Genomic DNA, 72,089 nt, shown 5'->3' on the forward strand with positions numbered 1-72,089 from the left:
ACACCCAGAGTTTTGTGCTTAAAATCATAAAATGTATAAACCCTACCAGCATAATTTGCAGCCGTGTGTTGTGTACACGCGGATAGTGAGGTATCTAGCAGTGTGCCACTGAGAACAAACACTGGTAGTTTCTCTTACCAGCAACGTGTACAGTTGGTGAAACACTACTAACTATAGTATTTTATATATCTCGCTTTGTACTTCTTATTTCACCGTGGATAAGTATCCTTTGCAACTAATTAGCCACTCCCCCAAGATAGAGAATTTTGAGGTCGCTCGGTCGCTTCCAGGGGTGGCTCAGGCAAACCTAGCAGCACCCGCCCCCAAACCACCCCCCCCCCTTCCCGCTGCCGCCGGAGGAGCCAAGCGAGCAAATCTCACCTGACGTACTTGATGTCGCTTGAACTACGTCGGTATTTCCTTAAAGAGGAAGGGATGATGTAGCACAGCTACGGTAGGTGTTTTCCTCAGTTATGAAACCAATGTATCAATCCAGTTGGAGAACCAAGCAACACTATGTAAATGGCACCTCCACACAAAAAACAAATACTTGCGACCCGACGCTTATAAGGGGTTGTCAATCCCTTTTTCGGGTAACGGCGCCAGAGATTGTCAAGTTGACGCGATAAAAATTGTGTAGATTGGATAAATAGATCTCGATAAAACGTGAAATAAAAGAAGTAACAAAAAATGAAGCAAGGCATTTTTGGGTTTTCAAAATAATAGATCTGAAAATAAAAGTGGCAAATAATAGATCGGAAAGCAAATATGATATAGAATAGACACGGGGCCCGTAGATTTCAATAATGGTTTCTCTCGAGAAAATAGCACACGGTGGGTAAACAAATTACTATTGGGCAATTGATAGAAGATCGAATAATTATAACGATATCCAAGGCAATGATCAATATGTAGGCATCACGTCCAAGATTAGTAGACCGACTCCTACCTGCATCTACTACTATTACTCTGCACATCGACCGCTATCCAGCATGCATCTAGTGTATTAAGGTCATGGATAAACAGAGTAATGCAATAAGAACGATGACATGATGTAGACGATATCTATTCATGTAGAAATAGCCCCCATCTTGTTATCCTTAAAATCAACGATACATGCGTGTCTTGTTGCCCCTTCTGTCACTGGGAAGAACACCGCACAATCGAACCCATCAGAAAGTACCTCTTCCCATGGCAAGAAAAATCGATCTAGTTGACCTAACTAAACCAAAGATTCTAAGAAGAAATACGAGGCTATAAATAATCATGCATATAAGAGATCAAAAGAAGACTCAGATAATATTCATGGATATAATTCTGATCATAAACTCAATGTTCATCGGAACCCAACCAAAAACACCGCAAAAAGAGTTACATCAAATAGATCTCCAAGAGACCATTTTATTGAGAATCAAAATAAAGAGAGGAAGTCATCTAGCTACTGACTACGGACCCATAGGTCTACGATGAACTACTCACGCATCATCGGAGAGGCACCAATGAGGATGATGAACCCCTCCATGAAGGAGTCTATATTGGATCTTGTGGTTCTGGAACTTGCGGCGATTGGAATTGTGTTTCTCGACTCCCCTAGGGTTTCTGGAATATTTGACAATTTTTAGGGCGAAGAGGCGGTGTGGGAGGTCACCAAGGAGGGCGCAACCCCCCTGGGCATTCCTGGGCCTCCTGGCACGCCCTGGTGGGTTGTGCCCACCTCAGGCCTCCACTTTGGTACATCTTTGGCCCACTGGGTGTCTTCTGGTCCAAAAAAATTCTCCAAAAAGTTTCGCTGTGTTTGAATTCGGTTTGGTACAGATATTCTGCAAAGTAAAAAACAAGCAAAAAACAGCAACTAGCACTGGGCACTGTGCCAATAGGTTAGTCCCCAAAAAAGATATAAAGTTGCTATAGAATGATTGTAAAACATCCAAGAATGATAATATAACAGCATGGAACAAGCAAAAATTATAGATACGTTGGAGACATATCAGCATCCCCAAGCTTAATTCCTACTCGTCCTCGAGTTGGTAAATGATAAAAACAGAATTTTTGATGTGGAATTCTGCCTAACATGTTCATCACTTATTCTTTTTTTGTAGCATGGACATTTGGACTTTTATATGGTTCAAAGCAATAGTCTAGTATTGACATGAAGATTTCAATACTCAAGCATATCAACAAGCAACCATGTCTTTCAAAATATCAACACTAAAAAAGTTATCCCTAGCCCATCATGCTCAATCATTGATCCATTCATGAAACACACTCACGTATTAGCTACATACAATGCTCAAGTACAATCATAGTGCCCCTTAGTAGGTACTTTTATAAGATAAGATGGAGACTCGAATTAAAAATAAATATTGCATAAAGTAAATAGATAGGCCCTTCACAGAGGGAAGTAGGGATTTGCAGAGGTGCCAGAGCTCGAAGGTAAATTGAGAGATAAAAAAAATTTGAGAGGCATATTTTTCCCGTCAACGAAAATGACCGAGTAATTCCCAACACTTTCCATTTTAGATATATATCATAGGCAGTACCCAAACAAAAAATAAAGTTTATTACTTATTCCACCATTCTTTCACATTCCACAGCTAGCCGTATCCACGGGTACCATCCATACCAACACTTTCCAAAGAATATATTATTTGACAACATAAAGTAAATTTCTTTTTCATTACGGGACTGGGCATCCCTATTACTGTTGGGGAACGTAGTATTTCAAAATTTTGCCTATGATCATGCAAGATCTATATAGGAGAAGCATAGCAACGAGCGGGGAGAGTGTGTCCACGTACCCTCGTAGACCGAAAGCGGAAGCGTTTAAGTAACACGGTTGATGTAGTCGAACGTCTTCGTGATCCAACCGATCAAGTACCGACCGCACGGCACCTCCGCGATCTGCACACGTTCAGCTCGGTGACATCCCTCGAACTCTAGATGCAGCTGAGGTCGAGGGAGAGTTTTGCCAGCACAACGGCATGGTGATGGTGATGATGAAGTTACCGACGCAGTACTTCGCCTAAGCACTACGACAATATGACCGAGGTGTGTTTCTATGGAGGGGGGCACTGCACACAGCTAAAACAATTGTCAACTTGTGTGTTCTAAGGTGCCCCCCTGCCCCCGTATATAAAGGAGCAAGGGGGGCCGCTAGCCCTATAGGGTGCGCCCAAGGGGGGCAATCCTACTCCCAGTAGGAGTTGGACCCCCCCCCCCCTTTCCTATTTCTACTAGGAGAAGAAGGAAAGAGAGGGGAAGGAGAAGGAAGGACGGGGCGCCGCCCCTCCCCGTAGTCCAATTCGGACTAGGCCCGTGGGGGGGTGCGGCCAGCTCTTGGCTTCTCCCTCTCTCTCTCTCTTAAGGCCCAATAAGGCACATAACTTCCCCGATGGTTCCGATAACCGTTCCGGCACTCCGATAAATACCCGATACATCTCGGAACCATTCCGGTGTCCGAATATAGTCATCCAATATATCAATCTTTATGTCTCGACCATTCTGAGACTCCTCTTCATCTTTGTGATCTCATCCGGAACTCTGAACCACCTTCGGTACATCAGAACACATAAACTCATAATATCGATCGTCATCAAATGTTAAGCGTGCGGACCCTACGGGTTCGAGGACTATGTAGACATGACCGAGACTCATCTCCAATCAATAACCAATAGCGGAACCTGGATGCTCATATTGGTTCCTACATTCTACAAATATCTTTATCGATCAAACCGCATAACAACATATGTTGTTCCCTTTGTCATCGGTATGTTACTTCCCCGAGATTCGATCATCGGTATCATCATACCTAGTTCAATCTCGTTACCGGAAAGTCTCTTTAATAACTCGTTCCGTAATGCAACATCCTGTAACTAACTCATTAGTCACATTGCTTGCAAGGCTTATAGTGATGTGCATTACCGAGAGGGCCCATAGATACATCTCCGACAATCGGAGTGACAAATCCTAATCTCGATCTATGCCAACTCAACAAACACCATTGGAGACACCTGTAGAGCATCTTTATAATCACCCAGTTACGTTGTGACGTTTGATACCACACAAAGTGTTCCTATGGTATTCGGGAGTTACATAATCTCATAGTCATAGGAACATGTATAAGTTATGAAGAAAGCAATAGCAATAAACTAAACGATCATAGTGCTAAGCTAAAGGATGGGTCATGTCAATCACATCATTCTCTAATGATGTGATCCCATTTATCAAATGACAACTCATGTCTATGGTTAGGAAACTTAACCATATTTGATTAACGAGCTAGTCAAGTAGAGGCATACTAGTGACACTCTGTTTGTCTATGTATTCACAATGTACTAAGTTTCTGGTTAATACAATTCTAGCGTGAATAATAAAATTTCATCATGATATAAGGAAATATAAATATGAACTTTATTATTGCCTCTAGGGCATATTTCCTTCAGTCTCCCACTTGCACTAGAGTCAATAATCTGGATTACATTGTAATGATTCTAACACCCATGGAGTCTTGGTGCTTATCCTGTTTTGCTCATGAGAGAGGCTTAGTCAATGGGTCTGCAACATTCAGATCTTTATGTATTTTGCAAATATCTATGTCTCCCTCCTTGACTTGATCGCGGATGGAATTGAAGCGTCTCTTGATGTGCTTGGTTCTCTTGTGAAATCTGGATTCATTTGCCACGACAATTGCACCAGTATTGTCAGAAAAGATTTTCATTGGACCCGATGCACTAGGTATGACACCTAGATCGGATATGAACTCCTTCATCCCGACTCCTTCATTTGCTGCTTCCGAAGAAGCTATGTACTTCGCTTCGCACGTAGATCCCACCACGACGCTTTGCTTAGAACTGTATCAACTGACAGCTCCACCATTCAATAAAAATAGGTATCCGGTTTGTGACTTAGAGTCATCCGTATCAATGTCAAAGCTTGCATCGACGTAACCGTTTACGATGAGCTCTTTGTCACCTCCATAAACGAGAAACACATCCTTAGTCCTTTCAGGTATTTTAGGATGTTCTTGACCGCTGTCAAGTGATCCACTCCTGGATTACTTTAGTACCTCCCTACTAAACTAATAGCAAGGCACACATCAGGTCTGGTACACAGCATTGCATACATGATAGAACCTATGGTTGAAGCATAGGGAATGACTTTTATTTTCTCTCTATCTTCTGCAGTGGCCGGGCATTGAGTCTGGCTCAATCTTACACCTTGTAACACAAGCAAGAACCCTTTCTTTGCTTGATCCATTTTGAACTTCTTCAAAACTTTATCAAGGTATGTGCTTTGTGAAAGTCCAATTAAGCGTCTTGATCTATCTCTATAGATCTTGATGCCCAATATATAAGCAACTTTACTGAGGTTTTCATTGAAAAATACTTATTCAAGTATCCTTTTATGCTATTCAGAAATTCAGTATCATTTCCAATCAACAATATGTCATCCACATATAATATCAGAAATGCTATAGAGCTCCCACTTACTTTCTTGTAAATGCAGGTTTCTCCAAAAGTATGTATAAAACCATATGTTTTGATCACACTATCAAAGCGTATATTCCAACTCTGAGATGCTTGCACCAGTCCATAAATGGATCGCTGGAGCTTACACACTTTGTTAGCTCCTTTTGGGTCAACAAAACCTTCTGGTTGCATCATATACAACTCTTCTTTAAGAGATCCATTAAGGAATGCAGTATTGACATCCATTTGCAAAATTTCATAATCATAAAATGCGGCAATTGCTAACATGATTCGGACGGACTTAAGCATCGCTACGGGTGAGAAGGTCTCATCGTAGTCAACTCCTTGAACTTGTCGAAAACCTTTCGCAACAAGTCAAGCTTTGTAGACAGTAACATTACGGTCGGCGTTAGTCTTCTTCTTGAAGATCCATTTATTCTCTACGGCTTGCCGATCATCGGGCAATTCAACCAAAGTTCACCTTTTGTTCTCATACATGGATCCCATCTCAGATTTCATGGCCTTAAGCCATTTTATGGAATCTGGGCTCATCATCGCTTCCTCATAGTTTGTAGGTTCATCATGGTCAAGTAACATGACCTCCAGAACAGGATTACCGTACCACTCTGGTGTGGATCTTACTCTGGTTGACCTACGAGGTTCGGTAGTAACTTGATCAGAAGTTTCATGATCATCATCATTAGCTTCCTCACTAATTGCTGTAGGAATCACTGGAACTGATTTCTGTGATGAACTACTTTCCAATAAGGGAGCAGGTACAGTTACCTCATCAAGTTCTACTTTCCTCCCACTCACTTCTTTCGAGAGAAACTCCTTCTCTAGAAAGGATCCATTCTTAACAACGAATATCTTGGCTTTGGATCTGTGATAGAAGGTGTACCCAACAGTCTCCTTTGGGTATCCTATGAAGACACATTTCTCCGATTTGGGTTCGAGCTTATCAGGTTGAAGCTTTTTCACATAAGCATCGCAGCCCCAAACTTTATGAAATGACAACTTGGGTTTCTTGCCAAACCACAGTTCATATGGTGTCGTCTCAACGGATTTCGATGGTGCCCTATTTAACGTGAATGCAGCCGTCTCTAAAGCATAACCCCAAAACGATAGCGGTAAATCAGTAAGAGACATCATAGATCACACCATATCTAATAAAGTGCGGTTACGACGTTCGGACACACCATTACGCTGTGGTGTTCCAGGTGACGTGAGTTGTGAAACTATTCCGCATTGTTTCAAATGAAGACCAAACTCGTAACTCAAATATTCTCCTCCACGATCAGATCGTAGAAACTTTATTTTCTTGTTATGATGATTTTCCACTTCACTCTGAAATTCTTAGAACTTTTCAAATGTTTCAGACTTATGTTTCATTAAATAGACATACCCATATCTGCTCAAATCATCTGTGAAGGTCAAAAAATAACGATACCCGCCACGAGCATCAACACTCATCGGACCGCATACATCAGTATGTATTATTTCCAATAAGTCTGTTGCTCATTCCATTATTCCGGAGAACGGAGTTTTAGTCATCTTACCCATGAGGCATGGTTCGCAAGCATCAAGTGATTCATAATCAAGTGATTCCAAAATCCCATCAGCATGGAGTTTTTTCATGCGCTTTACACCAATATGACCTAAACGGCAGTGCCACAAATAAGTTGCACTATCATTATTAAACTTATATCTTTTTGTCTTCAATACTATGAATATGTGTATCACTACTATCAAGATTTAGTAAAAATAGACCACTCATCAAGGGTGCATGACCATAAAATATATTACTCATATAAATAGAACAACCATTATTCTTTGATTTAAATGAATAACCATCTCGCATCAAACAAGATCCAGATATAATGTTCATGCTTAACGCTGGCACCAAATAACAATTATTCAGGTCTAAAACTAATCCCGAAGGTAGATGTAGAGATAGTGTGCCGACGGTGATCACATCGACTTTGGAACCATTTCCCACGCGCATCGTCACCTCGTCATTAGCCAATCTTCACTTAATCTGTAGCCCCTATTTCGAGTTGCAAATATTGGCAACAGAACCAGTATCAAATACCCAGGCGCTACTGTGAGCATTAGTAAGGTACACATCAATAACATGTATATCAAATATAGCTTTCACTTTGCCATCCTTCTTATTTGCCAAATACTTGGGGCAGTTCCGCTTCCAATGACCGGTCCCTTTGCAGTAGAAGCACTCAGTCTTAGGCTTAGGTCCAGACTTGGACTTCTTCACTTGAGCAGCAACTTGCTTGTCGTTCTTCTTGAAGTTCCCCTTCTTCCCTTTGCCCTTCTTCTTGAAACTGGTGGTCTTGTTGACCATCAACAGTTGATGCTCCTTCTTGATTTCTACCTCCATAGCCTTTAGCATCGCGAAGAGCTCGGGATTTGTCTTATCCATCCCTTGCATATTATAGTTCATGACAAAGCTTTTGTAGCTTGGTGGCAGTGATTCAAGAACTCTGGCAATGACACTATCAACCAGAACATTAACTCCTAGCTGAGTCAAGTGATTGTGGTACCCAGACATTCTGAGTATGTGCTCACTGACAGAACTATCTTCCTCCATTTTGCAGTTGTAGAACATATTGGAGACTTCATATCTCTCAATCCGGGCATTTGCTTGAAATATTAACTTCAACTCCTGAAACATTTCATATGCTCCATGACGTTCAAAACGTCGTTGAAGTCCCGGTTCTAAGCCGTAAAGCATGGCACACTGAACTATCGAGCAGTCATCAGATTTTATCTGCCAGGTGTTCATAACAACTAGAGTTGCTCCTGCAGCGGGCTTGGCACCTAGCAGTGCTTCCAAGATGTAATTCTTCTGTGCAGTGATGAGGATAATCCTCAAGTTACGGACCCAGTCCGTGTAATTTCTACCATCATATTTCAACTTAGCTTTCTCTAGGAACACATTAAAATTCAACGGAACAACAGCACGGGCCATTTATCTACAATAACATAGACATGCAAAATAGTATCAGGTACTAAGTTCATGATAAATTAAAGTTCAATTAATCATATTACTTAAGAACTCCCACTTAGATAGACATCCATCTAATCATCTAAGTGATCACGTGATCCATATCAACTAAACCATGTCCGATCATCACATGAGATGGAGTAGTTTTGAATGGTGAACATCACTATGTTGATCATATCTACTATATGATTCACGCTCGACCTTTTGGTCTCAGTGTTCCGAGGCCATATCTGCATATGCTAGGCTCGTCAAGTTTAACCCGAGTATTCTACTTGTGCAAAACTGGCTTGCACCCGTTGTATGTGAACGTATATCTTATCACACCGATCATCACGTGGTGTCTCGGCACGACGACCTGTAGCAATGGTGCATACTCAGGGAGAACAGTTATACCTTGAAATTTAGTGAGAGATCATCTTATAATGCTACCGCCGTACTAAGCAAATAAGATGCATAACGGATAAACATCACATGCAATCAATATAAGTGATATGATATGGCCATCATCATCTTGTGCCTTTGATCTCCATCTCCAAAGCACCATCATCATTACCATTATCATTGGCTTGACACCTTGATCTCCATCATAGCATCGCTGTCGTCTCGCCAACTGTTGCTTCTACGACTATCACTACCTCGTAGTGATAAAGTAAAGCAATTACATGGCGATTGTATTTCATACAATAAAGCAACAACCATATGGCTCCTGCCAGTTGCCGATAACTGTGTTACAAAACATGATCATCTTATACAATAATTTATATAATCACGTCTTGACCATATCACATCACAACATGCCCTGCAAAAACAAGTTAGATGTCCTCTACTTTGTTGTTGCAAGTTTTACGTGGTTGCTACGGGCTTAGCAAGAACCGTTCTTACCTACGCATCAAAAAACCACAAGGCGGTATAGTGATTGCTTTTTGATCTTCAGACAGAACCCTGCTCATTGAATCTGATTCAACTAAAGTTGGAGAAATTGACACCCGCCAGTCACCTGTGTGCAAAGCATGTCGGTAGAACCAGTCTCATGAACGCGGTCATGTAATGTCGGTCCGGGCCGCTTCATCCAACAATGCTGCCGAATCAAGAAACAACTACTGACGGCAAGCAATTTGTATATACCCACACCCACAACTCCTTTGTGTTATACTCGTGCATATAACATCTACGCATAGACCTGGCTCGGATGCCACTGTTGGGGAACATAGTATTTCAAAAATTTGCCTACGATCACGCAATATCTATCTAGGAGAAGCATAGCAATGAGCGGGGAGAGTGTGTCCATGTACCCTCGTAGACCGAAAGCGGAAGCGTTTAAGTAACGTGGTTGATCTAGTCGAACGTCTTCGCGATCTAACCGATCAAGTACCGAACGCACGGCACCTCCGTCATCTGCACACGTTCATCTCGGTGACATCCCCCGAACTCTAGATCTAGCTGAGGTCGAGGGAGAGTTTCGCCAGCATAACATCATGGTGACGGTGATGATGAAGTTACCGACGCAGGGCTTCGCCTAAGCACTACGAAAATATGACCGAGATGTGTTTCTGTGGAGGGGGGGGACCGCACACGGCTAAAACATTTTTCAACTTGTGTGTTCTAGGATGCCCCCCTGCCCCCATATATAAAGGAGCAAGGAGGAGGCCGCTGGCCCTCTAGGGCGCGCCCAGGGGGGGCAATCCTACTCCTCATAGGAGTTGGACCCCCTTTCCTAGTTCTACTAGGAGAAGAAGAAAGGAGAGGGGAAGGAGAAGGAAGGAGGGGGCGCCGCCCCTCCCCCTAGTCCAATTCGTACTAGGCCCATGGGGCGTCCAGCCCTTGGCTGCTCCCTCTCTCTCCCTTAAGGCCCAATAAGGCCCATAACTTCCCCGGTGGTTCCGATAACCCTTCCGGCACTCCGATAAATACCCGATACACCTTGGAACCATTCCGGTGTCCGATTATAGTCATCCAATATACCAATCTTTATGTCTCGGACATTTAGAGACTCCACATCATGTCTGTGATCTCATCCGGGACTCCGAACTACCTTCGGTACATCAAAACACATAAACTCATAATACCGATCGTCATCGAATGTTAAGCATGCGGACCCTATGGGTTCGAGAACTATGTAGACATGACTGATACTCATCTTCAGTCAATAAACAATAGCGGAACCTGGATGCTCATATTGGTTCCTACATATTCTACGAAGATCTTTATCAGTCAAACCGGATAACAACATACGTTGTTCCCTTTGTCATCGGTATGTTACTTGCCCGAGATTCGATCGTCGGTATCATCATACCTAGTTCAATCTCGTTACCAGAAAGTCTCTTTACTCATTCTGTAATGCAACATCCCGCAATTTACTCATTAGTCACATTGCTTGCAAGGCTTACAGTGATGTGCATTACCGAGAGGTCCCAGAGATACCTCTCCGACAATCAGAGTGACAAATCCTAATCTCGATATATGCCAACTCAACAAACACCATCGGAGACACCTGTAGAGCATCTTTATAATCACCCAGTTATGTTGTGATGTTTGATAGCACACAAAAAGTTCCTCCGGTATTCGGGAGTTACATAATCTCATAGTCATAGGAACATGTATAAGTTATGAAGAAATCAATAGCAATAAACTAAACGACCATAGTGCTAAGCTAACAGATGAGGTCATGTCAATCACATCATTCTCTAATGATTTGATCCTGTTTATCAAATGACAACTCATGTCTATGGATAGGAAACTTAACCATGTTTGATTAACGAGCTAGTCAAGTAGAGGCATACTAGTGACACTCTGTTTGTGTATGTATTCACACATGTACGAAGTTTCCGGTTAATACAATTCTAGCATGAATAATAAACATTCATCATGATATAAGTAAATATAAATAACAACTTTATTATTTCCTCTAGGGCATATTTCCTTCAGTTACCGTCGTACTCTCGTGCAATGACAAGTGAATAAACACTAATCTTGAGAATAATACACCTAACATGGAAAATATTGGTTACCCCCTGCCGCTTCATGAGCGGTACGAGAACACAAAAAGGGAATAATGCACCACAAGGCTAGCAAATAGATTGAAAAGCAACCAACCAAGAAACGAAAAATCACATAAGTGAGCATTAAGCATAACTAACACCGAATAATGCACCATAAGTAGGATGTAATTTGATTGCATAACTATTGACTTTTGTGCGTGCATAGGGAATCACAAACCTTACTAAAGCATAATTACTCACCAACATGACTCACATATCACAATCATCATATCTCAAAACTATTACAAAGAATCAAGTTTATTTTGTCCAATGATCTTCATAAATGTTTTTATTATATCCCTCTTGAATATCTATCACTTTGGGACTAATTTCATATGTTTCTTTTGCTAAGCTCAAACAAATCTAAGTGAAGAACATGAGCATAAAAAATTTTGTCTCTCAAGATAATATAAGTGAAGCATGAGAGAATTTCTTCAAAAATTTACTAACTCTCAAATAAATATAAGTGAAACATGAGAGCAATTTCTTCAAAAATATTAAAGCACACCATTCTCAAAAAGATATAAGTGAAGCACTAGAGCAATTCCATAGCTCGAAAACAAATTAAGTGAAGCATAAAGAGCAATTCTAACAAATCAAAGCATAATTTCGGCTCTCCCAAATAGGTGTGTTCAGCAAGGATACTTGACACAAACTAAAAAGAAAAACAAGCAAAGACTCATATAATACAAGACGCTCCAAGAAAAACTCGTGATATATGACGAATAAAAATATAGCTCCAAGTAAAATACCGATGCTCGTTAGAAGAAATAGTGCATGCCTTCTGGGGCATCCCCAAGCTTAGTTGATTGTTTCTGTTTGAATATTAACTTGGGGTGCCTTGGGCATCCCCAAGCTTAGGCTCTTTTCACTCCTTATTCCTTCATCCATCCTGATCTCACCCAAAACTTGAAAACTTCAATCACACAAAACTTAACAAAACCTTCGTGAGACCCGTAAGTATAACAAAGCAAATCACTACTCTAAGTACTATTGCAAACCCATTCATATTTTACTTTTGCATTGTATCTATTGTATTCTAACTTTTCCATGGCTTATACCCTCCAATACAATCCATAGATTCATCAAAATAAGCACTAAACGCAAAGATAATAAAATCTGTCAAAAACAGAACAGTTTGTAGTAATCTAAAAACTTTGAATACTTCTGTAACTCCATAAATTCTGATAAATTAGGACAATGTAGGAAATTTGTATATAAATCTTGTGTACAAAAATCAGGATATATTATCGCGCTTCTATGTTTTTAGAAATTTTGTTACTGGCCCACAAATTTTCTGTTTTTCAACAAGATCAAATCAATTATCACCCAACATGATCCCAAAGACTTTACTTGGAACAAAAACTAACTAAAACATACAAAACACAATCATAACAGTAGCATAATTGTGTAGCAAAACGAGAGGCAAATGGCAAATAATGTAAATTGCAACAACATGAGATTTGTGATTAGGAACCTGATAGATGTTGATGATGTCTCCCTGGCAATGGCGCCAGAAATTCCTTTCGATGTCGCTTGAACTACATCGATATTTCCCCAAAGAGGAAGGGATGATGCAGCACAGCTACGGTAGGTATTTCCCTTAGTTATGAAACCAAAGTATCAATGCTGTAGGAGAACCAAGCAACACTATGTAAATGGTACCTGCACACAAGGAACAAATACTTGCAACCCGACGCTTATAAGGGGTTGTCAATCCCTTTTTTGGGTAACGGCGTCAGAGATTGTCAAGTTGACGCGATAAAAATTGTGTAGAATGGATAAATAGATCTCGATAAAACGCGAAATAAAAGAAGTAACAAAAAAGTGTTTTGGGTTTTTGGAATAATAGATCTGAAAATAAAAGTGGCAAATAATAGATCGGAAAGCAAATATGATAGAGAATAGACCCCGGGGTCGTAGATTTCACTAGTGGCTTCCCTCGAAAAAATAGCACACGGTGGGTAAACAAATTACTATTGGGCAATTGATATAAGATCTAATAATTATAACGATATCAAAGGCAATGATCATTATATGGGCATCACGTCCAAGATTAGTAGACCGACTCCTACCCGCGTCTACTACTATTACTCCACACATCGACTGCTTAGCATGCATCTACTGTATTAAGTTCATGGAGAAACAGAGTAATGCAATAAGAACGATGACATGATGTAGACGAGATCTATTCATGTAGGAATAGCCCCCATCTTGTTATCCTTAATAGCAACGATACAGGCATGTCTTGCTACCCTTCTATCACTGGAAAGAACACCGCACGGTCGAACCCATCACAAAGCACCTCTTCCCATGGCAACAAAAATTGATATAGTTGGCCTAACTAAACCAAAGATTCAAAGAAGAAATACGAGGCTATAAATAATCATGCATATAAGAGATCAAAAGAAGACTCAAATAATATTCATGGATATAGATCTGATCATAAACTCAAAGTTTATCATATCTCAACAAACACACCGCAAAAAGAGTTACATCAAATAGATCTCCAGGGGACCATTGTATTGAGAACCAAAAGAGAGAGAGGAAGCGATCTAGCTACTAACTACGGACACGTAGGTCTATGATGAACTACTCACACATCATTGAAGAGGCACCAATGAGGATGATGAACCCCTCCATGATGATGTCTAGATTGGGTCTCGTGGTTCTGGAACATGCGGTGGCTGGAATTATATTTCGTCGACTCTGCTAGGGTTTCTGGAATATTTGGCAATTTACAGAGCGAAGAGGCAGTGCGGGAGGTCACCAAGGGGGCACAAGCCCCTAGGCACGCCTGGGTGTAACGCCACGAACACACTCGCTGGTGGTCGTTACTCCTGGCGGGATCTAGACTGGCCCCACAGATCAATACTAGTCTTTTCTGCGCATTTTGTCCTTACTCGTGCGCACCAGGGAGCAACTTCCCGGTTGGTCACCCATCCTGAAACTACTCCAAGTTGAGCACGCTTAACTTTGAAGTTCTTTCCGAATGGGCTCCCGGAAAAGAAGGAATTTCTTATTGATATGAGTAGTCTATCATCCCTATTAAGCCAGGCTATCACATACACACCCACTCAGAGGAACCGACGTCCTCGTCGGGCCACAAGAATGTTCCCTCTTGGCACATACATCTATGCATCCAGTCTGATACATGTGCCATGTCGTGTGCCACTACGGGTCACAAATGTCATGAACAACATGACCGCGCACCTGTCCGCAAACATTCGTGTAACCGCGAGGGTCGGCTCTGATACCAACTTGTAACGTCCTGGACACACTCGCTGGTGGTCGTTACTCCTGGCGGGGTCTAGACTGGCCCCACAGATCAATACTAGTCTTTTCTGCGCATTTTGTCCTCACTTGTGTGCACCCGACAGCAACTTCCTGGTCGGTCACCCATCCTGAAACTACTCCAAGCTGAGCACACTTAACTTTGAAGTTCTTTCCAAATGATCTCCCAGAAAAGAAGGAATTCCTTATTGATATGACTAGTCTATCATCCCTATTAAGCCAGGCTATCACACTGGACCTCCTGGCAGGCCCTAGTGGGTTGTGCCCACCTCGGGCCTCCCCTATGGTACATCTTTGGCCCACTGGGTGTCTTTTGGTCCAAAAAAATTCTCCAAAAAAGTTTCGTTGTGTTTGGACTCTGTTTGGTACTGATATTCTATGAAGTAAAAAACAAGCAAAAAACAGCAACTAGCACTGGGAACTATGTCAATAAGTTAGTCCCCAAAAAATGATATAAAGTTGCTATAACATGATTGTAAAACATCAAAGAATGATAATATAACAGCATGGAACAAGCAAAAATCATAGATACGTTGACGTATCAGTACTGCAGACGGTGGGCTCTCCTCCACCTCTCACGTGGGGGCCTCTAGACAAGGCGCGGTGGCGCCCCTGGGCGCCCGACATGGCGGGAGAGATGGAACACTGGGGCGGCAGGCCCCAGGGACTTTGATGGCGGCTGTGCCACCATGGCTGCGAGGCCAACATGGGGGCGCCATGGTTGTTGGTAGCGGCGGATTTGGGGCTCCCTACTAGACCTATCCCCCTCTGATGGTGTCCTAGGGTTCTTCTAGCGTTAAGACGGTGTTTTGCTTGATTCCGGCCCTCGTTGATCTAGCTGTTGAAGAGTTCCAGAAGGCTCTGCCAAAGATCTCCATTGAACGCTTGACACCTATAGACTGCTGGATCGGATGGGATTCGGTCATGTGCACCCCTATTTTAGCCAATGTGGCTTTCAGGAGGGCCTGACGCGAAGCTTCGTTATCTCTTGACATTATGGGTCAGGTCGGTATTCCAATTTCCATGGTGAAGATAGTGGTGGAGAATGTCATGGTGGCTGAGGTTTGAGGCCTAGTAATATCAGATCAAGTCTTCGAGGCGATGATGACTTTTCTTGATGATTCGTGACTCGTAACAATGACATTGACAAGAGGGGGCGGTAGCATAGGAGGAGTATAGAGTCTTAGCTCTCATGGTGTAAACCCAATGTCTGGCCTTTATTCATTGTGCCTGATAGTGGCCTCGTTGAAGACATTATTTTAGAGCAGGTTTTCTTTAGGGTGAAAACTTAAGATCTATTACTGAGTGACGATGGCGCTTGTGCATTGTTTCCTTCTTGGAGGCATCGCTTTTGGAGAACTTGGACTTCAGTTGCTGTCTTGGTGGTGTGGTTCGTGTTGCAGTTACAAGGAATTGATCAGTCTAGCGGGATATTTCCTTTTTTCCTCTTTTCTTTTTTTGGGTTGTGTGCATCTGTGATCTCTTTACGACATTTCCTTATTGTAGAGGCTAGGTATAATTGGTATCTCTGCGATATTAATATATTTCCTTTGTCAAAAATAAACTAGCTCAATATCTTCCTCTCTCAACAACTCTCCCGTGCCTCTCTCGCTCCCGGCGCGGACGCTGCCCGCTCCCGTCGATGCACTGCCTGCTCAAGCTATGCCTATATTGCACCCCTGCCCACCAGAGCTCTGCCCGGCCACCCCCTTCCCGGTTGGCGGCCTACGCCGTGTTCCAACGACGCCACAGACCTTCCCGTTGCCTTGGTGAGATATATAGATTGATTATTTGGTCGATATTAATTTGATTTAGATCGATTAGTTGGTAGTGTACCTAGTTATATAGATTACTTCATAGTGTAGTGTAGTTTATATATATAGGTGTAGATTAGTTGTTACTTAGCACCAATATATGGTACCAAATTAGTATTTGTTTTATTGAGGGATGTTTTTTATAAGAAAGATAGAAGAGAAATGGAAGAGATATATAATTAGGCTAGTAGGGAAGGGGAAATTAATATGGGAGAAGAATAAATAAAATGTAAAGATGCGGGAAGAATAGTGAAGAGTAAATAAAATAGAGAGAAGAAAGCCTCCATTTCCTCTCTTCTATTTTAATATTTTGCCTACATATGCATACATGACTAGCATTTATCTTACGTTTGAACATTATATTGCTTGTGAGAGAAGAAAGCCTATATTTTCTCTTCCATTTAATTTGATAAACACTTGTTTGGCCTCGCGAACATGCTAGTAGTACAATTAAGGCCATTTGACGAATTTCTAGACATCTACTGTCGACTCCATGGCTCCTCGTCAGGCCTCCCGTACCGCACCATCATCCTCCACTCCTGATAGTGTCCTGGACTAGGGGATACATGCTACATCGGCTCTCGACCATACGGGCCGGCCTGATGACCCCCAAGATGATCAACCAATGGGCCATGTTCATTAGGCCCTGAAGCGCCAAGGTGGATATCTTCCGAAGACTTGGCACATACTCCAAGACTTAGAGATCGTCTTTGTCAGGCGGTGCGCGTGCAAAACACGCACGTGACACCGTGGACTGATGATGTCCTTTTTTCTAGGTTGGGATTGGGGCATGAAGGCACGAACCTACACTACTGAGGTATGCACAATGGACACGATGATTTACCCAGGTTCGGGCTGCATGGTTGCGTGTGTTTATGGGTGGATTAGAGCTACAAGTCCTTTCTGGGAACAGAAAGGGTAATGTGCTCCTACTGGTGTTCTAACAAGTGTCCAACCTTTTTCTAGTTTCGCCCGGTGCTCCTTTTGTAGGTCAAGGGGTACCACAACAGCGTAGTTGCTAAGGAACTGCCCTGAGCCGACCGGGTAGGTGACCACACTAAATGTGCGGTGACATCTCATCGCCTTATTCTCTCTAGGAATGGACTCTAGTCCCATCACCACAACTTGCGCTGAGGCTCCAGCTTGGAAGCTCCATGTACTATCCCAGATGTCGCCCGTTGATACGTCCATTTTGCATCATGTTTACCTACTATTATTTATAATGTTTTTATGCATAATAATTCTTTTTGGAGTAATTATAATGTCTTTTCTCTCATAATATGCAAGGTACACACAAAGAGGGAGAATTCCGGCAGCTGGAAATCTGGACCTGAAAAACCTACGTCAGGCTACCTATTCTGAACAACTCCAAATAAGCTGAAGCTTCACGAGGAATTTTTATGGAATAAATAAGAAATACTGGAGAAAATAATCACCTGAGGGGGGCCACCTGGCGAGCACAAGACACTAGGGTGCGCCTGGCCCCCCAGGCACGCCCTGGTGGGTTGTGCTCAGACCGGCCCACCTTCGATGCCCATCTTCTGGTATATACGTCATTTTGACCTAGAAAAAATAAGAGAGGACTTTCAGGATGGAGCGCCTCCGTCTCAAGGCGGAACTTGGGTAGGAGCACTTTTGCCCTCTGGCGGAGCGATTCCGCCGGGGGAACTTCCCTCCCGGAGGGGGAAATCATCGTCATCATCATCACCAACAACTCTCCCATCTTGGGGAGGTAAATCTCCATCAACATCTTCAACAGCACCATCTCCTCTCAAACCCTAGCTCATCTCTTGTGTTCAATCTGCGTACCAGAACTATAGATTGGTGATTGTGGGTGACTAGTAGTGTTGATTACATCTTGTAGTTGATTACTATATGGTTTATCTGGTGGAAGATTATATGTTCAGATCCAATATGCTATTTAATGCCCCTCTGATCTTGAGCATGATTATCATTTGTGAGTAGTTACTTTTATTCTTAAGGTCACGGGACAAATCTTGTTGCAAGTAATCATGTGAACTTGATAAGTGTTTGATATTTTGATAATATGTATGTTGTGATTCCCTTAGTGGTGTCATGTGAACGTCGACTACATGACACTTCACCATATTTGGGCCTAAGGGAATGCATTGTGGAGTAGTTATTAGATGATGGGTTGTGAGACTGACAGAAGCTTAAACCCTAGTTTATGTGCTATTCCGTAAGGGGCTAATTAGATCCAAAAGTTTAATGCTATGGTTAGAATTTATTCTTAATACTTTTCTTGTAGTTGCGGATGCTTGCGAGGGGGTTAATCATAAGTAGGAGGTTTGTTCAAGTAAGAACAACACCTAAGCACCGGTCCACCCACATATCAAATTATCAAAGTAGCGAACACGAATCGAATCAACATGATGGAAGTGACTAGGTGAAATTCACGTGTACCCTCAAGAATGTTGTGCTTACTATAAGAGACCGTTTTGGCTTATCCTTTGCGTCAAAAGGATTGGGATACCTTCCTGTACTTTTTTTACTATTATCGTTACTTGCTCGTTACAAATTATCTTGCTATCAAACTACTCTGTTACTTACAATGTCAGCACTTGCAGACATTACCTTGCTGAAAACCACTTGTCATTTCCTTCTGCTCCTCGTTGGGTTCGACACTCTTAATTATCGAAAAGGCTACAATTGATCCCATATACTTGTGGGTCATGAAGGCTCTTTTCTGGCGCCGTTGCCAGGGAGTGAAGCGCTCTTGGTAAGTGGAAATTGGTAAGGAAAAATTATTACTACGTGCTAAAATTTATTGTCACTTGTTACTATGGAAAGCAATCCTTTGAGGGGTTTGCTCGGGGTATCTTCACCTCGACGGAACCACAATTAGCTCCCCTCAACCTACTGCACCTACTGAAAATATTGAATATGAAATTCCTTCGGGTATGATAGAACAACTGCTACCTAATCCTTATGCAGGAGATGGAACCGAACATCCTGATATGCACTTGATATATGTGGAAGGAATTTGTGGATTGTTTAGGCTTGTTCGTTTACCCGGAGATGAAGTTAAGAAGAAGGTTTTCCCTTTATCTTTGAAGGGAAAAGCATTGGCATGGTATAGGCTATGCGATGATATTGGATCTTGGAATTGGAATCGATTGAAATTGGAGTTTTACCAAACAAATTATCCTATGCATCTAGTTCATCGTGATCAGAATTACATATATAATTTTTGGCCTCGTGAAGGAGAAAGTATCGCTCTAGACTGGGGGAGGCTTAAGTCAATGTTATATTCATGCCCCAATCATGACCTCTCAAGAGAAATTATTATCCAGAATTTTTGTGCTCGACTTTCTCATAATAATCGATCCATGCTTAATACTTCTTGTGTTGGTTATTTTATGAAGAAGACTATTGAATTCTAGTGGGATCTTTTGGAAAGAATTAAATGCAACTCTAAAGATTGGGAACTTGATGAAGGAAAAGAGTGAGGTATTAAGCTTAAGTTTGATTGTGTTAAATCTTTTATGAATACCGGTGCTTTTCAAAAGTTTAGCACTAAATATGGACTTGACTCTGAGCTAGTAGCCTCCTTTTGTGAATCATTTGCTACTCATGTTGATCTCCCTAAAGAGAAGTGGTTTAAATATCACCCACCTATTGAAGAAGAAACTAAAGAACCAGTACTAGCTAAAGATGAAACTATTATTTATAATGTCAATCCAGTTGTTCCTACTGCTTATATTGAAAAACCACCTTTCCCTGTTAGGATGAAGGAGCATGCTAAAGTTTCAACTGTGGTCAACAAAAGTTATATCAGAACACCTAAACCTGATGAACAAATCAAAGTAGAACCTAGTGTTGCTATGGTTAAGGATCTCCTGGAAGAAAATTTAGATGGGCATGTTATTTACTTCTGTGATGAAGCTGCTAGAATTGCCAAACCTGATAAAAGGGATAAACATAGACCTGTTGTTGGCATGCCCGTTGTCTCAGTTAAAATAGGATATCACTGTTATCATGGTTTATGCAACCTAGGTGCTAGTGTGAGTGCTATTCCCTATACCTTATATCAAGAAATCATGAATGACATAGCACCCGCGGAGATAGAAGACATAGATGTTACTATTAAACTTGCTAATAGAGACACCATTTCACCAATTGGGATTGTTAGAGATGTTAAAGTCTTGTGTGGGAAAATAAAATACCCTACTGATTTTCTTGTTCTTGGTTCCCCACAAGATGATTTTTGTCCCATTATCTTTGGTAGGCCTTTCTTGAACACCGTTAATGCTAAAATTGTCAGTGTTAGCTTTGGTGATTAGTCTCATGAGTTTAATTTTTCCAAGTTTAGTAGAAAACCTCGTAAGAAATAATTGCCTAGTAAGGATGAAATAGTTGGTCTTGCTTCTATTGTTGTGCCTCCTACTGATCCACTAGAACAATATTTGCTAGACCATGAAAATGATTTACATATGCATGAAAGAAATGAAATGCATAAGATTTTCTTTGAACAGCGTCCTCTACTTAAACACAATTTGCCCATTGAAACTCTAGGAGGTCCTGCTCCACCTAAAGGTGATCATATGTTTGAATTAAAATAATTGCCAGATACTTTGAAATATGTTTATCTTGATGAGAAGAAGATATATCATGTTTTTATTAGTGTTAACCTTTCAAAACATGAAGAAGAAAGATTATTAAAAGTTCTAAGGAAGCACCGAGATGCTATCGGATATACTCTTCATGATTTAAAGGGCATTAGTCCCACTCTATGTCAGCACAAGATTAATATGGAACCTGATGCTAAACCCGTTGTTGATCACCAACATCGGTTAATTCCGAAGATGAAAGAAATGGTAAGAACGGAAATATTAAAACTTCTGGAAGTAGGTACAATCTATCCTATAGCTGTAGTAGATGGGTAAGTTCTGTTCATTGTGTCCCTAACGAAGGAGGTATTACTGTTGTCCCTAATGATAAGAATGAACTTATTCCACAAAGAATTGTTACAGGCTATAGAATGGTAATTGATTTTAGAAAATTAAACAAAGCAACTAGAAAATATCATTACCCTCTGCCATTATTGATCAAATGCTAGAAAGATTATCTAAGCACACACATTTTTGCTTCCTTGATGGATATTATGGTTTTTCACAAAACCTGTTTCTCAACCTGATCAAGAAAAGTCCACTTTTACCTATCCCTTTGGAACTTATGCTTATAGACGTATACCTTTTGGTTTATACAATGCACCTGCTACCTTTCAAAGATGTATGACTGCTATATTCTCTGAATTTTGTGAAAAGATTGTTGAGGTTTTCATGCATGACTTTTCTGTTTATGGGAAGAGTCTTTTGATGATTGTTTAAGCAACCTTGATCGAGTTTTGTAGAGATGCGAGCAAACAAATCATGTATTGAATTGGGAAAAGTGTCACTTTATGGTTAATGAAGGTATTGTTTTGGGCCATAAAATTTCTGAAAGAGGTATTGAGGTGGACAAAGCTAAGGTTGATGCAATTGAGAAAACGCCATGTCCTAAAGATATTAAAGGTATTCGTAGTTTCCTAGGTCATGTTGGTTTCTATAGAAGATTTATCAAAGACTTCTCTAAAATTTCTAGGCCCCTTACAAATCTTTTTCAAAAGGATGTTCCTTTTGTTTTTGACAATGATTGTTTAAAAGCCTTCGAAACACTCACGAAAGCCTTAATTTCTGCATCTATTGTTCAACCACCTGATTGGAACTTGCCTTTTGAAATTATGTGTGATGCTAGTGATTATGTTGTTGGTGCTATTCTAGGACAAAGAGTTGATAAGAAACTAAATCTTATTCATTATGCTAGTAAAACTCTAGACAGTGCACAAAGAAATTAAGCTACTACTGAAAAAGAATTTCTAGCAGTGGTGTTTGCTTGTGATAAATTTAGATCTTACATTGTTGATTCAAAAGTAATTTTTCACACCAACCATGCTGCTATTAAATATCTTATGAAAAGGAAAGATGCTAAACCTAGGCTTATTCGATGGGTTCTCTTGCTACAAGAATTTAATTTGCATATCACTGATAAAAAAGGAGCACAGAATCCCGTAGATGATAACTTGTCTAGGCTTGAAAATGTCCTTGATGACCCACTACCTATTGATGATAGTTTTCCTGATGAGCAGTTAGCTACAATAAATGTTTCTCATAACACTCCTTGGTATGCTGACTGTGCTAATTATATTGTTGCTAAATATTTACCACCTAGCTTTACATACCAACAAAAGAAAAAATTCTTCTATGATTTAAGACATTACTTTTGGGATGACCCACATCTTTATAAAGAAGGGGTAGATGATATTATTAGACGTTGTGTACCTGAGCATGAACATGGACAAATCCTACCAAAATGTCACTTTGAAGCTTACGGGGGACATCATGCGGGAGACAGAACTGCTCACAAGGTATTGTAGTCTGGGTTTTATTGGCCTACTCTTTTCAAGGATGCTCGTATGTTCGTATTATCTTGTGATGAATGTCAAAGAATAGGTAATATTGGTAAGCTCAAGAAATTCCTATGAATTATTCACTTGCTGTTGAACCATTTGATGTTTTGGGTTTTGATTACATGGAACCTTTTCCTTCCTCTAATGGGTATACACGTATTTTGGTTGATGTTGATTATGTTACTAAGTGGGTTAGAAGCTATTCCAACTAGTAGTGATGATCATAACACCTCTATGAAAATGCTTAAGGAAGTTATTTTCCCAAGGTTTGGAGTCCCTAGATATTTAATGACTGATGGTGGTTCACACTTTATTCATAGTGCTTTCCGTAAAATGATTGCCAAGTATGATGTTAGCCATAGAATTTCATCACCCTATCATCCTTAGTTTGGTGGTCAAGTTGAACTTAGCAATAGAGAAATAAATTTAATTTTGCAAAAGACTATCAATAGGTCCCAGAAGAATTGGTCTAAGAAATTAGATGATGCACTTTGGGCTTATAGAATAGCATATAAAAATCCTATGGGCATGTCTCCTTATAAAATGGTTTATGTAAAAGCTTGTCATTTGCCTCTTGAGTTAGAACATAAAGCATATTGGGCAATCAAAGAACTCAACTATATATGACTTCAAACTTGCCGGTGAAAAGAGGTTATTTGATATTAGCTCATTAGATGAATGGAGAACCCAAGCTTATGAAAATACCAAGTTATTTAAAGAAAAGGTTAAAAGGTGGCATGATAAAAGAATCCAAAAGCGTGAGTTCAAAGTTGGAGAATATGTTCTTTTGTACAACTCTCATTTCAGATTCTTTGCAAGAAAACTCCTCTCCTAATGGGAAGGACCCTATGTTATCGAGGAGGTTTATCGATCTGGAGCTATCAAGATAAATAATGCCGAAGGTACCAACCCGAAGGTTGTTAACGGGCAACGAATAAAACATTGTATCTCAGGTATGCCCATTAATGTTGAAAGCAATATTATCCAAACTATGACACTGGAAAAACACATAAAAGAGACCTTCCGAAACACTCTAGAATCATGAAAAAGAGGAGGTATGTGATACGGTAAGTAAACGGACTCCGAAAAATCTGCAAAATTATTTTCTGTCTATTTTGGAATATAACAAAAAATAGGAAAATAAAAAACAACCAGGAAGGTCACCCTGGTGGGCACAAGACACCAGGGCACGCTTGGCTTGCCAAGCATGCCCAGGTGGGTTGTGCCCACCTCGGGTACCTTCCGAACTCCGTTTTTCTCCCGTTTGCTTGTTTCCCATGATAAAAAATCTTTATATACCCCCTGAACCTATTAACCACCGTATCATAGAGAAATCTTCTATTTTCTTTTCCTTATTATTTTCTGACAGATCCCATCTACCATGGCCGCTTCAAGCTCCTCTAAGGACAAGTTCTTCAAGAACGTCATCAACCCATATCTGCGGAAGTGGTGCAGCACCTTCGGGTCATCCAGATGCATGAGGGGGTGCTTCACATCTGCGGTGTGCAAGGTCCCAAGGGAACGGGAACCGTGGAGTCCAGGCTTGAAGCTATGGAGCAGGGGGTCTTCTGGTGCAAGGGGATGGTGGAGTGTGGACTCAATGCCAATCACCTCATGATCACGGACTTTACCCGTGATCTCAAGGTGGATGGAAAGTCCATGAAGGACATTGTCTTCATCCTCAACGAGCAAATCAACTTCCTCCAAAGTCAAATCTACGATCTCCAAAACCAAGTCTTTGAATATGAGGCAAGGTTTAAAGGTATGAGTTTGCTATCAATTGCAGGACCCATGAGACTCATTCCTCCTCTTATTATGGTGGACCTCTGCCCTGGAAACCCGAGGACAAGATCGCGTCTACTTCATCACCACCACCTCCTTCTTCATCACCAAAAGAAAATTGAGTATCGGGTATGGGCACTATCCTTGGCTTGTGCCAAGCTTGGGGGAGGTGCCCCGGTATCGTATCACCTCCACTATCTTTTTCCTTTACTTATTTTAGTTTGATCCTTAGTTATCTTTTACTTTAGATGAATAAAAGTTCAGTTTGATCCTTTCTTTTCAAGAGTTTGCTTAGTGATCTATCCTTGTAATCATGTGCGAGATATATAATAAAGTTTAGTTTGAGTTTTTTCTTTCGTTACTTTCATGTTTCAATAAAAAGAAAGGAAATAAATGAAAAAGGTCATATGCTAATCCTATGGTAGGTAATGACACCACATAAGGAAAAGTATAAGTAGAAAAATTTATTAGAGATTGACAAACATAGCATTGGTCAATGATGCAACTCATGAAAGAATTAATAAGGGAATAGAAGATTCACATATAAATACACTATCTAGGAAATCGTTTGTAATTGTGAGCCCCCGTCAAAATATTATATGCCAAAATTGTTGACGTTGGACAAGGAAGACAATGTAATGATTTATGTTTGTTCATATTCACATAGAAGTTATATTGTCATAGATCCTTCAACATGTGGTGCTTACCCCCCATCTTTGCTAGCCAAAAATTCCGCACCAAGTAGAAATACTACTTCTGCATCCAAAACCCTTAAACCCAAATCTTATTTTTCAAGAGTCCACCATACCTACCTAGGGATTGAGTAAGATCCCTCAAGTAAGTTGTCATCGGTGCAATAAGACAATAAAAATTGCTTATAAAAGTGTTAGATCATTTAGTGTAAGAGAAAATTGAGCGTCGTACGAACTTGTGATAGCAAATAATAAAAGCGACAGACTGCATAATAAAGGTTGATGTCATAAGGGGCAATATAAAGTGACGTTCTTTTGCACTACGGGGTTGAGCATACAAACAAATAAGCGCATGGCAACCTCTTCTTCCCTCTGTGAAGGGCCTATCTTTTACTTTTATGTATTTACTTTTATGCAAGAGTCAAAGTTTTTCTCTGTACTCCTTTTTATTTTTCTCCTTCGGCAAGCATCATGTGGTGACGAAAGATCTAGGCACATATGTCCAGTTGAATATGGGTAGCATGAATTATTATTGTTGGCATCACCCTTGAGGTGAATACGTTGGGAGGCGAAATTATAAGCCCCTATCTTTCTATGTGTCTGGTTGAAACGTTTTTCTCATGTGTATGCGGTGAGTGTCAGCAATCATAGAATACTATATGATGGTTGAGTATGTGGACTTTCCTAAAGGCTCCGACATGAGACCTTTCCTAAAAAGATGATGAATTGTAGTTGCAAAGTTGACTAAGAACATAGTTTGTTGGTTTCCAATAGAGTTTGTGCTTTATACTTCGATAGTGTGATGAATTGTTACTTATTCATAAGAAGTCTATGATAAAAGTTTTATGTTAAAATTTGTTGCTGTTACAATAATTCACATGATGCTTCTATGTCCATATTTTGTTTTTATCGACACCTCTCTCTCTCTCTAAGCATGTGTGCATGTTTTTCGATTTCGGTTTTCGCTTCAGGACAAGCGAGGTCTAAGCTTGGGGGAGTTGATACGTCCATTTTGCATCATGTTTACCTACTATTGTTTATAATGTTTTTATGCATAATAATGCTTTTTGGAGTATTTTTAACGCCTTTTCTCTCATAATATGCAAGGTACACAAAAAGAGGGAGAATTCTGGTAGCTGGAAATTTGGACCTGAAAAAGTTACGTCAGGCTACCTATTCTGCACAACTCCAAATAAGCTGAAGCTTCATGAGGATTTTTTTATGGAATAAATAAGAAATACTGGAGAAAATAATCACCTGAGGGGGGCCACCTGGCGAGCACAAGACACCAGGGCGCGCCTTGCCCCCCCACGCGCGCCCTGGTGGGTTGTGCTTGGCCCAGCTCACCTCCGGTGCCCATCTTCTCGTATATAAGTCATTCTGACCTAGAAAAAATAAGGAGAGGACTTTCGGGATGGCGCCGCCGTCTCGAGGCGGAACTTGGACAGGAGCACTTTTGCCCTCCGGCGGAGCGATTCCACCGGGGGAACTTCCCTCGCGGAGGGGGAAATCATCATCATCATCATCACCAAAAAATCTCCCATCTTGGGGAGGGAAATCTCCATCAACATCTTCAATAGCACCATCTCCTCTCAAACCCTAGTTCATCTCTTGTGTTCAATCTTCGTACCGAAACTATAGATTGGTGCTCGTGGGTGACTAGTAGTGTTGATTACATCTTGTAGTTGATTACCATATGGTTTATCCGGTGGAAGATTATATGTTTAGATCCAATATGCTATTTAATACCCCTCTGATCTTGAGCATGATTATCATTTGTGAGTAGTTACTTTTGTTCTTGAGCTCACGGGACAAATCTTGTTGCAAGTAATCATGCGAACTTGATAAGTGTTTGATATTTTGATAATATGTATGTTGTGATTCCCTTAGTGGTGTCATGTGAACGTCGGCTACATGACACTTCACCATATTTGGGCCTAAGGGAATGCATTGTGGAGTAGTTATTAGATGATGGGTTGTGAGACTGACAGAAGCTTAAACCCTACTCCCTCCTTCCATCTATATAGGGCCTAATGCGTTTTTCGAGGCTAACTTTGACCAAATGTTAGAGCAACAATATATGACATGCAACTTACACAAAGCATACCGTCAAATTCATATGTGAAAGGAGATTTCAATGATATATTTTTCACATTATGCATGTCATGTACTATTAATCTTGTCAATAGTCAAAGGCTGTCTTGAAAAACGCATTAGGCCCTATATAGATGGAAGGAGGGCGTAGTTTATGTGCTATTCCGTAAGGGGCTGATTAGATCCAAAAGTTTAATGCTATGGTTAGAATTTATTCTTAATAATTTTCTTGTAGTTGCGGATGCTTGCGAGGGGGTTAACCATAAGTAGGAGGTTTGTTCAAGTAAGAACAACACCTAAGCACCGGTCCACCCACATATCAAATTATCAAAGTAGCGAAAATGAATCGAGTCAACATGATGAAAGTGACTAGGTGAAATTCCCGTGTACCCTCAAGAACGCTTTGCTTAATATAAGAGACCGTTTTGGCCTATCCTTTGCCTCAAAAGGATTGGGCTACCTTGCTGCACTTTTGTTACTATTATCGTTACTTGCTCGTTACAAATTATCTTGCTATCAAACTACTCTGTTACTTACAATGTCAGCACTTGCAGACATTACCTTGCTGAAAACCACTTGTCATTTCCTTCTGCTCCTCGTTGGGTTTGGCACTCTTACTTATCGAAAAGGCTACAATTGATCCCATATACTTCTTGGTCATCATCTGTGGGGTGAGAGAGGTGGTGAATCATCCCTGACGGCTGATGTACCTCCACCGCCCAACCTGTACGGTCGTAACGTGGCGGAGCAGTCCTGACAAGGCAGGTCCAGCCCGCCATGCATGAGGCGGTGGAGTTGCGGTGCCTTCAAGAGTAGGAAAATGAGGTTGTTGATGGAGGTTTACTTCCCCGGTCTTGGGTGTTTGATGTATTTGCCAAGGAGGGATCTGCCAGTGGCTCGCGTGTGGTTGGATACATGGACCAACCATTCACGGTACCAACAGTAGTCCCCGGTCCTGGTCCTGATGAGTGTCTCTCACATTTGTCAGGGCGAGGCCCTACACAAACGTGTGGGCCACAAGTGCCAGTCATTTTTCCTATCAGGTCTAATCAGCAAATAGTATGTGTGTTTTAGCATAAGCGAGGAGCCAGCCCCATGTCCTATGTGTTAAATTCCTGGTGAAGGGCTAGGTTCAACCCACTTGAACCACCCACTGGATGATCAGTCACTTCGGTACTTGATGATCCTGACACGTGGTGTGAGAATCTTGCTATAGGAAGAACCAAATCTTTTGACTCATGCGTCCACCAGCTTGAATCTGCGACGTCCCGTGTGTTGTTAATCTGTCTTTAATTCACCTCAGGGTTCATCCTAGCGCATGAGAAATGATGCTCTTGTTGGCTTTGTATTTTATGCTTTAGAGCTCATTTGTTGCATGTTCTCTTTATTTATCATGTCCCATTAAACCAAATAGTTGTCCATTATGCATGTTTACCGATATTTGCACTTATCATTGTGAGCATTGCACATTTAGTGTTTTATTTTGTTTTTATTAGCTTTCTTTGTTTTCTTGTGTCTATAGATGTTTGGAGCACCTAGGACCAAGCATGACGAAAGGACAAAGGACAGGATTGATACGGAGTCGGCCAGGGGGCTGACTTAGCCCTTTCGGAGGTCAAAAAAGTGATTTTTCTGAGTGCTACAAATCAAGATCTAATACCAGAAATGGATCATCGTCAATCATAAAAATCCAACGAGCCCAAGAATGTCAAATTCCGAGTCCGTGTGAAGATTTGGCGGCCGTTTTACCAGAGGAGGACAGAGTGAGCGGTCGTTTGACGTGCACACAGCTTCGATAGTTGCCCTTCCAGACGGGATCCTTCACCGATTTCGTCCCCGTTAGATCCAATGTGATCCTTAGCTCATAAAGAAGAGATTGGTAGACGATTAGGCTCAAGGAGAGCCCTTTGTCAAGAGAGGAGGCTAGGAGGCTCTCTATATATGTCATCTACAACCCTAGCCGACGTCTCTCTCATGCCATTCACCAATAACACATCCATCTCATCTCCATCGTTGCTCCATACCTGAGAAGAAGGGACCAAGCCAAGGGAAGAAGGAGGAGGCTCCAGTACCATGGGCATCGGCCCTCAGGCCGATGCCATCACGCTGATGCCGCCACCATTGGTGGCACCCCCATCTCCATCACCTTCATGGCGGACACCATCATTATCATCATCACCGCATCGCCGCCATCACCACCATGCCTTCTCCCTTCACCGGTTTGATGCTGGCTGTAACTTGTCCTAACCTTCATGCATATGTTTGAGTAGTTGTAATTTTTCTTGAGGATATGGTTGAACCATGTATGTTATTTGTTGCGATCCAATATATTACATGTTCATGATTCGAGTTAGTTGCCTTCGCAAATATTGAGAGGAGCACTCACTCACATTTGTGCCTTGTGCCATGAAGTATGTTACAACCCTTGTATTGGTTGGGGATATTGGGGTAATTTGAGGTGATAGTAAAAGCCTCGGTTCCTCGCCTTTGCAAAGGATTGGGGAATTATGGAGAACCCTTAGATAGGCAACGTCCATGGGGTAACCCTTAATTGTCATGAGTTGTAACCCTATGGGGGAGACTATGACGGTGGCGTGCATGGCACGAAGTCTGCCAAGAGTATAACGTGTATTATACCCATGACGATGGCGTGTGTGGCACAAAGTATATCTAGAGTAGAACATGTACTATACCCGGCTCCGCTTGTGACGCCCCCAATTCAATCGTACACTAATCATACATGCAAACGTGTATGATCAAGATCAAGGACTCGCGGGAAGATATCATAACACAACTCTAGACACAAATCAAAGTCATACAAGCTTTGTATTACAAGCCAGGGGCCTTGAGGGCTCGAATACAAACTAGTTAGCGGAAGCAACAATATATGAGTACAAACATAAGTTAAACAAGTTGGCCTTAAGAAGGATAGCACAAACATCTACGATGATTGAAAAGGCAAGGCCTCCTGTCTGGGAGCCTCCTAACTACTCCTGGTTGCCTATGGTCTGCACGTAGAAGTAAGCACCCTCGGGGTAGTAGTAGTCGTCAGTGGCGGCATCTAGCTCCTGGGATCCGCCATCTGATCACAGCAATCGGGTATGGGGAAAATGAGGTAGCAAGGCAATCATGAGTAATCATCCAAAGTACTCACAAGACTTACATCAGAACTATGCTAAGTGTGCATCAGTATCAAAAGGAATGAGGTTGTATCTGTGGACTATATTGCAGAAATGCCAGCAAAGGAGGGAAAGCCTAGCCTATCGAAGACTAGCATCTTCAAGAATCTTGCGGTATTTAGAAGAGTATAGAATAGCATATTATTAAGCAAGCATGTTGTAGTATTAACGCCCAGAGGTCCTTTCTCGACTCCCTGCGAGAAAGCAATCTCGGAGCCATCATATCCATCTCACATCTCAGTACCCAGTTCTAGTTGTAAAGATCGGGATACAACTCCAAGTCATCCTGTTACCATGGACATGGCTATTCGAATAGATTAACTTCCCTGCAAGGGTGCACAAACTTACCCAACGCGCTCGATCAACTCCGGCCGGACACATCATCGGGTCATGACAGGCCTTGGCTGATCAAAACACCATAGTCCTACCTAGCCTCAACAAAGAGGTTAGCATGTTGGTCTACATCCTAAGCGCGTACGGGTCTTGGGCCCATCGTGCTTTGCAGTTCTGCACATTGCGTACACGGCCGGTGTCAGTCTTGGCTACCTCTTTATACAAGGCAGGTGCTTACGCGGGCCACCCGGGTGCGCGCCGCTCAGTCGCTGACGTCCGAAGAGTTTTCGGCTGGTACATACAACGCACAGTGCCCGTACTTATTTCGCATGGTGGTTAGTGCAAAAAAGGCCAGAGGCCTACTCGGATCACATATCCAAATCGTTAGTGTCTTGGGAGCGCGCGGTAACAATCAATTATCCATGATATGTGGTCCCGTCGCCCCGTCTCACGGACTTACTACAAGGGCTAAGAATGCCCGGTTGTCCCGCATAGAAAACTTGCGGGTACCCTCCAGGTCAACCCGAATACACATCAACTCGCGGATACACTCACGGTAACCCGACTTCACATTTCTCTCGCGGGTACCCCTCGGGGCTGTCCCGACATCAGTCATGGTTCTGGGTAAAGTCAAACTAACCGTTGTCGGCGTCTTGGGAATGGGGATACCCAGACATGCCTGCCTGCGGCCCATGGTGTGGCTCCATCAGCGGTCCGGTACGGCCCAGTTTCAGCAACAACGACCCAAGACCCTCGCAAGGGGCCAAGCCTCGCGAGGCGGACGACACCAAGACCTCCCTGGGGGCGGCCTCGCTAGGCTGGCTCTCGAGGAGCGGAGATATCAAGGCAAGGTTCACCTCGCGAGGTTCACATGACGTGAGCCATGACGACCAAGGCCAGGTGGGCGCCAGCGGGTGCAGTGTACCAGTTTCCTCTTTGGTGCCAAGGAAGCAAGCGTGGGCACGGAGTCCCGAGGAATCAAGCAAAGGTTTCCATATCGGTGCAACGAGACCAAGACCGCCAGGACGACAGGACAGAGGTCATCGCGGAGCCCACTACAGCGTCACCACCAGAGCCTTTCCAGGCGAAGACTACTTTTGTCAGGATAACTTGTACTAGTTGTCTCCCTTTGAATTTGGCCATTGTGGGATCCCTTCCCGCCTACATTTGGGAAGAGGACCAAGGCCACTATAAATAGGACCTAGCCACCACCGAAGATGGGGGATCGAATCCAGACCATCCTCTCACCCACCAGCTCATCAAGCTCAAGAACACCTCACCTCCTGAGGTTGTTCATCCACTGTACTAGTTCATCCTCAGCCCCTCGAGGCAATCCACCACAAAGCTGGAGTAGGGTATTACACCGCAAGGTGGCCCAAACCAGGATAAACTACTGTGTCCCTTGTCACTCAGGTTTGTCGAGCTAGTCTATGGAATCGTTGGTCCGGCAAGTTGAGAAGAGGGAGTTCTTCGTACGCACCCCAGTGTTCGAACCTCTCAAGGGTCTGCGGAACCCTGAATCCCACATTTGGTGCGCCAGGTAGGGGTGCATTGAAGCTCCGCCTTTCCATCCGCCCCGTCTCTCTGCCCGCTTCATCTCTTCGTTCGGCTTCCATGGTAGGCGTCGCCCCTCCGGCTGGATCGATCGACGTACGCGTAGGCGATGAGGGCCTCTAAGCCTTCACCCCTACTCTGTGGCGAGTGTGGTGGTCGCCCAAGTTCAGGCCGGACCTGCCGCCCCGATACGACGGCGCGGCAGACCCGGCAGGCTTCCTCTAGGCGTATGAGGAGGCCATCTAGGCGGAAAGCGGCGACGACAAGGTCATAGCGAACTGGTGCCCCATGGCCCTCACTAGTGTACCGCACGCCTGGCTTCTCAGTCTGTCGGAATCTTCTGTGGCCTCCTGGGAGGAACTATGCAGCCTCTTCATCACGCACTTTCTGGCACCGGCACCCCACGTCGTCGTAGCCCTCCTCAGCGGTTCTCAGGCGCCGCCATCGGACCACCATATCTAGCAGTTATTTCGTCAAGTGGGTGCCGCACACATGCGACAGGGAGCTCCTCCGGGATGGGCGACACCTGAGGCCGACGTCACCTTCTACTCAAGAGACCATCATGTGACCACCATGGGCGCAGGTGCGCTCCTGATGCTCTGTACCCCCACCATTTGCAATGTGGTGGTGACCAAGACTCCCATCTACGGCGGGGCCGGACACAACATGCTCTCCGGGGAAGCTTTTGGCTTGCTTCACGTATCACACGGCCGGCTCTGCCCTAGCAAGCCATTCTCCGGGGTCGTCGACAGCTCCACTAGCCCCCTGGGGCAGATCTGCCTCCCCGTCACATTCGGCACCCGCGACAACTACCGCATCGAGCTCATCGATTTCGACATCGCTCGCATCGGCCTCCCGTACAATGCCATCCTCAGGTACCCGGCCTTAGCCAAGTTCATGGCAGCAAATCACCCCGCCTACAACCTCATGAAGATACCAGGAAGCAGGGGCGTCCTCACTGTGGCCGGGGACACCAAGGAGGCGCTGGCAGCTCTCAAGCTCGCCTTCAGGGCCGCGGCTGCCGCACGGCCCGACGTGGGAGGGGTCCCTGAGGTCCTGGGGGCTGCACCGGTGAAAAAGAAGTAGTTGTTCTCTCCAGACCAGGCCGAGATGAAGTAGGTGCCGGTCAACCAAGATGGGGCATCAGGAGCCACCTTCACGATAGGTGCCAACCTCGCCAGAGACCAAGAAAAGGCGCTGGTTGATTTCCTGCACGCGAACAAGGAGGTGTTCGCATGGGAGCCCAAGGACCTGGCTTGAGTCCCAAGGGGGTGATCGAGCATCACCTGAATGTGTGCCCTCATGTATGCCCAGTGAAGCAGAAGGCGCGGCGGCAGTCCATAGAGAAGCAGTCGTTCATCGTCCAAGAAACCCGCAAGCTGCAAGAAGCTGGTGTCATCCACGAGGTGCGATACCCTGAGTGGCTGGCGAACCCGGTCGTCGTGCCCAAGGAAGGGGGGAAGGAGCACATGTGTGTCGACTTCACCAACCTCAACAAGGCGTGCCCTCAAGATCCCTTTCCACTACCGCGCATCGATCAGATCGTCGACTCCACCACCGAGTGCGACCTGCTGTGCTTCCTGGACGCATTCTCAGGGTATCACCAAATCAAGATGGTGGTGCGGGATGTCAAGAATATAGTCTTCCTGACCCCGTGCGGGGTGTACTACTACACCTGCATGCCCTTTGGGCTGCGTAACACCGGAGCGACCTTCCAACGGCTCATGCACATCGCTCTAGGCCAGCAGCTCGGGAGGAACGCTGAGGCCTACATCGATGACATAGTGGTGAAGTCTCGGGGGGCAAGGACCCTCATCGAGGACCTGGAAGAGACGTTCGCCAGCCTGCGCAAGGTGGACTTGCGGCTCAACCCAGAGAAGTGCGTGTTTGGCGTCCCCTCCGGCAAGTTGTTGGGCTTTCTGGTGTCACACAGGGGAATCGAGGCAAACCCGGAGAAGGTCAAGGCGATAGAAAGGATGAGTCCGCCACAGACCCTTAAGGAAATGCAGAAGCTAGCGGGTTGTGTGACTGTGCTATGGCGCTTCATCTCCAAGGTGGGGGAGCACACCCTCCCATTCTTTAAGTTGATGAAGAAGAAGGGCCCGTTCGAGTGAACTCCGAAGGCCGAAGCCGCATTCCAAGATCTCAAGAGATACCTCACCAGCCCGCCGGTGATGGTGGCACTGCGTCCAATCGAGCCCCTGGTGCTTTACCTGGCTGCCACGCCTCACTCAGCCAGTGCGGTGCTGGTGGCTGTCAGGGAGGAGCGCCAGTCCAAGGGCCTCCCACACGACTCCGCGCGCTCGGTCAAGACGATGCAGCCTCAAGGAAGCGCTCCTGGGGCCACGGCAGCACCAACAAGCGACCAAGATCCTGAGGTCCACCAGCCTTAGGAGGCGCCTCAGCCCCAGGAGGTCTCAGACTACACCGACAATCCTGCCCTCGTCGAGCACCCGGTGTACTTCGTCAGCACGGTACTGTGGGACGCACGAGCACACTACCCCATGCCGCAGAAGCTCTTGCTCGCGCTTCTCATCGCCTTGCGCAAGCTGCGCCACTACTTCCAAGGCCACCCCATCAAGGTCGTTTCGGCCTAGCCACAAGAGAGGGTGCTCCGGAGCCCGAATGCTGCAGGTAGGGTCGCCGAATTGAACATCGAACTACAGGCATTTCAGCTGGAGTTCAGCACCACCAGGGTCATCAAGGGAGCTGCACTCGCCGACTTCGTGGCAGAATGGACCAATGCCCCAAGACCATAGGCAGGCGAAGACCGATCGCTCTCACCAAGAAGCAAAGCACCAGACGGCTGGGTCATGTACTTCAATGGCGCCTTCGCACGGCAGGGTGCGGGGGCTGGAGTTGTGCTCATTTCGCCTACTGAGGACAAGCTCTACTACGTCATGCAACTCTGCTTCCAACACGGCGGAAAGGTCTCCAACAACATCGCGGAGTACAAAGGCTTGATCACCGGCCTCAGGGTCGCAGCCGCTTTGGGCGTGAAGCGCCTCACCATCAAGGGTGACTCCCAGCTCCTCATCAACTTCTCCAACAAAGTGTACGAGCTGAAGGATGAACACATGGAGGCATACCTAGCGAAGGTACGCAAAATGGAGAAATGATTCTTGGACCTGGAGTTCCAGCATGTGCCCCGCGGCACGAACAAGGAAGCCGATGACATTGCCAAGAGAGCGTCCAAGCGCCAGCCTCAGGAGCCCGGTGTCTTTGAGGAGCGGCTCTTCAAGCCTTCAGCAGCCCCTCCGGTTGCGGAGCCAGCACTGCCTCAGGAGGGGCTCCCGCCAACACCAACCTTGGGAGCCCCCGCCTATGGCCCGACCTCAGGAGCATGCCTGCTCCTAGCGCTCGAACCTCAGGAGGGGTGCTAGACCAAAGAAATCAAGGTGAACCTGCTTTAGGGGACCTTGCCAGAGAAGGAAGAAGACGCTGAGCACGTGGCTCGGCAGGCCACAGCCTACTGCATTCAAGACAGTGAGCTTTATCAAAAACAACCAAACGATGTTTCCTTGCGATGCATCTCTAGGGAATAGGGGTGCGAGCTGTTAGCCGACATACACGATGGAGACTGCGGGCATCACTCATCATCGCGCACCCTCATGGGCAAGGCGTTCCGCAGTGGATTCTACTGGCCCACGACGCTCAGCGATGCGACCGAGCTCGTGAGATCTTGTGGAGCCTGCCAGTTCCACGCGAAGCAAATCCACCAGCCCGCCCAGAGCCTCCAGACCATCCCACTCTCGTGGACGTTTGCGGTCTGGGGGCTGGACATCTTGGGTCTGTTCCCTCGAGCGCCCGAGGGCTACCGCTACCTCTACATCACCATCTACAAGTTTACCAAATGGGCGGAGGTGGAAGCAATCTGCACCATCCCGGCCAGCTCGGTGGTCAAGTTCATCAAGGGTCTCGTGAGCCATTTCGGAGTCCGTAATCGCATCATCACCGACAACGGCTTGCAGTTCACTAGCAATCTCTTCAAAACATATTGTGCTAACCTTGGAATGCAGATATGCTACGCCTCCGTGGCACACCCGAGGAGCAACGGCCAAGCTGAGCGCGCCAACGCAGAGGTCCTGAGAGGCTGATACGTGCATTATGCATCATGCTTTTATATCAATATTTATAGCATTATGGGCTGTTATTACACATTATGTCACAATACTTATGCCTATTCTCTCTTATTTTACAAGGTTTACATGAAGAGGGAGAATGTCGGCAGCTGGAATTCTAGGCTGGAAAAGGAGAAAATATTAGAGACCTATTCTGCACAACTCCAAAAGTCCTAAAACTTTACGGGAGCAAGTTTCAGAATATATAAAAAATATTGGGTGAAAGAAGTACTAGAGGGGGGCCACCCACCATCCACGAGGGTGGGGGCGCGCCCCCTGCCTCGTGGGCCCCCGGCAGCCCTCTGATGCCATCTTTGGCTATATGGAGTCTTTCATCGAGGAAAAAATTATAAGCAAGCTCACGGGACGAAACTCCGCCGCCACGAGGCGGAACCTTGGCGGAACCAATCTAGGGCTTCGGTGAAGCTGTTCTGTCGGGGACACTTCCCCCGGGGAGGGGGAAATCATCACCATCATCATCACCAATGATCCTATCATCGGGAGGAGGTCAATCTCCATCAACATATTCACCAGCACCATCCCATCTCAAACCCTAGTTCATCTCTTGTATCCAATCTTTGTCCCAAAGCCTCAGATTGGTACCTCTGGGTTGCTAGTACTGTTCATTACTCCTTGTAGTTGATGCTAGTTGGTTTACTTGGTGGAAGATCATATGTTCAGATCCATTATGCATATTAATACCCCTCTGATTATGAACATGAATATAATTTGTGAGTAGTTACGTTTGTTCCTGAGGACATGGGAGAAGTCTTGCTATAAGTAGTCATGTGAATTTGGTATTTGTTCAATATTTTGATAAGATGTATGTTGTCTTTCCTCTAGTGATGTCATGTGAACATCGACTACATGATACTTCACCATTGTTTGGGCCTAGAGGGAGGCATTGGGAAGTAATAAGTAGATGATGGGTTGCTAGAGTGACAGAAGCTTAAACCCTAGTTTATGCGTTGCTTCGTAAGGGGCTGATTTGGATCCATATGTTTCATGCTATGGTTAGGTTTACCTTAATGCTTCTGTTGTAGTTGCAGATGCTTGCAATAGGGTTAAATCATAAGTGGGATGCTTGTCCAAGGAAGGAAAGTACCCAAGCACCGGTCCACCCACATATCAAATTATCAAAGTACCAAACGCGAATCATATGAGCGTGATGAAAAGTAGCTTGACGATAATTCCCATGTGTCCTCGGGAGCGCTTTCCATTATATAAGAGTTTGTCCAGGCTTGTCCTTTGCTACAAAAAGGATTGGGCCATCTTGCTGGACCTTATTTACTCTTATTACTTGCTACCTGTTACAAATTACCATATCACAAACTATTTGTTACCGATAATTTCAGTGCTTGTAGAGAATACCTTGTTGAAAACCGCTTATCATTTCCTTCTGCTCCTCGTTGGGTTCGACACTATTACTTATCGAAAAGGCTATGATAGATCCCCTACACTTGTGGGTCATCAAGACTCTTTTCTGGCGCCTTTGCCGGGGAGTGAAGCGCCTTTGGTAGGTGGAATTTGGTAAGGAAAAATTTATATAGTGTGCTGAAATTTACTGTCACTTGTTACTATGGAACATAATCCTTTGAGGGGCTTGTTCGGGGTATCTTCACCCCGACCAGTAGAGCAAAGAGTTGCTCCTAAACCTACTGAGCCTACTGAAAATGTTTGCTTTCAAATTCCTTCGGCTATGATAGAGAAACTGCTAGCTAATCCTTTCACAGGTGGTGGAACATTATATCCTGATTTGCACCTAATCTATGTGGATGAAGTTTGTGGATTATTTAAGCTTGCAGGTATGCCCGAGGATGTTATCAAGAAGAAGGTCTTCCCTTTATATTTGAAGGGAAAGGCATTGACATGGTTTAGGCTATGTGATGATATGGGATCATGGAACTACAACCGATTGAAAATTGGAATTTCATCAGAAGTTTTATCCTATGCATCTTGTTCATCGTGATCGTAATTATATATATATATTTTGGCCTCGCGAAGGAGAAAGCATCACTCAAGCTTGGGGGAGGCTTAAGTCAATGTTATATTCATGCCCCAATCATGAGCTCTCAAGAGAAATTACTATTCAAAATTTGTATGCTTGGCTTTCTCTCGATAATCACTCCATGCTCGATACTTCTTGTACTGGCTCTTTTATGATGAAGACTATTGAATTCAAATGGGATCTATTGGAAAGAATTAAACGCAACTCTGAATATTGGGATCTCGATGAAGGTAAGGAGTCAGGTATAACACCTAAGTTTGATTGTGTTAAATCTTTTATGGATACTAATGCTTTCCGTGAATTTAGCACTAAATATGGACTTGACTCTGAGATAGTAGCTTCTTTCTGTGAATCCTTTGCTACTCATGTTGATCTCCCTAAGGAGAAGTGGTTTAAATATAATCCTCCCATTGAAGTAAAAGTATTTGCACCTATTAAAGTTGAAGAAAATACTATCACTTATAATGATCATGTTGTTCCTACTGCTTATATTGAGAAACCACCTTTCCCTGTTAGAATAAAGGATCATGCTAAAGCTTCAACTGTGGTTCATAAGAGTAATACTAGAACACCTACTCCCTCTGAGCAAATTAAAGTTGAACCTAGTGTTGCTATGGTTAAAGATCTCTTGGCTGATAATATTGATGGGCATGTTATTTACTTCTGTGATGAAGCTGCTAGAATTGCTAGACCTGATACTAAAAATAAACATAGACCTGTTGTAGGCATGCCTGTTATTTTTGTTAAAATAGGAGATCATTGCTATCATGGCTTATGTGATATGGGTGCTAGTGCAAGTGCAATACCTCATTCCTTATATAAAGAAATTATGCATGATATTGCACCTGCTGAAATAGAGGAAATTGATGTTACAATTAAGCTTGCCAATAGAGACATTATTTCACCAGTTGGGATTGTTAGAGATGTTGAAGTATTGTGTGGGGAAGTTAAATATCCTGTTGATTTTCTTGTTCTTGGTTCCCCACAAGATGACTTTTGTCCCATTGTATCTGGTAGACCCTTCTTGAATACTGTTAATGCTAGGATCGATTGCAAAAAAGATGTTACTATTGGTTTGGGGATATATCTCATGAGTTTAATTTTGCTAAATTTCGTAGACAACCCCATGATAAAGAATTGCCTAGTAAAGATGAAATTATTGGTCTTGCTTCTATTGTCGTGCCTCCTAGTGATCCTTTAGAACAATATTTGCGAGACCATGAAAATGATATGTTTATGAATGAAAGAAGGGAAATAGATGAAGTATTCTTTAAACAGGGACCTATTTTGAAACACAACTTGCCTATTGAAATCCTAGGGGATCCTCCTCCACCCAAGGGTGATCCCGTGTTTGAGCTTAAACCTTTACCTGATACTCTTAAATATGCTTATCTTGATGAGAAAGAGATATATCCTGTTATTATTAGTGCTAACCTTTCAGAGCATGAAGAAAAGAAATTATTGAAAACTCTGAAGAAGCACCATGTTGCTATTGGATATACTCTTGATGATCTTAAGGGCATTAGTCCCATTCTATGCCAGCACAAAATAAAATTGGAGAAAGACGCGAAACCGATTGTTGATCACCAATGACGGTTAAATCCTAAGATGAAAGAAGTGGACGGTTAAATCCTAAGATGAAAGAAGTGGTAATAAAAGAAATACTAAAGCTTCTGGAGGCAGGTATAATTTATCCCATTGCTGATAGTCAGTGGGTAAGTCATGTCCATTGTGTCCCTAAGAAGGGAGGTATTACTGTTGTTCCTAATGATAAAGATGAATTGATCCCACAAAGAATTGTTACAGTTTATAGAATGGTAATTGATTTCCGCAAACTAAATAAAGCTACTAAAAAGGATCATTACCCTTTACCATTTATTGATCAAATGCTAGAAAGATTATCCAAACATACACATTTTTGCTTTCTAGATGGTTATTCTAGTTTCTGCCAAATACCTGTGTCAAAAGAGGATCAAGAAAAGACAACTTTTACTTGCCCTTTCGGTACCTTTGCTTGTAGACGTATGCCTTTTGGTTTGTGCAATGCACCTGCTACCTTTCAAAGATGTATGACTGCTATATTCTCTAACTTGTGAAAAGATTGTTCGGGTATTCATGGATGATTTTTCTGTATATGGAACTTCTTTTGATGATTGCTTAAGCAACCTTGATCGAGTTTTGCAGAGATGTGAAGAAACTAATCTTGTCTTGAATTGGGAGATGTGACACTTTATGGTTAATGAAGGTATTGTCTTGGGGCATAAAATTTCTGAAATAGGTATTGAAGTTGATAAAGCTAAGGTTGATGCTATTGAAAAGATGCCATGTCCTAAGGACATTAAAGGTATAAGAATTTTCCTTGGTCATGCCGGTTTTTATAGGAGGTTCATTAAGGACTTCTCTAAAATTTCTAGGTCTCTGACTAATCTCTTGCAAAAAGATGTTCCTTTTGTCTTTGATGATGATTGTGTAGAAGCATTTTAAATACTTAAGAAAGCCTTGATTTCTGCACCTATAGTTCAGATGTCGGTGGGAAAAGACACCTATGGGATCACTGGGATCCCTTCTACGGTCAGCGGGCGCGGGGTTGTGCAAAGAGCGGGTCTGGCGTTCAGCACAAGGATCGTTTACCCAGGTTCGGGCCGCGGAGACGCGTAATACCCTAGTCCTGCTTTGATGTATAGTTGAGTGTTCTTGAGTTCTTGAACTAGCTACGGTGTCTCTCTAGTTCCAGAGATCCGAATCCCCCTCCAATACGCCTCGGGCCTCCTTTTATAGACAAAAGGGGTCGCCATAGTGGCACACAGGAGGTGGAAAGGTGCATCGCAGCTAAGTCTATCCTCTGGCACCGCCGGACAAACGCATTTAATGCACTGCCGACGTGCCCCTCTTGCTTTATCGGGGACGGCAAGGAAGCTCGTCCCAGTTGTCGCCGCCTCGCATGGCTCTGACGCGCGTCCGAGCTGACGATGCGTTGTAGCGCCACGTTGGCTGGCTGTTGGGCTGGCGTGACGGTGGAGCCTTCACGAAGATCTGTATGCCACCACGCAGGTGCTTGCTGAGTCAGTGTGGAGGCCGCATGCTGCCACGCAGACGCCTACCCAACTGGTTGAGCTAGCATCTGCATGGGAGTGGCGATGGAGTCTTGGCAGACGTGGGCCTGGCTGCGGCCCTGTAGACATCCTCGGTAAGGGTCTTGTCATGGCACCGCGGCCGTCCCCGGCAAGGATTTTGCCGGGGGTCTCATGGATTTTCTTGGCAAGGATCTCGCCATGGATCGTCGTCTTCTAGTTCTCATCTGATCTTGCATATTTATGATCTCTACACAGATCTGCATGCCACCATGGAGGTGCCTCCCGAGCCTTGGTTTTGATGTGGCTGATGGCGTCGGAAACCCTTGGGCTCGAGGGTGGCACGCTCTGCTTGCGTTAGGCAAGTTGCCCCAGCAAGGATCTTGTCGGGGCTGCGGAAGCTGCCCCGGCAAGAGTCTTGCCAAGGGAGTCCACCTCGCCCTCTTGCTCTCTTTGCGCCCCTCGTCTTGGCGTTGCTCTGGTTGTCTTGCGCTCCGGCATCCCTCCTCTGCCCTGCTCAGTGCGGCCGTGGGCGTGGCTTTGACTGCCCACGCACAAGTAAAGGGGTGCAAAAGGAGAGCCCCTACTTTTGTACACCAACAGGAGCCCCCGGGCCTGGGCCACACATAAGCGTGACACGTTGTTGGGCTAGGCCCAGAATGGTGCATGGCCAGGCAGGGCGGATTTTTACTGCAGTAACCTTTCCGTCCGTTGCGCTTCCCCACGACCCGCGTTGAACGTGCGACGTGGGGGGTCATGCGTGACATGGGGATCATGCGTGTGGCGGTTTCTGCACGCATGTGTCACATCGTAGTAGATGGTAAAGAGGCGGCCCGCGCCTTCCCTGTTAAAAGGAATAATCGCGGGCGCGCTGCTCATTTACCCTTTATGCCCTCTCCAATCTTGGAACCGCTGTCCCCTCCTTCTTCCTCCTCAAGCTCTTGCTCTCGCTCGGTGCCACCGCATTTTCGCTACCCTTCCTCCTTCACCTCTCGCAGCCACCATGGCACCCAAAACCAACAAAGGAAAAGGAGTGGCCAAGGACACCGGGGGGACGGAGCCGCCGGAGAGTGAGTCGGCGGCACGGCGGACGCAACTCGCCCACTTTCCATCAACGGTCGACGCGGTCCACCTCCGGGACAACTTCAAGCCCCTGTGGGGGTGCAGAGGGGGGGAGAGATGACGGGGTATCCGGCCACGCGCATCATCCCTGCTGATTTTGCCAAGGCCGTCCTGAATCGGTACCCATTCTTCGTCGACTACTTTTACTGCGGCCTCTGCCCCCCTTTCTCTGATTTCTTCAACGATTTCATGCACACCTATGGCTTCCACCTTATGGATTTCACTCCAAATGTCGCGGCGTGCATGGCCCTTTTCGCCCATCTCTGCGAGGGCTTCGCCGGAGTCCATCCCAACACGGCGCGTTTCCGCCACTACTTCTATCCTCGGATCCAGAGGGAAGGCGCCATTTCCGGTTGTGTCGCCTAGATCCCAAGGACCCTGGAGAAGGGGACGTATCCGGAGGGCGCACAGAAGGAGAGGTGGGAGGAGTGGCGGAGCCGGTAGTGCTGGATTGAGGAGGACGACCCACAAGAATTTTGCCAGGTTCGCCAGGCGCCGCCGGTTCACAGAGACGACTGGGGCGATGTAGACGCCCGGGATGGGAAGCTCACGGTCGCCATCACCAGAATCCATCGCCTCACCATTGCCGAGCTCACCCTAGAGATGATTGGGGCGGATTTCATCCGCCGCCGCATCGCTCCACTGCACAACAAGGGGAGGCCGGACTGGCTCTTCAGGAATGCGGCTGACATCATGTGGCTCCGCCCCGGCCTGAACCACAACTTCACGGTGATGGGGCACGCCCACTTCTGCCATCGGCTTTTTCAGCTCGACGTGAACCGCGACGGCAGGGCCGAGAGGACCGGCAAATTCGCGAAGGCCGGCAAGGTCACCAAGGGGCCCTTGTTCGGGTTGCCGGCGGGGGTGGTCCCGCTGAGCAACAACTCCCGCCAAACCGACATCATCGCCATGATGTCGGACTGTAAAACGCACGGCCTTGACCCAAATTGGGTCGAGCCAGAGGCGGATCAGGTGCAGAAGTTCTTCAACACCCTGTTGGAGAAGTACGTCCGCAAAGAGCCGCTGCTCATCCAGGACACCACCCAAGCGGAGCTGGACTATATCGCCGCCAGGGCGGCGGAGGCGGAGCTCGCCAAGGAGGCTGGCAGTGCTGGCAGCATGGAGGACGAGGCCGCGGCGGCCGTGGAGGAGAAGGAGCTCGCCAAGTGGGTGGAATCGGCTGGGGAGGCCAGCAGCCCCGGCACCGGAGCCCCTCTCATCGAAGATGAGGTCGATGAGTCGTCCGAGGAGGAGGTCGAGGCTGTCGACCCCCTAGCCACGGGGAGAGGGCGTGTCCTGCGACGGGCCAGCTCTGGTGAGCCGGTCCGGCCCGGCAGGGCCGCACAACCACAACAACCTCAGGAGGCATCCGTGCGCCAGACAATGGCCGCGGCGGCGAAGGCTACAGTGGCGAAGAAGAAAGCAACCGCCTCTTCTTCGCCCAAGCGTCCTCGGACTCCACCCACTTCCCCTCCCCCCGTAGACGATGACACAGAGGTCATCTTCAACCTCGGGTCCCTTAGCCCGAGGAGGAAGAGGAAGGCAGCGGAAGAGGAGGCGGAGGATGAGTAAGTATCTCGTCTTTTGTCATCTCCGTCCCCTCAGACCATGCCGCTTTTCTTGACTCATCTTCATCTTCGCAGGGATATGGAGACGCTAGCCTAGAGGGTGGCGAAGAGGGCCAGGGCCTCGGCGGGCGGCCAACCCCCGGTGGGCACCTTGAGTACGCCGCTGGTGGTGGAGAGCAGCCCGGATAGCAGCCCCCGGCATAGCCCCCAGTGTGCGTTCATCATTTGCTCCCCATCGACTTGTGCTGGGACATGATCTCCGCCCCCATCAACCATGCCGCCTCAAGGGGCATCCCCGGCAAGGGCGCCAAGCACCGAGCCCATGCACACAGAGGAGGAGGAGGAGGCGAACCCGGGCACCGGTGGCTCTGTCCCAGCACCGAATGTTGGCGGGGAGGGGGCCACTTCGTCCCAGCTTGGCACGGGTGAGTTGTTTGCCTCCTGTTCCTGCTCATTTTTCTTCCTTCGAATTTTGATCTTGACTTCACCTCATTCTCCTTCTCGGTATCCAGATCCTTCCTCGGTGGACCGGGAGGGTGTGGACACTGTCATCGAGGAGGTCGCTAGGGATGCCATGGTCAAGGCCGACGAGATCGCCGCTGAGGAGGCTGCCAAGGGTGTTGCTGAGGACGCCGCCAAGGGGCCTACCGGGGAGACCAGCAAGGCCGCTACCGAGGAGGCTGGCAAGGGGCCTGCTGGGGAGGCCAGCAAGGCCGCTGCCGAGGAGGAGGTGGTTGACGACCATCCTTCCTCCTCCGCCGCCTCTGGCTCGGGCAAGTATTTGAAGGTGAGCGACGACCTATTCGTTCACCTCCCATGGATGGCGAGCACCAGGGGCCGAGGGGGAGGTGTTCGACGACGAGGTGCTTGCCACCGCCGGGCTCGAGGTCATTGATGAACCGAGCATCGGTGGCGGCGGTTCCCAAGAAGAGAGGCTCCTCCAGAGCATGAGCGCCAACTTCCACAAGCTTCAGGTGCTTCACCGTGCCCGCCTGGACATGGCCAAGTCCAGGATGGTAGCGGTGGACAAGGCGGAGGTGGACCTCGAGGGGCGCGTTGCCAATATGTAGGCTTGGTTCCGCCAGACCTGTGAGGAACTGAAGACTGCCCAGGATCTGCTGGCCGAGTGCAAGCTGGAGCTTGTCATGAAGCAGGCCGATATCGAGAAGGCCCAGGAGGCGAAGAGTCAACAGGCCTCCAAGGACGAGGCTGCTTGGCGTCATCACCAGGCCGAGCTAAACTCCCGGGAGGAGGACCATGCCGCTCACGAGGAGAAACTCACCACGACACTCCGCGGCAAGGACGAGGAGGTCAAGGAGCTTGTCATGCAGCGGACCCAGGAACTGGAGCAGAGGCACGAAGAGGCACTCAATGCTCAGGCCCAGGTCTATGCCGGCAAGGTGAACGAGCTGGAGGTGGAGCGGGGCCGGCTGAAGAAGCAGATCCAGGACCTGACGGGGAAGAGGGACGCGGCCAAGGGAGCCTTGGCTGACATGCAGGTCGCAGTCCTTGACAAGGTTGAGCTACTCTCCACGGCCAACGAGTCCATCAAGGACCTGAAGCTGAAGCTGGAGGGTCTTGAGGGGACGCTCTCAGAGGTCAAGGTCCGGGAGGAGACCCTCACAAAGAATCTCGAGGAGGAGTGGCAACTGCGGAAGAACGACGCCATCAACCACGCGGATATCGTGGCGGGGGAGAAACTCTAGGTCAGCCGCCTCACCGATGTCGCCGGGAGGATCACCACGCAGCTGGCTACCATGGGGATGTCAAACGTGAGGTACGTCCCGGAGCCGAACGTGAGTCCTAATGCCAGGCTGACATTGTTCTTCGAGGGTGTTCTCGGGGCCCTGGAGCGGTTCTTCTCCAACAGGGTGGCCTCTCTGGCCGTGGAGGCCCAGAGGCTTTGCCGGGGTGCCATAACCAAGGTCCTCACCAAGGTGGCATACTGGAATCCTGACCTCGACTTCGACGCTGCACTGGAGAGCTTGCCGGAGGATGTGGACCTCGCGCCACTCGAGGAGCGTATCAAGCCCGTCATCAACCGCATCGACGGAGTTCGGAGGATAGAAGGCCAGCGCCGGGACTAGGCACCCCGTTTCTTATCGCCGCTGCAGGTACATGACCAAGACATTTTTTATCTTTAGTTAGAACCGCAGCAACAATTGATGTAATATAACTCTGCAGTGCTCTTGAAATGATGCATGTTATTTTCCCGTTGGATCTCCCTTTGTATGTTCACCCTACGTTAACCGGGTAGGCTTGCCGATGCGGAAACCCGGGTCGCGGTGCCTTGAGGAAGGATCCCCAATGGCCTGTCGGGTATGCTTGCTACCGGGTAAACCACTGCTCAGTGCTCTTAACACGGCCGCTTGAGCTGTCGAGCGGACTCGAGACAGAACGAGAGGGTTGTCAATCGCAGAAGGTCACCCTGCCATTCTCGACGCACCCGCTCGAACTATTGAGCGGACTCGAAACGGAACGAGGGCATTGCCAATAGTGGTAGGGCCCCATTGCGTGCAGGTTTTCCATACACAGGGCAAGATCGTCGAGGACGCTATCCTTATATATAAAAAGAAATTACTCAAATTTTTGCATGACTTAGCTTTTCTGCCGCTGCGTGAGCGTTCACTGCGTCCACCGAGGACGTCACTTGTCCGGTCATATTCTTACTTGAAGTGACAACCACGATGAAGCCGCTGCTTCAACCAGACCAGATTTCCACAACTGCGCACCCCCTACCTAGCACGCCAGAGATGTCGGTGGGAAACGACACCTATGGGATCACTGGCATCCCTTCTATGGTCGGCGGGCGCGGGGTTGTGCAAAGAGCGGGTCTGGCGGTCAGCACAAGGATCGTTTACCCAGGTTCGGGCCACGGAGACGCGTAATACCCTAGTCCTGATTTGATGTATATTTGAGTGTTCTTGAGTTCTTGAACTAGCTACGGTGTCTCTCTAGTTCCAAAGATCTGAATCCCCCTCAAGTACGCCTCGGGCCTCCTTTTATAGAAAAAAGGGGTCTCCACAGTGGCACACAGGAGGTGGAAAGGTGCATCGTGGCTGAGTCTGTGCTCTGGCACCGTCGGACAAATGCATTTAATGCGCTGCCGACGTGCCCCTCTTGCTTTATCGGGGATGGCAAGGAAGCTCGTCCCAGCTGTCGCCGCCTCGCATCGCTCCGACGCACGTCCGAGCTGACTAGGCATTGTAGCGCCACATTGGCTGGCTGCTGGGCTGGCGTGATGGTGGAGCCTTCACGAAGATCTGCATGCCACCACGCAGGTGCTTGCTGAGTAGGTGTGGAGGCCACATGCTGCCACACTGACGCCTGCCCAACTGGTTGAGCTAGCAGCTGCATGGGAGCGGTGATGGAGTCTTGGCAGACGTGGGCCTGGCTACGGCCCCGCAGACGTCCTTGGCAAGGGTCTTGCCGAGGGCCCGGCAAGGGTCTTGTCATGGCACCGTGGCCGTCCCAAGCAAGGATCTTGCCTGGGGTCTCGTGGATTTCCTTGGCAAGGATCTCGCCAAGGATCGTCGTCTTCTGGTTCTCATCTGATCTTGCGTATTTATGATCTCTACAAAGATCTGCATGCAACCATGGAGGTGCCTCCCGAGCCTTGGTTTTGATGTGGATGATGGCGTCGGAAACCCTTGGGCTCAAGGGTGGCGCGCTCTGCTGGCGTCAGGCAAGTTGCCCCGGCAAGGATCTTGCCAGGGCTGCGGAAGCCGCCCCGGCAAGGATCTTGCCAGGGCTGCGGAAGCCGCCCCGGCAAGAGTCTTGCCGGGGGGTCCACCTCGCCCTCTTGCTCTCTTTGCGCCCCTGGTCTTGATGTTGCTCTGGATGTCTTGCGCTCCGGCATCCCTCCTCTGCCCTGCTCAGTGCGGCCGTGGGCGCGGCTCTGACTGCCCATGCACAAGTAAAGGGGTGCAAAAGGAGAGCCCCTACTTTTGTACACCGACATCAGCCTCCTGATTGGAATTTACCATTTGAAATTATGTGTGATGCTAGTGATTATGTTGTAGGGGCTGCTCTAGGGCAAAGAGTTGATAAGAAATTAAATGTTATCCAATATGCTAGTAAAACTCTAGACAGTGCCCAAAGAAATTATGCTACTACTAAAAAAGAATTTTAAGCAGTTGCATTCGCTTGTGATAAGTTCAGACCTTATATTGTTGATTCTAAAGTAACTGTTCACACTGATCATGCTGCTATTAAATATCTTATGGAAAAGAAAGATACTAAACCTAGACTTATTAGATGGGTTCTCTTGCTACAAGAATTTGATTTGCATATTATTGATAGCAAGGGAGCTGAGAACTCTGTTGCAGACAACTTGTCTAGGTTAGAGAATGTTCTTGATGACCCACTACCTATTGATGATAGCTTTCCTGATGAACAATTAGCTGTCATAAATGCTTCTTGTAATGCTCCATGGTATGCTGATTATGCTAATTATATTGTTGCTAAATTTATACCACCTAGTTTCACATACCAGCAAAAGAAAAAGTTCTTCTATGATTTAAGGCATTACTTTTTGGATGACCCACACCTTTATAAAGAAGGAGTAGATGGTGTTATTAGACGTTGTGTACCTGAGCATGAACAGGAACAGATCCTATGCAAGTTTCACTCTGAGGCTTATGGAGGATACCATGCTGGAGATAGAATTGCACATAAGGTATTGCAATCTAGTTTTTATTGGCCTACTCTCTTCAAAGATGCCCGTAAGTTTGTCTTGTCTTGTGATGAATGTCAAAGAATTGGTTACATTAGTAGACGTCAAGAAATGCCTATGAATTATTCACTTGTTATTGAACCATTTCATGTTTGGGGCTTTGATTATATGTGATTGTTTCCTTCCTCTAATGGGTATACACATATTTTAGTTGTTGTTGATTATGTTACTAAGTGGGTAGAAGCTATTCCAACTAGTAGTGCTCATCATAACACCTCTATTAAGATGCTTAAAGAAGTTATTTTTCTGAGCTTTGGAGTCCCTAGATATTTAATGACTGGTGGTGGTTCACATTTTATTCATGGTGCTTTTCGTAAGATGCTTGCTAAGTATGATGTTAATCATAGAATTGCATCTCCATATCACCCACAGTCTAGTGGTCAACTAGAACTGAGCAATAGAGAGCTTAAATTAATTTTGCAAAAGACTGTTAATAGATCTAGAAAGAATTGGTCCAAGAAACTTGATGATGCATTATGGGCTTATAGAACTACATATAAAAATCCTATGGGTATGTCTCCGTATAAGATGGTTTATGGAAAATCATGTCACTTACCTCTCGAACTAGAACATGAGGCATATTGGGCCATTAAAGAGCTCAATTATGATTTCAAACTTTCCTATGAGAAGAGGCTTTTTGACATTAGCTCACTTGATGAATGGAGAACCCAGCCCTATGAGAATGCCAAACTGTTTAAAGAAAAAGTTAAAAGATGGCATGATAAAAGGATACAAAACGTGAGTTTAATGTAGGTGATTATGTATTATTATACAACTCTCGTTTATGATTTTTTGCAGGAAAACTCCTCTCTAAATGGGAAGGTCCTTACATCATCGAGGAGGTCTATCGTTCCAGTGCCATAACAATCAACAACTTCGAAGGCACAAATCCGAGTGTGGTGAACGGTCAAAGAATCAAACATTATATCTCACGTAATCCTTTGAATGTTGAAACTAATGTTACCGAAACCATAACCCCGGATGAATGCATAAAGGACACTTTCCAGAACATTTCAGACTCCGAAAAGGAATAGGTATGAGGTACAATAAGTAAACCGACTCCAAAACAGTTCTAATAGCAATTTTCCTCCATTTTGGAATATTTAGGAAAATAGGAAAATAAGAAGCAGTCCGGAAAGGACACGGGGGTTCCACGAGGGTGGAGGGCGTGTCCTAACCCCCTGTGCGCGCCCCCTGCCTCATGGGCACCTCGTGTGCCCTCCGGACTCCGTTTTCTTGCACGATACTTCTTCTGGTCGGTAAAAATTCATTATATAATATCCCGAAGGTTTTGATCACTGTACCACACAAATATCTTCCATTTTTGTTTCAAGTTGTTTTCTGCCAGGGTTGTCAAGGGCAGGCCTCATGTCGTCTCCCTCCTCCTCCAACAATGAGGGCAACGATGCTTGGCTAATGAAGATAGAGCTGAAGGGAGAAGAGCCCAAAGAGATCAACAAGGATGATGGGATCAAGAAGGCCATGGGGGATAAAGTTCCGGCAGCAGTAGACGAAGACATCCTTCAACCTCATCACAATCTCTTTACCCCGATGGAGATTGAAGCTTTCAAGATGATTGATTTAGCTTGGACTCAAAACAAGTATCTCACAAGTGAAAATATTTTGTTGAAAGAGCATATCGTCGCACTCAAGGGCATTATCCGCAAATTGGAGGACCTCCTACGCTCGATGTGCGATTATCCATCATCACCAACACCTTCTTCACCAACAAAGGAGACATAAACACATGGGAATGGGCACTCCCCTTGGCAACTGCCAAGCTTGGGGGAGTGCCCCGGTATCGTATCACCATCACACTTTTATCTTTACCGTTTTTCTTAGTTCGATCCTTTTGGTAATATCTTGATCTAGTAGAATCAAGTTTTAGCATGATCTAGTTTTTAGTTTTGCCTTATGATCCTTCTATGTAAACGAGTCCGTGTGCTATATATAATAAAGATTAGTGTTGAGTCAAGGGCTTGATTATCTTGCTATGATCTTGAGGGAATAAAATAAAAGAGAAAGAATAAAAAGTATTAAAGAGATCATATGGATCTTATGGAGAGTAATGACTTCACATATAAAGAGTATGATGAATAAAAGTTGTTGAGAGTTGACAAACATGGTTTTGGTCATCATTGCAATTAATAGGAACTAATAAAGAAAGAGAAGTTTTCACATATAAATATACTATCTTGGACATCTTTTATGATTGTGAGCACTCATTAAAATATGACATGCTAAAGAGTTGACGTTGGACAAGGAAGACAATGTAATGGGTTATGTTTTCTTACATCTGAAATAAATTATATTGTCATGGATCATCCAACATGTTGAGCTTGCCTTTCCCCCTCATGCTAGGCAAATTCTTTGCACCAAGTAGAGATACTACTAGTTCTTCCAAACATCCTTAAACCTAGTTTTGCCATGAGAGTCCACCATATCTACCTATGGATTGAGTAAGATCCTTTAAGTAAGTTGTCATTGTTGCAAGCAATAAAAATTGCTCTCTAAATATGTATGACTTATTAGTGTGGAGAAAATAAGCTTTATACGATCTTGTGATGTGGAAGAAATAAAAGCGACGGACTGCATAATAAAGGTCCATATCACAAGTGGCAATATAAAGTGATGTTCTTTCGCATTAAGATTTTGTGCATCCAACCATAAAAGCACATGACAACCTCTGCTTCCCTCTGCGAAGGGCCTATCTTTTATTCTTGTCTTATACTTCATACAAGAGTCATGGTGATCTTCACCTTTCCTTTTTACATTTTATCCTTTGGCAAGCACAATGGGTTGGAAAGATCCTGATATATATAGCTAATTGGATGTGAGTTTTCATGAACTATTATTAGTGACATTACCCTTGAGGTAAAAGGTTGGGAGGCAAAAACTATAAGCCCCTATCTTTCTCTGTGTCCGACTAAAACTTCATAACCATAAATATTGCGTGAGTGTTAGCAATTGTGAAACACTAAATGATGGATGAGTATGTGGACTTGCTGAAAAGCTCTTATATTGACTCTTTCCTATGTTATGATAAATTGAAATTGCTTCAATGACTGAGATTATAGTTTTTCGGTTCTCAATGAAGTTTCTGATTCATACTTGAAATTGTGATTGAATTGTCACTTTAGCATAAGAGATCATATGACAATATATATATATATATGTTGTTGTTCTAAGAATGATCATGATGCTCTCATGTCCATATTTTATTTTTATTGACACCTCTATCTCTAAACATGTGGACATATTTTTCGATATCGGCTTTCGCTTGAGGACAAGTGAGGTCTAAGCTTGGGGGAGTTGATACATCCATTATGCATCATGCTTTTATATCGATATTTATTACATTATGGGCTGTTATTACACATTATGTCACAATACTTATGCCTATTCTCTCTTATTTTACAAGGTTTACATGAAGAGGGAGAATGTCGGCAGCTAGAATTCTGGGCTGGAAAAGGAGCTAATATTAGAGACCTATTCTGCACAACTCCAAAAGTCCTGAAACTTCACGGGAGCAAGTTTCAGAATATATAAAAAATATTGGGTGAAAGAAGTACCAGAGGGGGCCACCCACCATCCATGAGGGTGGGGGCGCGCCCTACCCCCCTGGGCGTGCCCCCCTGCCTCGTGGGCCCCCTGGCAGCCCTCTGATGCCCATCTTTGGCTATATGGAGTCTTTCATCGAGGAAAAAATCATAAGCAAGCTCACGGGACAAAACTCCGCCGCCACAAGGCGGAACCTTGGCGGAACTCTTACTTATCGAAAAGGCTACGATAAATCCCCCACACTTGTGGGTCATAAGAGTCCTCAAGACAAGGACCTTCAAGAAGAAGCTCGAGGTCTGCGGTAGGGGCTAGCTTGATGAGCTCCATCCGTGTTGTGGTCCGTCCGCACCACGGCGACCAAGCCGACCGGCGAAACTCCAATCTTCCTTGTCTACGGAGCTGAAGCTGTTCTCCCACATGAGGTCAAGGATCGCTCCACGCGGGTCTTGGCATTTGACGAGGCACGCCAGGACACCAAGCGGGGGATGGACCTCGTGTTGGGGAAGGAACGCCGACGTCAAGCCTCTCTTCGAGCGGCAAGGTACCAGCAGGCGCTAAAGCGGTATCACTATCGCAGCATCCGCTCCAAGACGCTCGAGGTGGGAGATCTCGTCCTACGGTGGGTGCTCTCCAGGGAAGGGCTGCATAAGCTTTCACCCATGTGGGAGGGCCCGTTTAGGGTCGCTCGCATCTCCAGGCCTGGCGCCGCACGCCTGGAGAGAGACGACGATATCCCCATCCAGAACGCTTGGAACATCCAGCACCTCCGGAAGTTCTACCCTTGAAGCAAGGCCTGGTGCCTGTGAAGGTATCTGCTCGTGACACTCTCACGTAATAATGAGTGGGGTTGTACATGCCCCGGAGTCTCCAGAGAGCTGCCCTCGGGCCTTGGGGGCTCCCTCCCACGTCCTAGTGGCAGCACTTAGCTCCACGCTGGTGAGAATACTTGACTAGGTGTCGGACGGGGATGTTCATTTGCTTGCTTTCTGTAGTTGGTTTGCAATCTTTCTTAATGAAATTTGGAGTTCTTGCATTTTGGATTGCCAAGTTGGGTTTCCCCCTCGCCTTTTCTCTTAACCGTCGGTCTCGGCCCAGGAGGGGAGGCAGTTGTCTGTCGCCTTTCCTTACGCGTCTCGCGCGCAGGGGCTAGGCAGGTATGTGCGTGCGCGTCGGGCCCACCCCGTGCCACGAACATACTTCGCCACAGCCCTGTCCCCTAGGGCCTTGGCTTTTTTTATCCTCGCGAGACGCCCTCGAGTAGGCTCGTGACCTACACACCCTATTAACGTCCATGCCCCCTGGGTACGGCGACGCGGTGCACTAAGCCGCGACTAGTCCATACCTAAGGGGTCGCGCAGGGAAGAATAAGACGCCCGACCAAGTTTTCCGACAATTCCGCAGCTTCAAGATGTCTCCCGAGGCCAATGGCCCCTAAGCAGCCAGCAAGAGGGCCTCCTCAAATAACGAAGTGTGCGCTCCCACGAGGAGGGAAACTACCACGAGCGTATCAAGCTAAGTTATCCTACCATACCTATTTGGAGCATGAGCACCACAAAATACGTCAGAACAATAAACATAGCATAGCAGCATAAATGCCATGGTTCATTACATGCCCTAGCAGGGCCCTCTGCTTTCTCTTTCAAACACAGGAAGAAAGGAAAGATTAAACAAAAGCGGCTCGAGCGACCGCAGTAGCTCACGAGGCCTAGTTCCAAGGGCCTCTCGTACTTAGCTCAGCCAGAGCCTTCCTCACGCTTCATCGAAGCATGGCGACGAGACGACCCACCACAGTCCTCGAAGCAAGCCCGGCGGCATGGCGATTGGTCGTAGCCACCACTGTTGGTGCTCTGGCTGGAGAAGGAGCTGCCACCGCTGGACAAACTGCGGCCTTCGCCAAGGGCGAGCTCGCCCTCAGCGTCATCACGGCCGTCGTCAAGGTTGAGCTCATCGTCATCGCCGATGTCTTGAAGGCAGCACCCTGCGCGGCGACCATCTTCCCTAAACACCCTCACGAACAGGGTCGCGATGCCGTCATACTTGAAGTGGAGGGTGCACCTCCCACTTAGGCCGCACGCGCGGGCGAACGTCTACCAGCCGTGGGTCAGGGCCACGCTGCCAGCGGCGGAGACCTCGACCGCAACCTACGAGGCCTTGCTATAGCAGCCATCGGCCTGTAGCCAGAGACCATCAAGACCCATGGCTGGTAGCTCGCCGGTGAAGGAGCATGGAAGACTGGAGCCATGTGTCGGCCGGCTTCTCCGACCACACAACGAACTCAGGGAGCACGTCGGCCGTGTGAAAGCGCGGCCTGGGAGGTCACGCGACCATGGCGTTCCTCCCCTCCTCGCAAGGGTTGCGTCACCCCCGGCGGCACCCACCACGAGAAGAAGAGCCGCCAAGGCGCGCTCGCGCCCTCGAGAATCCACCGCAGGGGTTGCGGCATGCTTGCGCGGGCGGCCTCGCCCTCTCTTGGTAGGTGGCGAGTCAGGTCCCTCCTTGGGGGCCTTCCCCTTCTCGGCAGCGGAGAACTTCCTTGTCGGCGCCATGGGAACTGCGGCAAGATGGAGAGGCGAGAAAGAAGAAGAGGAAGCGGACTGCGAGAAGACAGAGATGAGCAAGGGGGCTCTACCCCTTCCCTCATTTATAGCCAGGAGGAGGCCAACCGCCCGCCTCCATGATCACACATAATGATGGTTTTCCTCTGCATGTGGCAGGGTCTCGTCAAGTCGAGTAGTTGCCGAGGCAGCATGCAGAAGCGGAGGTGCCCACGTCCCATCAATCTCCACGCATCGACCAAGGCCACAGGCGGTTGGGGCTCGTGGCGCTCCGCACTTGTCCTTTGGCTTCACCTCGAAGCCAAGTATGAGTGCTCCTTGGGCCTGGGGGCTGCTGTCGGCGTCCTGGGAACAGGGGTACCCATACTTGCCTGCATGCGGCCCACGGTGTGTCTCCATCGGCGGCCCGGTACGGCCCAGTTTCAGCAACAACGACCCAAGACCCTCGCGAGGGGCCAAGCCTCGTGACGCGGACGACACCAAGACCTTCCTGGGGGCGGCCTCGCTAGGCTGGCTCCCGAGGAGTGGAGATATCAAGGCAAGGTGCACCTAACGAGGTTCACATGACGTGAGCCATGACGACCAAGGCCAGGCGGGCGCCAGCGGGCGCAGTGTACTAGTTTCCTCTTTGGTGCCAAGGAAGCAAGCGCAGGCCCAGAGTCCCGAGGAATCAAGCAAAGGTTTCCATATCGGTGCAACGAGACCAAGACCGCCAGGACGACAGGACAGAGGTCATCGCGGAGCCCACTGCAGCGTCACCACCAGAGCCTTTGCATGCGAAGACTACTTTTGTCAGGATAACTTGTACTAGTTGTCTCCCTTTGAATTTGCCGTTGTGGGATCCCTTCCCGCCTATATTTGGGAAGAGGACCAAGGCCACTATAAATAGGACCTAGCTACCACCGAACATGGGGGATCGAATCCAGACCATCCTCTCACCCACCAGCTCATCGAGCTCAAGAACACCTCACCTTCTGAGGTTGTTCATCCACTGTACTAGTTCATCCTCAACCCCTCAAGGCAATCCACCACAAAGCTGGAGTAGGGTATTACACCGCAAGGTGGACCGAACCAGGATAAACTGTTGTGTCCCTTGTCCCTCGGGTTCATCGAGCTAGGATGTGGAATCGTTGGGTCGGCGGATTGGGAAGAGTGAGTTCTTCATACGCACCGCAGTGTTTGAACCTCTCAAGGGTTTGCGGAACCCCGAATCCGACAACCGTGTATCCAAAACAGCAAGGGGGGAACCCGAGGAATCACCCCTGATGGATTCCCACTCAATATAACCGTCGAGGTGAACTAAGGAGGAATCATCCTCGAAGGTTCACTCTTGATGGGTTGCTCAATAGAGTAGTAATCAGAAGTGGTGAAGGAGGAATCTCCCGCCATAGACCATGACCTATTAACTACACTACAGAGATCTCATCAGAAGTGTTATACGACATATCACCCTTGGCACTCGATAATAATCTTGCAGTGTCGTACAACTAAGGGGGTGTGATGTGATGTGTCGGGCTCTGGACGTCTATCATGTTGACTGAGTCATCGAACATAAAGCAGGGGCAACTGGGACAAGGTGAGGGGTCACTGGTGGATCACTAACCAACCTATACTAAACAGTTTACGATAAGCAGGTAAGGTACAAGAGCAGGTTACAAAAACAGGCTATGCATCAGAATAGGATCATACAAAAGCAGTAGCAGTTCTAATGCAAGCATGAGGGAGAAGGAATGGGTGATATCAGAATGTTCAAGGGGGTTTGCTTGCCCGAAAGCTTTGCAGACAAAAACAGATCCTCGACGGTGAAGTAGTCGATGACCAAATCAACAGCGGTCTCGAGGTCTACCGGAGAAGAAGAAGGGGGAAGAAACAATAAATAATAGGCCTAAAAATGCAACAGAAAGCCTGACATGATAGTAGGCTATGCTAGGCGTGGCCTAGCGCAGTGCTACTCATTACACACGAAGCGGGAAAAAATCTGGGAATGTTTTCCCTGTGTTTGGGAGTTTCTGAATAGATGAAAGTGAGGGGATGGTTCCATGGTCATCATGCTAGAGGCATGCGACAGATGAACGGATTGCATTTTCGGATTCATTGGATTTTCTGAGCAATGTTCATATATAAATTATTTTCATCTGAGTTATAGTTTATTTTATATGATTTTCCAAAGTTTTAAACATTTTCTAAAAGTTAAATTAATTCAAAAATAAAATAATAAATGCTAAGTGCACCAAAAAATGCACCCAGTAGAGTGCAACAATGGCTGCCAGTGGACCTAGTTAACTGCTGACTCAGCAGTCAACTATGGACCATTGACTGGTCAAATGGGTCCAGTGGACCCACATGTCATCGATAAGGGTAGCCTAGTCAGCTGGTTAGACTGGTCAATGCTACCTCTTGAGCTTGCGTTGGTTTTTCCCTTGAAGAGGAAAGGGTGATGCAGCAAAGTAGCATAAGTATTTCCCTCAGTTTTGAGAACCAAGGTATCAATCCAGTAGGAGACAACGCGACAAGCCACCAAATACCTGCACAAACAAACACCAATTTGCGACCAACGCGAGAAAGGGGTTGCCAATTCCTTCACGGTTATTCGCAAAGTGAGATCTGATAGAGATGGATAAACGGTAAAGTAATATTTTTGGTATTTTTGGTTTATGGAATGGAAAGTAAAAGACTGCAAAAGAAAGTAAATATGAAACTAGAATTGTAGATCGGAAACTTATATGATGGAAAATAGACCCGGGGGCCATAGGATTCACTAGAGGCTTCTCTCAAGATAGAAATTAATACGGTGGGTGAATAAATTACTGTTGGGCAATTGATAGAAAAGCACAAAGTTATGACGATATCTAAGGCAATGATCATGAATATAGGCGTCACATCTGTGTCAAGTAGACCGAAACGATTCTGCATCTACTACTATTACTCCACACATTGACCCCTATCTAGCATGCATCTAGAGTATTAAGTTCATAAGAACAGAGTAACGCATTGAGTAAGATGACATGATGTAGCGGGATTAACTCAAGCAATATGATGAAAACCCCATCTTGTTATCCTCGATGGCAACAATACAATGCGTGTCTTGCTGCCCCTACTGTCACTGGGAAAGGACACCGCAAGATTGAACCCAAACCTAAGAACTTCTCCTATTGCAAGAAAAACCAATCTAGTTGACCAAACTAAATCGATAGTTCGAAGAGACTTGCAAAGATATCAAATCATGCATAAAATAATTTAGAGGAGATTCAAATAATATTCATAGATAAGCTGATCATAAATCCACAATTCATCAGATCTTGGCAAACACACTGCAAAAGAGTATTACATCGAATAGATTTCCAAGAACATCGAGAGAACTTTGTATTGAGAATCAAAGAGAGAAAAGAAGCTAGCCATCTAGCTACTAGCAATGGACCCATAGGTGTGTGGTAAACTACTCATGCTTCATCGGAGAGGCAATGGTGTTGATGTCGAAGCCCTCCGCGGTCGAATCCCCCTCCGGCGGGATGCCGGAAAAGGCCCCAAGATGGGATCTCACGGGTACAGAAGGTTGCGGCGGTGGAAAAGTGGTTTCATGGATCTCCTGGAAGTTTTGGGGGTATAAGAGTATATATAGGAGGAAGATCTGGGTCAGGAGGCCACCGAGGGGCCCACAAGGTTGGGGGCACGCCCCACCACCCTGGGCGCACCCTCCACCCTTGTGGCCACCTCGTGGCTCTTCTGACTTGCACTCCAAGTCTCCTGGGTGTCTTCTGGTCCAAGAAAAATCATCGCAAAAGTTTTGTTCCATTTGGACTCCGTTTGGTATTCCTTTTCTGCGAAACTCTAAAATAAGGAAAAAACAAAAACTGGCACTAGGCTCTAGGTTAATAGGTTAGTCCCAAAAATCATATAAAATAGCATATTAATGCATATAAAACATCCAAAACAGATAATATAATAGCATGGAACAATCAAAAATTATAGATACTTTGGAGACATATCAGTCAACTGGGTCAACTGGGCCCAGTGGGACCCAGTTGTCATACACTGCTAGTTTAACAATGTTTAAATTAGTTAGAATAACTTAATTAGTCAGCAGGCCCAGTATGTCAGTGAGTGTATTAATTCATGGTTTTATTTAAACATAAACCTAATTATCTTCTGTCGGCCCACGTGTTAGTGGAACAGGGGTTAGTTTAGCGCGCTAATTAAGTCCCTGCCGACCCGAGCCCATGAGTTAGTGATGTGGGTTGGGCTTTAACTCGTGCATGAACCGGCGACAAGGCCAGGCGCGGACGAGGCCCACTAGAGTTGTGCTTCAACAACCATACGACGCGTAGGCGGGCTCTACCGAAAGCGGCGAGCGCGGCGGAGCAGAAGGTGGTGGTGGGTGGCGCGGGGGCAGTCTCAGACGATTGTGGCGACGACGCGCGGCGCCGGTGGAGCTCGGGCCTACACAGACGTGCCCAAGCATGGGGTGAGGACAGGGAGTAGGGCGCGCGGAATGCATCCACGCGTATGCGGGCACGACAAGCACAGCTCCAGGGTGAGACAGGGCGTGCCCCTGGTGGTAGGGCGTGCTACCTCTTGAGCATGTGTTGGTTTTCCCTTGAAGAGGAAATGGTGATGAAGCAAAGTAGCGTAAGTATTTCCCTCGGTTTTTGAGAACCAAGGTATCAATCTAGTAGGAGACAACGCACAAGTCACCTAGTACCTGCACAAACAACCAAGAACCGTGCAACCAATGCGATAAAGGGGTTGTCAATCCCTTCACGGTCACTCGCAAAAGTGAGATCTGAAAAAGATGGTAAGATAAATATTTTTGGTATTTTCATTTTATAGATTGGAAAGTAAAGATTGCAAAATAGTAAACAAGATGCGATGTAAATAAAAGAGATGCAATATAATAAGAAAGAGACCCGGGGGCCATAGGTTTCACTAGTGGCTTCTCTCAAGATAGCATGTATTACGGTGGGTGAACAAATTACTACCGAGCAATTGATCGAAAAGCGCATAGTTATGAAGATATCTAAGACAATGATCATGAATATAGGCATCACGTCCGTGTCAAGTAGACCGAAACGATTCTGCATCTACTACTATTACTCCACACATCGACCGCTATCCAGCATGCATCTAGAGTATTAAGTTCATAAGAACAGAGTAACGCTTTAAGCAAGATGACATGATGTAGAGGGATAAACTCAAGAAATATGATATAAACCCCATCTTTTTATCCTTGATGGCAACAATACAATAAGTGCCTTTCTGCCCCTACTGTCACTGGGAAAGGACACCGCAAGATTGAACCCAAAGCTAAGCACTTCTCCCATTGCAAGAAAGATCAATCTAGTAGGCCAAACTAAACCTATAACTTGAAGAGACTTGCAAAGATATCAAATCATGCATATAAGAATACAGAGAAGAACCAAATAATATTCATAGATAATCAAGTTCATAAATCCACAATATCGGATCTCGGCAAACACACCGCAAAAGAGTATTACATCAAATAGATCTCCAAGAACATCAAGGAGAACTTTGTATTGAAGATCAAAGAGAGAGAAGAACCATCTAGCTAATAACTATGGACCCAAAGGTCTGTGGTAAACTACTCGCACTTCATCAGAGAGGCTATGGTGTTGATATAGAAGCCCTTCGTGATCGATTCCCCTTCCGGCAGATCACCGAAAAAGGCCCCAAGATGGGATCTCATGGGTACAGAAGGTTGCGGCGGTGGAAAAGTGGTTTCGTGGCTCCCCCTGATGTTTCTAGGGTATAAGAGTATATATAGGCGAAAGAAGTACGTCGGTGGAGCTTTGTGGGGCCCACGAGGTTGGGGCGCACCTACCCCCCTGGGCGCGCCCTCCTGCCTCATGGCCACCTCGGGGAGTTCCAGACTTCCACTCCAAGTCTCCTAGTTTGCTTTCGGTCCAAGAAAGATCATTGCGAAGGTTTCATTCCGTTTGGATTCCGTTTGGTATTTCTTTTCTGCGAAACTATAAAGTAGGGAAAAAACAAAAACTGGCACTGGGCCTCCAGTTAATAGGTTAGTCCCAAAAAATAATATAAAAGAGCATATTAAAGCCCATTAAACATCCAAAACAGATATTATAATAGCATGGAACAATCAAAAATTATAGATACATTGGAGATGTATCAAGCATCCCCAAGCTTAATTCCTGCTCGTCCTCGAGTAGGTAAATGATAAAAACAGAATTTGTGATGTGGAATGCTACCTAACATATTTATCAATGTAATTTTCTTTATTATGGCATGAATGTTCAAATCCGAAAGATTGACAAAAGTTTAATATTGACATAAAAATAATAATACTTCAAGCATACTAACAAAGCAATTATGTCTTCTCAAAATAACATGGCCAAAGAAAGTTCATCCCTACAAAATCATATAGCTTTGTTATGCTCCATCTTCGTCACACAAAATATTCAAATCATGCACAATCCCGATTAGAAGCCAAGCAATTGTTTCATACTTTAGTATTCTCAAACTTTTTCAACTTTCACGCAATACATGAGCGTGAGCCTTGGACATAGCACTATAGGTGGAATAGAGTGGTGGTTATGGATAAGACAAAAAGGAGGAAGATGGTCTCACATCAACTAGGCGTATCAATGGGCTATGGAGATTCCCATCAATGGATATCAATGTGAGTGAGTAGGGATTGCCATGCAATGGATGCACTAGAGCTACAAATGTATGAAAGCTCAACAAAAGGAACTAAGTGGGTGTGCATCCAACTTGCTTGCTCACGAAGACCTACGGCATTTGAGGAAGCCCATCGTTGGAATATACAAGCCAAGTTCTATATTGAAAATTTCCCACTAGTATATGAAAGTGACAAAATAAGACTCTCTATCATGAAGATCATGGTGCTACTCTGAAGCACAAGTGTGGAAAAAGGATAGTAGCATTGTCCGTTCTCTATTTTTCTCTCTTTTTTTGTTTGGCTTAATTGGCCTCTTTTTCTCTTTTTTTGTTTCCTCACATGGGACAATGCTCTAATAATGATGATCATCACACTTCTATTTATTTACAAATCAAAGATTACAACTCGATACTTAGAACAAAAATATGACTCTATATGCATGCCTCCGGCGGTGTACCGGGATGTGCAATGAATCAAGAGTGACATGTATGAAAAAATTATGAATGGTGGCTTTTCCACAAATATGATGTCAACTACATGATGATGCAAGGCAATATGACAATGATGGAGCGTGTCATAATAAACGGAACGGTGGAAGGTTGCATGGCAATATATCTCGGAATGGCTATGGAAATGCCATAATAGGTAGGTATGGTGGCTGTTTTGAGGAAGGTAAATGGTGGGTTTATGGTACCGGCGAAAGTTGCGTGGTACTAGAGAGGCTAGCAACGGTGGAAGGGTGAGAGTGCGTATATCCATGGACTCAATATTAGTCATGAAGAACTCACATACTTATTGAAAAAATCTACAAGTCATCAAAAACCAAGCACTACATGCATGCTCCTAGGGGGATAGATTGGTAGGAAAAGACCATCGCTCGTCCCCGACCACCACTCATAAGGTAGACAATCAAAGAAATACCTCATGCTTCAAATTTGTTACACAACGGTTACCATACGTGCATGCTACGGGACTTGCAAACCTCAACACAAGTATTTCTCAAATTCATAACTACTCAACTAGCATGACTCTAATATCACTGTCCTCATGTCAAGCATCAAACTTCTCATAGTATTCAACGCACTTTATATGAAAGTTTTTATTATACCCATCTTGGATGCCCATCATATTAGGACTAGTTTTATAGCCAAAACAAATTACCATGCTGTTCTAAAAGACTCTCAAAATAATATAAGTGAAGCATGAGAGATCAATAATTTCTATAAAATAAAACCACCACTGTGCTCTAAAAAGATATAAGTGAAGTACGAGAGTATTCTAATAAATTGTGATTCATGTGTGTCTCTCCCAAAAGGCGTGTACAGCAAGGATGATTGTGGTAAACTAAAAGGCAAAGACTCAAATCATACAAGACGCTCCAAGCAAAACACATATCATGTGGTGAATAAAAATGTAGCCTCAAGTAAAGTTACCGATAGACAAAGACGAAAGAGGGGATGTCTTCCGGGGCATCCCCAAGCTTAGGCTTTTGGTTGTCCTTGAATTTTACTTTGGGTGCCTGGGGCATCCCCAAGCTTAGGCTCTTGCCACTCCTTGTTCCAAAATCCATAAAATCTTTACCCAAAAACTTGAAAACTTCTCTATGGTTCATACCCCCCGATACTATCCATAGATGCATCAAAATAAGCAAACAACACGCGAAAAATAGAATCGGTCAAAAACAGAACAGTCTATAGCAATCTGGATGTTTGAAATACTTTTGTAACTCCAAAAATTCTGAAAACTTAGGATGACCAAGAAAATTTGTATATTGATCTACTGCAGTTGGTATTGGTATTTTATCGCTCTCTGGTAAAAAAATGAAAATTATTTTCGTGAGCACATACTTCCTATTTTTATCAGCAAGATCAAGAAATAATCACCCAAGAAGATCCTAAAGGCTTTACTTGGCACAAACACTAATTAAAACATAAAAAACACAATCATAACAGAGGCTAGATAAATTATTTATTACTAAATAGGAGCAAAAAGTAAAGAACAAAAATAAAATTGGGTTGCCCCCCAACAAGCGCTATCGTTTAACGCGCCTAGCTAGGCATAGAAACAAGAATAGATCTAGGTATTGTCATCTTTGGTATGCAATCCATAAGTGGCTCTCATAATAGATTCATAAGGCAATTTAATTTTCTTCCTGGGAAATTGTTCCATGCCTTTCCTTAACGGAAATTGGAATCTACTATTTCCTTCTTTCATGTCAATAATTGCACCAATCGTTCTAAGGAAAGGTCTGCCAAGAATAATAGGACATGTAGGATTGTAATCTATATCAAGAAAAATGAAATCTACTGGCACATAATTCCTATTTGCAACAATAAGAACATCATTAATCCTTCCCATATGTTTCTCAATGTTGGAATCCGCAAGATGCAAATTTAAAGAACAATCATCAAATTCACTGAAACCTAGCACATCACACAAAGTTTTTGGAATCGTGGAAACACTAGCACCCAAATCACATGAAGTGTATCATTCATAATCTTTAATCTTAATTTTAATAGTAGGTTCCCACTCATCATAAAGTTTTCTAGGGATAGAAACTTCTAGTTCAAGCTTTTCTTCATGGGATTGCATTAAAGCATCAACTATATGTTTAGTAAAAGCTTTATTTTGATTATAAGCATGAGGAGAATTTAACACGGATTGCAACAAGGAAATACAATCTATCAAAGAGCAATTGTCATAAATAAATTCCTTGAAATCCAAAATAGTGTGTTCATTGTTATGTAATGTTTTGACCTCTGCAATCCCACTTTTATTAATTTTTGCATCAAGATCTCAAAACTCCGAATCATTGGGACGCCTTTTAACTAAAGTTGACTCATCTCCAGTCCCATATTTATCAAGATTCATACTGGAAAACAAGGATTTAATAGGAGTCACATCAATCACTTTTAAATCTTCATCATTATTATCATGAAAACTAGAAGAACACGCTTTTACAAAGCAATCTTTTCTAGCACGCATCCTAGCGGTTCTTTCTTTGCACTCATCAATGGAAATTCTCATGGCTTTGAGAGACTCATTGATGTCATGCTTAGGTGGAATAGATCTAAGTTTCAAAGAATCAACATCAAGAGAAATTCTATCCACGTTCCTAGCCAATTCATCAATCTTAAGAAATTTTTCTTCAACCGAAGCATTGAAATTCTTTTGCAAATTCATAAATTCTTTAACACTAGTCTCAAAATCAGAGGGCATCTCATTAAAATTTCCATAACAATTGTTGTAGGAATTACCATAATTATTAGAGTAATTACTAGGGAACAGCCTAGAATTAAAATTTCCTCTATGCGCGTTGTTACGAAAATTGTTCCTACCAACAAAATTCACATCCATAGATTCATTATTATTCTCAATCAAAGTGGACAAAGGCATATCATTAGGATCTTAAGAAACACTTTTATTAGCAAACAATTTCATAAGTTCATCCATCTTTCCACTCAAAACATTAATCTCTTCAATCGCATGAACTTTCTTACTAGTGGATCTTGCGGTGTGCCATTGAGAATAATTAACCATAATATTGTCTAGGAGTTTAGTAGCTTCTCCTAAAGTGATTTCCATAAAAGTGCCTCCCGCGGACGATCTAAAAGATTTCTAGAAGCAAAATTCAATCCAGCATAAAATTTTTGTATAATCATCCACAACTTCAAACCATACGTAGGGCAATTACGTATCATTAATTTCATCCTCTCCCAAGCTTGTGCAACATGCTCATGATTAATTTGCTTAAAATTCATAATATCATTCCTAAGAGAGATGATTTTCACGGGAGGAAAATACTTAGAGATAAAAGCATCTTTGCACTTATCCATGAATCAATACTATTTTTAGGCAAAGAAGAGAACCAAGTTTTAGCACGATCTCTAAGCGAAAACGGAAATAGCTTCAATTTAACAATATCATTATCCACCTCTTTCTTCTTTTGCATATCACACAAATCAACAAAGTTGTTTAGATGGGTAGAGGCATCTTCACTAGGAAGGCCAGAAAATGGATCTTTCATAACAAGATTCAACAAATCAGTATTAATTTCACAAGATTCGGCATCGGTAGTAGGAGCAATCGGAGTGCTAATAAAATCATTGTTGTTGGTATTAGAAAAGTCACACAATTTAGTATTATCTTGAGCCATCGTGACAAGCAATCAATCCAACACACAAACACACAAGAAGCAAGCAAAAAGAGACAAACGGAAAAGGGGCGAATAAAAGGCAAAGTTTTTCGAAAATCGTTTTAGAAGTGGGGGGGAGGAAAACGAGAGGCGAATGGCAAATAATGTAATGCGAGGGAGAAGAGTTTATGATGGGTACTTGGTATGTCTTTACTTGGCGTAGATCTTCCCAGCAACAGCACCAGAAATCCTTCTTGCTACCTCTTGAGCATGCGTTGGTTTTCCCTTGAAGAGGAAAGGGTGATGCAGCAAAGTAGCATAAGTATTTCCCTCAGTTTTTGAGAACCAAGGTATCAATCCAATAGGAGACAATGCACAAGTCACCTAGTACCTGCACAAACAATCAAGAACCTTGCAACCAACGCGATAAAGAGGTTTTCAATCCCTTCATGCTCACTCGCAAAAGTGAGATCTGATAAAGATAGTAAGATAAATATTTTTGGTATTTTTTTTATAGATTGGAAAGTAAAGATTGCAAAACAGTAAACGAGATGCAATGTAAATAAAGAGATGCAATATAATAAGAAAGAGACCTGGGTCCATAGGTTTCACTAGTGACTTCTCTCAAGATAGCATGTATTACGATGGGTGAACAAATTACTGCCGAGCAATTGATAGAAAAGCGCATAGTTATGAAGATATCTAAGGCAATGATCATGAATACAGGCATCACGTCCGTGTCATGTAGACCGAAACGATTCTACATCTACTACTATTACTCCACACATCGACCGCTATCCAGCATGCATCTAGAGTATTAAGTTCATAAGAACAGAGTAACGCTTTAAGCAAGATGACATGATGTAGAGGGATAAACTCAAGTAATATGATATAAAGCCCATCTTTTTATCCTCGATGGCAACAATACAATATGTGCCTTGTTGCCCCTATTGTCACTGGGAAAGGACACTACAAGATTGAACCCAAAGCTAAGCACTTCTCCCATTGCAAGAAAGATCAATCTAGTAGGCCAAACTAAACCGATAATTCAAAGAGACTTGCAAAGATATCAAATCATGCATATAAGAATTCAGAGAACAACCAAATAATATTCATAGATAATCAAGTTCATAAATCCACAATTCATCAGATCTCGGCAAACACACCGCAAAAGAGTATTACATCGAATAGATCTCCAAGAACATCGAGGAGAACTTTGTATTGAAGATCAAAGAGAGAGAAGAAGCCACCTAGCTAATAACTATGGACCCAAAGGTCTGTGGTAAATTACTCGCACTTCATCGGAGAGGCTATGGTGTTGATATAGAAGCCCTCCATGATCGATTCCCCTTCCGGCAGATCACCGAAAAAGGCCTCAAGATGGGATCTCATGGGTACAAAAGGTTGCGGCGGTGAAAAAGTGGTTTCGTGGCTCCCCCTGATGTTTCTAAGGTATAAGAGTATATATAGGTGAAAGAAGTTTGTCGGTGGAGCTTCGTGGTGCCCAAGAAGGTGGGGGCGCAGCTACCCCCCTGGGGGCGCCCTCATAGCTCGTGGACGCCTCGCGGAGTTCCATACTTCCACTCCAAGTCTCCTGGTTTGCTTTCGGTCCAAGAAAGATCATCGCAAAGGTTTCATTCTGTTTGGATTTCGTTTGGTATTCCTTTTCTGTGGAACTCTAAAATAGGCAAAAAAACATAAAATGGCACTGGGCCTCCGGTTAATAGGTTAGTCTCAAAAATAATAGAAGAGCATATTAAAGCCCATTAAACATCCAAAACAGATAATATAATAGAGTGGAACAATCAAAAATTATAGATACGTTGGAGACGTATCAGGGCGCGACCAGGGAGACGTTGGCGGCGGCAATGGGGGAACTCGACTGGACCGGCACTAGTGATGACTAGAGGGAGGGCGCATCAGGCGTGGCGTCTCACCACGGGGCCAAGAAGATGCTTGGGGAGGCCGGGGTGCAGCGAGGGCGACGGATCGAGCAGCGGTGTCACGGTGGTCGTGGCAGGGAAGAAGCCGGCAATGCGGTCGTCGTGGGGGCGCAGAGATCGAGCGCGAGATCGAGGAAGGCGAGGCGGAGCCCGCGGTCGTGTTGGCGAGGCGCGAGGATGGCTGTGGCCACGCGGGCTAGGAGGCAGCGAAGGGTATGCTCAGGCGGGCTCCCAGGCGAGAGGGAAAGGGAGAACCACGGGGGGTGGGCGTGGCGAACCCTAGGCGACAGGGGCGGCCTTATCTTCGCCGGGGAGGCTCGAATGGCCGGCGCGTGGCAAATCCAGGGCACGGACACACATCCGGTGTCCAGCGTGTCGGGGAGGAAGATGACAGTGGGTGGAAAGGCAGGGTGGGCCGACTGGGCTGTACCGATGTTGTGCGGGCCTAAGTGCACAGTGGCTGGTGGCCTTTTCTCTTTTTTTATTTCTTTTCTGATTTCTCTTTTTATTTATTGTTTTTTCTTTAAAAATAAACCAAATTGACTCTTGTAAAATGTGGGAGTTTTCCACTTAAATACTATGCAATAAGCTGCACTGCCACAAAAAGTTCGAGGATTATTTGAATCCAAAAGAATTTTGCTTAACTAGCAATGATTTATTTTGGAGTTGTTTGGTCTAGTTTAAAATAGGTTAAGGGCATTTTAATAATTCAAATAATGTTGGTTTATTCATGATAATTAGTTAGTGAATTTTTGTAACCCAGCGAACATTTTTGTTTTATCTTTTGAAGAAATAATAATTTGGCGTTACTTTAAATTCGAATTTGAGGTTTAAATATTTATTAATTGTTTTTCGTATGGCATAATGATGATGACTTGGCATCCTTAGTGTGGATTTACTATAGCATGATTCTCTGGATGTTACATATCTCCTCTACTACAAGAAATCTCGTCCCGAGATTTAAGAGGCGGGGTAAGGGGAAAGTTTTGGTTACGAAACTCTAACAAATCTTCTCGTTCTTGGTTCCTCTTCTTGAAGAAAAGTTGATCCCTTTCGTTGATGTATTCATTTCTCTGTGTCAAGTCATTATGATGAGGCATCATCCTTTCTTTGGGAATTCCATCGTACTTATGAAATGATAAGAGGGGAAACTCTATAAGGACGGATTTTAACAAGATTGAGCATTGGACGGTTAACTCAGGGGAAGAAGCATAAAGTACCTCTCGAGTGGATTACATGAAACACATCGAGGGCATTATAAGAGGGTACGAAAGTTTCAAGCGGGTAAGCAATCATTCGATGCCTGAAGTAAAGTGTGAATGGAGTTCAGAGTAACGGAATAAGTATTGCAGCTGAAACCCGAATAGATCATCTCTAGGAAGGTTGCTCATGATCTACATACGAAGCCAAGCATGAGGAATAACTTTAGAAATAGGGGTGTACCGCAGAGTCAGGTTTCAATCCTATGGAACTGTGGGTTATGGGCCCATCATCTAGGTTAAAAGTAGGAATAGCGCTGACATCTTGCATGGCCATGGTAGCAGGTATGTCAGAGAATAGTCTGTCAGTCATGTTGGCAACAACGTCGGTACCAAGGGCGAGGGACAAAGAGAATCATTTTCCTGCTCGTTGAATGAGGCGGACCAATAGGCAAAGTTCTTGTCCATCGGTGGTTACCGGGATGTCATCAACAATAGTAACATGTTCTTACTGACAGAGTTGTACACAGAGGTTTTTACCACAGGGAACTACTACTTCTTGGATCATATAAATCATGAGAAAGGTTAAACAAAACAATGGAAAGGCAAATGTGATTATACTCGAGTATCGAGAGTATATCTTTCCCAAGTAAGGGCAGAGCATGATATACATGATAGGGCTTCAAGTATGTAACCATTTAGACAAAGGGGCAAGGAATTTATGAGGTTTACCCATACAACGGTGTTTGGATAATTGATCAAGAAAATTCAGCATTTTGCTTCCAATGCTCTTGTCGATGTTTGGGTACCACAATCATGCTTCGAGGTAGCATTGACATGGTCATTAGGTAAATGTCAGACTTTGGATACACAAAGGATCCATCGGAAACAACTTATAAAATAAGTCATACAATTTCAGCAAGGAAAAGATGAGGATGTGGCCGACGGGCTCAGCAATAATTCATCAAGATTTCCATAAACATGAATTTCCACAATTAGGTGAACAAGGCGATAGCATTGGTTGGACCAAATGATAAAACTACGCATGCCCAAGGAAAACATCCACAGTTGATCAATGAATCGAAAAGTGCACCCGGAAGTATGAAAAGCTACAAGTGGTAGTACTGCTTATAGGCGGTAGTACCGCTGCTACTCCTGCTCGTACTACCGCTCATGGTTGGGGCCTCGATTTTTGTGTCAGATTTTATGGTAGTGCCTCAGGATCTCTACTATGCTACCTTTTCGCCCCTGGAAAACAGGCGGTAGTAGCAGCAGTAGTACCACCTGTAGGCGGTAGTACCACCCCTACTACCGCTGCTACCACCGCCCGTTCCTCTGTTATCTCCCCTGCTCTTCTTATCTCCTGTGCATCCTATAAGGAATGGTAGTACCACTCCCAAAATGGTAGTACTGCGCCATGAGCGGTAGTACCACTTGCTTGCGGGCTGAGAGGTGCATAACAGTTGGATTTGTCCCCCACTATAAAAGGGGGTCTTCTTCCTCGAGAAGACCTTACCCCTTCCTCCCCCAAACTCCATTGTTGCTCCAAAGCTCATTTCCACCCGATCTCTCTCCCTAGCCAATCAAACTTGTTGATTTTCTAGGGATTGGTTCAGAAGGCCCCGATCTACATTTCCACCAAGAGAAATTTTATTCCCCGCCCCCCACGCAGTCCTCGTCTTCACCGGCTCCACTTTTGGTTATCTATTACATTTACTTTGTGCAAGCTTTACTTATGATGTATCCTTTGCTTGCACTTGTTGTAGTTGTTGTTTGCATCATATAGGTTGCTCACCTAGTTGCACATCAAGACAACCTATTTGTTGCTAAACCTAATTTGTGAAGAAAAGCTAAAAGTTAGTAGTTGCCTATTCACCCCCCCTGTCTAGTCAACCATGTCGATCCTTTTAGTGTCATTGGTTATCCAAATGATACATTAGTCTGATATTATTGGACATTCTAAAAATGTATCTTCACGAATGGGCAGAACACATAGAGAAAAATCGAAAAACAAATGAGGAACGAACCGAATACTTAAAACGGAGACATTTCACTTATCTATGCTTGTTTGGTTCTTGCACTGGTCGGACATAGAGGTTGGCCTGGCCTCCCGTGTAGCCCCCGGGCCTGTTTGTGAACGAGCATTTTGCTACCTCAAAGTTTCAACAGAAAAGTAGAAAAATTCTGACTGTGTTGTGTATCCACAACACGTTCGTTAGTTGTTAGTTGTGAGCATAAAGTATGTAAAATGCAGCATGATGTGGGTCATAAAATGCAGCATGATGCAGGTCATGGGCATAACTATGAGATTCAGATCATAACTATGACTACAACTTGACATGGTAATTTACATGATGTTGCAAGATGCTAGGACTTATTTACTTGCTTTGTACATAAGTTGTTGCCGGCCGGAGCGGATCCAGCAGCGGTGATAGCTGCCAACGGGTACGGGTCTTGTTAGCGTCCTAAGGGTAGAACTTGCAAAGATGATACTTCTGCAGGTTTTCAATGTTCCATGAATTTTGCATAGGATTCCCATCTTCGGTTTCTAGTCGGACAACACCCGGTCTAGTAACTTGCACCACCCTAAAAGGACCTTTCCACTTTGGTTTCAACTTACTTTTTCCTGGACTGAATCTGGCGAAGCACAAGGTCACGTTCCTCGAATCCATAGGAA

The sequence above is a fragment of the Triticum dicoccoides genome, chromosome 5A (assembly GCF_002162155.2).
Source record: "Triticum dicoccoides isolate Atlit2015 ecotype Zavitan chromosome 5A, WEW_v2.0, whole genome shotgun sequence".
Taxonomy (NCBI): domain Eukaryota; kingdom Viridiplantae; phylum Streptophyta; class Magnoliopsida; order Poales; family Poaceae; genus Triticum; species Triticum dicoccoides.